The 72089-nt window shown below is 41.6% G+C and overlaps 1 protein-coding gene across 1 annotated transcript; it reads left to right on the forward strand.

Moving 5' to 3' along the window:
- Positions 1-6408: 6408 nt before the first annotated feature.
- On the forward strand, positions 6409-45607 carry LOC115781419 (mucin-2-like). The gene is given in 53 exon segments (XM_030731059.1): positions 6409-6521; positions 6700-6738; positions 6824-7085; positions 7184-7298; positions 7560-7647; positions 7732-7844; positions 12027-12240; positions 12338-12463; positions 17904-18021; positions 18092-18230; positions 18364-18468; positions 18572-18641; positions 18731-18868; positions 18950-19114; positions 19197-19291; positions 19411-19537; positions 19631-19889; positions 22021-22070; positions 22177-22277; positions 22381-22532; positions 22761-22899; positions 22976-23083; positions 23587-23766; positions 23840-24079; positions 24181-24337; positions 24490-24618; positions 25102-25252; positions 26224-26267; positions 26343-26503; positions 27221-28912; positions 28914-29548; positions 29598-32499; positions 32551-32824; positions 33521-33600; positions 33868-36160; positions 36631-36788; positions 38712-38883; positions 38993-39237; positions 39839-40022; positions 40401-40596; positions 40693-40868; positions 40982-41051; positions 41361-41500; positions 41594-41625; positions 41719-41887; positions 42648-42752; positions 42843-42883; positions 43037-43159; positions 43839-43940; positions 44043-44171; positions 44340-44379; positions 44678-44801; positions 44938-45607. Coding segments are annotated over 53 exon segments (14124 nt in total). The 5' UTR covers positions 6409-6442; the 3' UTR covers positions 45116-45607.
- Positions 45608-72089: the final 26482 nt, after the last annotated feature.

Raw genomic sequence — 72089 nt, forward strand, 5'->3', positions numbered from 1 at the left:
GAGTGGCCGGGGGTCTTCCTGGCTCTTGGTGGGCTGCTGGTGGCCTGGGTTTCCGGGGCTTTCCGTACCTGCCTCTGGCTTCTGATGGGTGGAGCTGCAGCGTTTTGCCCTCATTGGTAAGTACGTTCCATGACACAGACACAAACATGACACAGACACAAACGCCCCCTCAATCACAACTCAACAAAATTGTTGGTGTGCGTAACATGCTTTGTTAGTTTTGTTTTTCACACACAAATTTATTTTTGCAAGTATTGATAGTATTTTTTTATATGTTAAAGTGATGAACTATCTGATTAATAGACTTGTGCTCTTTCCCCTTTTTTTTTTTGCTCCCTTTCTCTCTACCCTTTTTCTTCTCTTTATTTCCTCTTCTTCAGCCTGTCAGCTCTGGCTGTTACATAGTATGTGGAAAAATAACTCAGATAAATAAAATAAAGGGTTAAAACATCAACAAGAAGAGCCTATTGAGAACCTATAGAGCTCATCTTGAAATAGCAAATATGTTTGGCACAACAACGCATTCAGATCACAGTTCTGCTTGCAAGATCTACCAGACATGACAGGCTAAAAAAAAAAAAAAAAAAAAAAAAAAAGTCAGGGAATAAAAATGTGTCTTAAGAGCAGTTTTAAAAGTCGACAATAAAGGAGCGCTCCTAATATGCAACGGCAAGTTGTTCCATAGTTTAGGAGCAGCAACACTAAAAGCTCTGTCACCCCTGAGCTTCAACTTTGACCTTGGTACCTCTAGGAGCAGGTGATCGGCTGACCTGAGGCAACGAGCTGGGAGGTATGGGTTTAATAGCTCACAGAAATAAGATGGGGCAAGACCATGTAAACATTTAAAACAAATAAGAGAATCTTAAAATGAACTCTAAAATGCACTGGTAACCAGTGTAGTGAAGGTAGAATAGGAGTGATACGCTCTCTCCTTCTGGCCCCCATCAGAAGCCGCGCAGCAGCATTCTGGACGAGCTGAAGGTGCTTAAGGGAGGATTGACTAATTCCAAGGTAAAGAGCATTACAGTAGTCAAGCTGAGATATAATGAAGGCTTGGATCACTGTTTCAAAATGTGGTTTTGAAAGGATCGGTTTAATCTTTGCCAATTGCCTAAGATGGTAAAAACAGGACTTAACCACTGCCCTGACCTGGAAATCCATTTTAAAATTATATCAGTTATCAAAAAGGCATTCAGATTTGTTATACTTCAGAGATATTTTTTCAAGTTATAAAAAGTTGTTTATTGACAATACTAAAAAAAAGAAAACAAAAAAAAAACATGCATACATTTCTAAATGAACTCTGAGCTTACCAGCAGGCAAATGGAATGCCTGAAGAAAAGGGCTGAAAGAGTCACCATGTCACACGTGTGTCACGTCCCCTACACCTACACACACACACAAAAAACAAACTAAAGTGTAGCACAAACCAAATGATGCATAAATAGCCACTGCATACAGAAGCAGATCCCACCACCGGGGGGACCCAGTCACCTCCCCCAGAGGCCTTCAACTCCTAAATAAACCAAAACACAAATTATATACACAAAACAGTACTTCACTACAATGTGTGGTTAACCCTGCTGCAGAATACACTAGCAATCTGCAGCTAGCCAAAAGCGTCCTTCCAATGGGTTAACACACAAAAAAATAATAATAAAAATAAAAATTTCAAACCTCACCAAATAAAAAAGCAGACCAAAATAATCTTAAAACAGTCTTTGAATTAAAACAGTGTGTGATAATTCACCAGATTCTAAAATCAAGCACTTTCTGTAACACAAGGTGGATCGATCAGCAACAGCACAATGAGAACTGAAGCAGCAGCAACATAAACATGACCCTTACCTGTAACAGCAAGGGGAAACACATGAGTGGAAACCCAGAAGTGTACGTCACAGGAGAGCAAGATGGCAATGTTCAGGTGGCCACTACCTTTTATACTGTGGCTTCCTAACACTATTGGTCAGGTGATTAATACCAGAATGAATTTCCCTTCTGCTACAATGGTTTTGCGGAAGTAACTACTGACATTAACTCTGACAGATCAATTGGAGAGAAAGAGTCTAAACAAATGCCAGCAGTGCTGAAAGCAGATGAATATGAAGATATGTCTTTGACATGGTTATAATTAATTTTTATCTGTAATGGCTAAAATTTTATTTGTGAAGAAACCAGTAATTACTAGTTAAAGTGAAAAGAATACTCGGCTCAACAGAGCTCTGACCTTTGTCAGCCTGGCTACAGTGATGAAAAGAAACCTGGGGTTGTTCTTATTTTCTTCAATTAATGATGAATAGTAAGATGCCCTTGCTTTTTTTTTTTCATAGAGCAACAAACTCTTTTTCCAGGCTAAATGAGCATCTTCTAAAGTAGTGAGATGCCATTCCCTCTCCAGCTTACATGCAATCTGCTTTCAACTATGCTTTTGTGAGTCATACCACCAAGTCAGTGCTTTCTGATTTGAGGCCTTCCTTTTCAGAGGAGCCACAGCATCTAAAGTCATATGCAGAGCAGATGTAAAACTATTATAGATAATCTACCTCACTGGGAGCAGAGTTTAGGTAGCTGCTCTGCACCCAGTGTGGGCACATGGCATTGAAGAAGAAAGGAATTATGTCCTTAAACTTAGTTTACAGCACTTTCAGAAAGACTGCTACTGTAAATATATATATATATATATATATATATATTCCCTACTACTGTGTAATTCATTAAAGTAAATGTAAATGTTATTAAAAAAAGATCAGAGTGGAGGGGGTTTTCAGGAAATACTGTTAAGTCTTCAGTTTCTGTGCCATATGTCAGGACAAGATCCAGAGTATGATTAAAGTGGTGGGTGGGCTCCTTTACATTTTGAAAGAAGCCCACTGAATCCGATGACAGATTAAATGCGTGTTGAGGCTGTAATTTTCAGCATCTACATGAATGTTAAACACACACTATAATAATTTTTTCTGAACTGAGCACTAAATCAGATAAAAAGTCTGAGAAATCAGACAGAAACTCTGAGTAAGCACCAGGTGGACAATAGATAATAACAAATAAAACAGGTTTTTGAATTTTCCAATTAGGGTCGACAAGACTATGAGTCAGAGTTTCAAAAGAATCAAAACTTTGTCTGGGTCTTTGATTAATTAATAAGCTGGAATGAATGATTGCAGCTAATCCTCCTCCTCGACCTGTGCTTCGAGCATTCTGGCAGTTACTCTGACTCAGGGGTGTTGATTCATTTAAACTAACATATTCACCCTGCTGAAACCAGGTTTTTGTAAGGCAGAATAAATCAATATGACGATCAATTATTAAATCATTTACTAACAGAGACTTGAAGGGAGAGACCTAATATTTAATAATCCACATTTAACTGTGTTACTCTTTGGTGCAGTTGAGGATGCTATATTAGTTTTTCTTTTTGAATTTTTATGCTTTAGTAGTTTTTTTGCTGATTTTTGGTTTGTTTTTTGGTGGTCTGGGAGCAGACACCAGATAGGCTTTTGGGGAGATGGCAGGAGGAGAGAAGCTATAAGAGGCATGTAAGACTGCAACTCTGCTTCCTGGTCTCAATCCTAGGTAGTCACATTTTAGGAGGGTTAATAAATGGTGGTTGCGGCTCAGGAGGTACAGCAGGTCATCTACTAATTGAAAGGTTGGTGATTTGATTCCTGGCTGCTCCAGGCTGAATGCCAAAATATCCTTGGGCAAGACACTGAACCCCAAGTTGTTTTCTGAGGCAACTGTCAGAGTGTTTATTTGTGTGAATGTTAGATACTAAGAACCCAGCTACAGAAGGAAGTGTTTGTATGACTGGTATGAATAGGTAAATGCAAACATATTGTATAAACCACTTTGAGTGCTCAGCTAGAGTAGAAAAGTGCTATATAAGAACTAGTCCATTTATCATTTTAAATGGACCATTCACTCACCCATCCAAATCACTGAATTCAGGTGTTCCAATCACTTCTGCTGAGGATTCAGACCTCTCGAGCTTGAAGAATTCTTAACAACTTCCATGGTGACCAGTGTATAAAATCAAGCACCTAGACATGCAAGCTGTGTCCAAATTCAAGGCCGCATTTGTAGGCCGATTATGTCACAGCGAGGCAACGAAGGCTATCCAAATTCAAAGGCTCTTCCAAATGCGGTCGTGACACACCGTCTGCGTCAGTGCCATACCATACTGTGATACAGTAAATCAGAAGGCTCTCAGTGGATGAGTGGTAGAAGGTCAGAAGCAGGTTTGAGCCCAAGTTGTTCTTCCTGAGGATGTGCTGGAGAACCAGTCTCTCAAAGCACTTCATGATTACTGGTGTGAGGGCCACAAGGCGGTAATCATTTAGGCTGCTGATGGATAACCTTTTTGGCATGCGGATGATTGTGGCTGTTTTTAGGCAAGGAGGATGACTGCTTGGGCCAGACTACAGACCTCAAAACATCATGTGGCCTTCATATTAGCTCAAGAGCAGTGCATAGAGAACTTCATGGAATGGGTTTACACGGCCAAACAGCTGCATCCAAGCCTTACATCACCAAGCACAATGCAAAGTGTTGGCTGCAGTGGTGTAAAGCATGTCGCCACTGGACTCTAGAGACATGGAGATGTGTTCTCTGGAGTGGCAAATCACACTTCTCCATCTGGCAATCTGATGGACGAGTCTGGATTTGGCGGTTGCCAGCAGAGTGATACTTGTATGACAGCATTGTGCCAAGTGTGAAGTTTGGTGGAAGGAGGGGGGGGTTACAGTGTGGGGTAGTTTTCCCTTAGTTCCAGTGAAAAGAACTCTTAATGCTTCAGAATACCAAGTCATTTTGGATAATTTCATACCTTTGGGATGAATAAGAGCAGAGACTGCAAGCCAGGCCTTCTTGTCCAACATCAATGTCTGACCTCACAAATGTACTTCTGGAAGAATGGTCAAAAATTCCTATAAATGCACTCCTAAACATTGTGGAAAGCCTTTCCAGAAGAGTTGAAGCTGTTATAGCTGCAAAGGATGGGCCAACATCATATTAAACCCTATAGATTAAGAATGGGATGTCACTCAAGTTTATATGTGTGTGAAGGCAGATGAGCAAATACTTTTGGCAATATAGTGTATGTTGAGCACTGGCTGGCAACACCAAAAGCTTCTGAGGTTACAGGCATATAAACTGAAAATAGAAATATTGCATATGGATGAAGCTCGGTTTTGTTCTAGGGTTGCTTTGCTGCATCTGGCACAGGGTGTCTTGGATTTGTGCAGGGTATAATGAAATCTCAATCTCAATATCAAGGCATTCACACAGCAAAATGTGCTGACAAACCTGTCGGAAAGCTTTGGTCCTCCAACAGGATAATGACCCAGAACACACAGCTAAAAAGCATCCAGGAATGGCTATGAACAAAACATTGGATTATTCTGAAGTGGCTTTCTATGAGCTCTGATCTAAATCCTACTGAACATCTGTGGAAGGAGCTAAAACATGTAATCTGGAGAAGGCCTTCAAACCTGAGACAACTGGAGCAGTTTGCTCAGGAGGAGTGGGCCAAAATACCTGTTGACAGATGCAGAAGTCTCATTGAGAGTTACAGAAGCAGTGATTGTCTCAAGAGGTTGTGAAACAAAATATTAAGTTAAGGGTAGTAAAATTTTTGTCCAGGCCAATTTCAGTAATTTGTTTTTCTGTTTTGTTTTGTTTCTTTTTTTTAATGATTCTGTTGAACCACAATTCAAAAACAATGTCTGATTTTATTAGTTAATTTTCAATAAATTTTTATTTATTATTACTTTTATCAGGGTCAAATTATTTCTGTAATCAATGTGGGTTTTTCTTTCTCTTTAATGCGAGGGTACCAACAATTTTGCCCCCATCTGTAGATTCTGTTAGTAGGCTAAATGTACAGGTTAGTCCGTATAACATTTCACAGGGATACAACTTTGGCACATATTTGTTCAAAGCGTGGTCCAGTGTTTCATGAATTTTCTTATGTCAGCAAAGATACTGAGGACCAATCCACAGCTCAAATACTGTGGGTTGGTCTATCTCATTCTGACATGAGAAAAGTAAGTGATTCTTGTTTGATCAGGCATCTTTCTGATAAAAATCGAACCTGAAAATGTTCCATAATTTAGGAAATTACAAATAAACTGTATGAAAGTTAAAATTTAAAAGATTTTTCTTTCTAATATTGATCTTTACCCAACATTACCATTAAAATTAAGGTATGGAACCTGAGAGAGGGAGTGACAAGATCCATCATGACTCAAATAGATGAAGATGAAATGTTTTTATAAGGCACTCCATGCGTGTGGTTTTAATGTACACAAAACAGTTTGACACTTAGATTGCATCTCCTGCTCCTCCTAAACTGCAAACATCAAATGAACTATATTAAATGGTCCTTTCAGTGAGATATCAGTTGGTGCACCTTTCCCTCTCTCAGGACAGGGACTGAAGAACCATGAGGACAGTCAGCATGCAGCTTGAATGGGTGATACCATGGCTCAGCCTTTGCTTTGGACTATCAGCAGCCACCAGTGGTATGTACACTGTTGGACACAATGAGAGTGGCAAACATAGATGTGTAAAGATGAAACTTTTAATTTTTCTGCTTTTCTTTCCGTTCTGTCTTAAGATGAATAGAACTCAGGTACACATTTTATTTGTCTGACATTATGATAAAAAGCAGCTGTGATAAAGGTCTTTCTTCTTTTTAAGCCATGGTTCAGACGATGGGCAACATGCCAGTAATTACAGGTAAATTTTTTTTCAGAGATGAAATCAAGCAAGAAAAATGATAAATTTACACTTTTGTAATGATTTGTTTTCCTTCAAAAACTAGAAGTGAGATCTTCTCACAATAGCCAGTTCTGCAGCACATGGGGAAACCACCATTTTAAGACCTTTGATGGAAAGTTCTTCAGTCTTCCCTCCACTTGCACCTACATGTTTGTATCCCAGTGTAAGGCCATCTATAACAGTTTCAACATTCAGCTCCAACGACAGGAGATAAATGGTGTTACCACCATTCAGAAAGTCATGATGAAACTGGATGGCGAAAATGTGGAATTAGCCAATACAGCCATCAAAGTCAACGATGCAGTGTGAGTTTGGATTGAAAATGTGACTTTTCAATAACAGCTGACGTACTGGTTTTATAGATGGTTAATGTCTGTGGTGGGTTTTTTTTTCTTGCTCATAGTGTCCAAGTTCCCTTCAGCCGAGGTGGCTTTTCAATAGAAAAAACTGCATTTTATGTTAAAATTCAAGCAAGGCTGGGATTGGTCTTAATGTGGAATCAAGAAGACTCTCTCTGGGTATGCTTGTTATATCCTGTGTATGAACTTACTGTACTAAACTATGATAAATAAATTGTACTGATTACAAAGGTAATATTACAGAAAATGCTAAACTATAAACATAAATTTTAGTGTGACAGGCATTCTTAAGGACAACTGCTCTCAGAGCAGACAACAGTCCAGCAAAATGGCAGGCAGTTTTACCAGAGTAATATTTGCAAATAGTAACTGAAGATTTCCTATTTCTTCATTCATATCTAATTTTCATCTGGTTTTAAGGTCGAGTTGGATGCAAAATTCAAGAATCAAACCTGTGGCCTGTGTGGTGACTTCAATGAAGTGATCCATGATGAGTTCACCATGGCAGGTAAAAACTAAATGCTAAAGCCTAAAAAAACCCTAAAATACACAAATCTATGTTCACACTTGCTAAAACCTTGTTTCCCATTAGAAACAATGATTCCTTTAAGTGCTGAAGATTATGGTGACCTGTGGAAAATCAAAGGTCTGTCTGACGATTGTGAGAAAGAGTCCCCTCAAGCCACACAGACATGTGATGTTCAGGTATGTAAAAATGTATTTGCTTAATTTATATATATATATATATATATATATATATGGTGTACAAAAGTATTCAGCCCCCTTTTCGCTGAGTGCAACCAGTTGCATTCAGAAGTTGCCTGATGACTGCTAATGACTAATGACTGCTAATGACTAAAAAGAGTCCACCTGTGTGGACTCTTTTTAGTCATCATTTAGTCAGTACAAATACAGCTGCTCCATGACGGACTCAGAGGTTGGTTAAGAGAACATTGGGGAGTAAACAGTAGGGTTTAATATTTTTCCCGAAAATGACATGAATCAAATTCCCGGGAAATGGCTCGTCATTTCCCGGGAATCCCGGGAAAAAGTTTATTTATTTTTTTATTTTAATTAGGCCTTCTGTAGCCTGTGTCGGCCTTAACCTATTGTGATATTGTAGAGGTAGCTTTCCAGCTATGTCCTGTTATGCCCAGTAGGGGGCAACGTCAGCTTGATTAATGCAATAAAACCTACATCTCGACATTCAAGTGCTCGAGCTATGCGGTGTTGTATCGTTCCTCAACACTCCCTTAACAAATATAATTCGAATATTCCTGCATTGTACATGGAATTATACCAAGCTATTTTACAACTGCTGGTACAAAACAATACGGTTCATCTCCACAGCATTGATAAAGGCTCAGCCACGCTGTCGTGGCGACATCTGTTGCACTATATCTCCACCAGTGGAACGCTGTAATAGTCATTGAAAAGTTAACTACCGTACTACACTATAATATGGCATAACACAGGGCCTTGAGTAATGCACTACGACTTGGTCATTGCCATTCTGGCAACAGCAAATTTATAACACCGTGTCTGAGGGTTAAAGTAGGTTCGCTGTGAATCGTCTTTTGAAAAACTGGCCAATCCTTATAGCCTAAAAAATATACATTTTACTCAACTCCATTTTAAAAGCGAAATATGTTAAAGCAATCTATTTCATGATAATTTCTTCACCCATTAGGCCCGTATCCTAATTCATGATTGTTAGTAAGCGGCTGCAAACGAGGAAAAGAAACACTCGAAGTTAAACAGATATTTCTTTATTGTTCAGGGCAGGCATATTTTATAGGCTATATAATGCAATATAGTAATATATAATAATATAGAATTATATAATACAAAATACCTTAGGGTAAACACATTGCCTACGATTTCAACAAATTAAAGAGGAAAAAAGTACAACTGTTTAATACCTCTATTAAAACGCTTGAGATGAAGGCTGAAGCCTTAAACGGAGGCTGAATGTGCCTGAAATGAAGAGTAATGCTTTTCGCATTAAACGAACCCTTCTCTCAATATTTCCTTAAATTTAACATTCTGAAGCTTTCTTTTCTTTCTGAAAGTCAAATCGACGCGCACGACTTTTTTCCCGGTTTCCCGTCTAACGTTTCCCGGGAAACGGGAAATGGTTCTGATCGCATTTCCCGGGAATCCCGGATCCCGGGATTAAACCCTAGTAAACAGCATCATGAAGTCCAAAGAACACAACAGACAGGTCAGGAATAAGGTTGTGGAGAAGTTTAAAGCAGGCTTAGGTTATAAAAAGATTTCCCAAGCTTTGAACATCTCACAGACCACTGTTCAATCCATTATCTGGAAATGGAAAGAGTATGGCACAACTGTAAACCTACCAAGACAAGGCCGTCCACCTAAACTTACAGGCTGAACAAGAAGAGCACTGATCAGAGATGCAGCCAAGAGGCCCATGGTGACTCTGGACGAAATGCAGAGATCCACAGCTCATGTGTGGGAATCTGTCCACAGGACAACTATTAGTCGTGCACTGCACAAATGTGGTCCTTATGGAAGAGTGGCAAGAAGAAAGCCATTGTTAAAAGAAAACCATAAAAAGTCCCATTTGCAGTTTGCCAGAAGCCATGTTGGGGACACGGCAAACATGTGGAACAAGGTGCTTTGGTCAGATGAGACCAAAATTGAACTTTTTGGCCAAAATGCAGAATGCTATGTGTGGCGGAGAATTAACACTGCACATCACTCTGAACACACCATCCCCACTGTCAAATATGGTGGTGGCAGCATCATGCTCTGGGGCTGCTTCTCTTCAGCAGGGACAGGGAAGTTGGTCAGAGTTGATGGGAAGATGGATGGAGCCAAATACAGGGCAATCTTGGAAGAAAACCTGTTGGAGTCTGCAAAAGACTTAGGACTGGGGCGGAGCTTCACCTTCCAGCAGGACAACAACCCTAAACATAAAGCCAGGGCTACAATGGAATGGTTTAAAACAAAACATATTCATGTGTTAGAATGGCCCAGTCAAAGTCCAGACCTAAACCCAATCGAGAATTTGTGGCAAGATCTGAAAACTGCTGTTCGCAAACGCTCTCCATCTAATCTGACTGAGCTTGAGCTATTTTGCAAAGAAGAATGGGCAAAAATTTCAGTCACTAGATGTGCAAAGCTGGTGGAGACATACCTTAAAAGACTTGCAGCTGTAATTGCAGCAAAAGGTGGTTCCACAAAGTATTGACTCAGGGGAGCTGAATACTTTTGCACACCAGACTTTTCAGTTTTTTATTTGTAAAAAATGTTTTGAATCATGTATAATTTTCATTCCACTTCACAATTGTATACCAGTGTATTCCAGTGAAATATATTTATGTTTGTGGTTGTAATGTGACAAAATATGGAAAAGTTCAAGGGGTATGAATACTTTTGCAAGCCACTGTGTGTGTGTGTATATATATATATATATATATATATATATATATATATATATATATATATATATATATATATATATATATATATATATATTAGGGGTGGGACTTTAATGCGTTAATTTCGAATAATTAACTACGGGGAAAATAAGGAATTAAAATTTTTAACGCATTTTAATTGCACTTTGCACCATGGAACGTTTCTCAGTGCACGAGTTCCAGGCATACAGATTATATCGACGCACGATGTCAAAAATTCAGGGGCTGCATCCTTCGAAGGACTCGGCCCACTTAGACCGGTGTTGTGCCAAAAAGTGATCGTCTGCCAAAAAGTGATTTCCGGTATTTGCCAGAAAATGATTGCCTGTATTTAAACTGTTGTAAATGACTTTCTGATCTAAAATCTGTGGAAAATATGTCAAATATATCTCTCGTGAATTATATTAAGTCATTTTGAGCGAGAAACAACATTTCTGTCACAAGGTAGAAGCTGCAATCACTTTTTGGCAGTGTTTTTTATATATTCTTTATTTATCAGGGTAAAAACTGTAATTGATCTTTAAAATGTCTTTTAAAAAGAAATCTGGCCAAGAGGGCAGCAGAAATCACAACAAATATAACATTACACTCTATAAAGATATTTGTAGTGACCGAAGAGGACTGGATTCATTATAATGTATAATAATGAGTCAGAAACATACTTGAAAAACAGGTAATTTCTTTATTTTATATACAAGCCCTTCATAAATCCTATTGACTACACCCTATTCACCAATATAAGCAAAGACATTATACATAAAAGCACATAGAAACATCGGAAATCACTTTATGGCAGACGATCACTTTTTGGCACAACACCGGTCCTTCGCAGCCGACGAAGACCGCAAAGGCTGGAAGTGAGCAGCTACCCTTCATATCAGCATATCCTGCCCTCACCTCTGCGTAGCTTATGTCGCCTAGCAACCGTGAGTGCGAAGTACAGCTGTGTAAAAGCAGCTGGTTAAACGGAGAACAAACTTTTGCTCCTTTTTGTGGTTTAATTTTAATTCTTTAATTCAAAATAAGCTGTTAAAACAAGCATAACACATTTCAACATCAAGGAATACAGCTGAGTGAATGATTAATTTCCAACTATATTAAGTGAGACATTAATGTTGAATAAAACTATCCAGTTATGATGCTTAACTTTAATTTCAGGAGTTTGCTTATCACAGGAGCACTTCCACCCTTTGTAGTACTTTGTAGTAGACTTGTGGGAAAATAAACAAAATTTTGAAGTTTAAGCTTATGTATATTGATTCATTCATCAACCAAACTTAAATTAATATTTATCATGTTAAATATTGAAATGCGATTAAAATGCGATTAATTTCGATTAATTAATTACAAAGCTTGTAATTAATTCGATTAATCCCACCCCTAATATATATATATATATACACACACAGACTTTAAGTGCATGATATACTTTGACCAACAGGAAAACATCTGTGAGAAACTGCTGAATAGAGCTGCATTTGACAGCTGTAAAGGGCTGATTGACACTGAGTCCTTCATGACAGCCTGTAAGAGAGACCTGTGCTTGTGTAACAGCAAGAATACGTCTTGCCTGTGTTCAACCATGTCAGAATACTCCCGTCAGTGTGCTCATTTAGGCGGGAAACCAAAGCAGTGGGCATCAGCAAAAATCTGTGGTAAGACCAGAAACAATGTGATTGGATATTTATTTTGTAATAACATCGTAATAACTTTTATTTTGAATTTTAATTGCAATTTTTGTGTGCTGAAAAGGAAATGAATGCCCCTTCAATATGGAGTATCAGGAATGTGGTAGCCCCTGTAAAGACACTTGTAGAAACCAGAGGAGAAGCGAAGTCTGTGATACGCACTGCATTGATGGATGTTTCTGTCCATCTGGTAAGTTTTTTAGTTACTAATGCATGAAATATATATATATATATTTTGGTTGTTTTAGTTTTGTTTTGTTTATTAGGGATAGGACCTACTCAGTACTATTTTTGCAAGGCTAGATGTGTTGTCCTTTTAACTTGACACTCTTTAGTGTATTTGTGAAGCTACATTGGTATTTAATAAAATTTGGCCATCTTTGGCTGCAACAACATGTACAGGGTTCTAGCCAGTGGTTGATTCCCTGGCACAATGCCATGCTGAGACTGTCTTACACCACGCTGAGAATTTCACCGGTTCAAAACTCTTCTATTACTGCAATTAGTAAGCGGCGTGCACCCCGCCCTGTTGCCAATACCATGCTCTGATTTGTTCTCGCTTCACTATAGTATTATTTCACTACAATTTGCAATCTACCACCAGACACAGTCAGGTTTGTTCACAATGTGCACATGCAATCTCCCGACGGTCATGTTCAGGTTTGATTTTGCGGGGTTACAGAAAGCAAAATGGCGACTAGTATGAACACGAGGGGGGAGAAGAAGAAAAAGGGAGCAAATGACATTTTCTGCCTTCCTATTAAACTTAAAATCCCAGGAACTGTGAGAAGCCTTGGAGAAAAAGCTACAGTTCCCAGCAAAATTATGTTACTTACCGTTGTTGTAGTTAGTGGCTTGCATTAAAAACATGATAGTTCATGCTGACAATGTGATAACGAATATTTAGACATAGGAAGTGCTGTTGGCAGCTGATGAGATTGATAAAACACCTGGATTATGTTTTTGTTGCGTACACTTTTTTTTTTTTTTACGTGATTTATGCAAAACCATTAGTGGAAAGAAACGCAACTCTGGGACACGCTGAATGCATGATATGCAGGGTTTGTACAGGTGCTGGAAACCCTTGAAAATGCTTGGATTTTAATATTGTCCTTTCAAGGTTTGAAAAGCATTTGAATTTTGGATATAGTACTTGAAACTGCTTGAAATTGTAACTGCTTTTATAAAAAATTTTAAAATAACTATCTGATTGAATAGTTTGCTTATGAGATAGAGAAAGAAAATCAGTTGGAAAGTCTGAAATGAAAATTTCTCAGCCTGGGCCTGGCCTGCACATCTGCATGCGAACTGTCAGTCTGTCTGGGACCCAGCCCTCCCCCGAAGACAGAGAGTTGCCATTTTAATGAGTGTTCGCTGGAAAACAGCAAATTCCAATTATGGATAAGACGAGTATGGAATTATATTTAGGTCAAAAGTCACACAAGAAAAAACATAATCCGCACAAATAATGTCATTCCTCGAGCACAGGTATTCATTCCTCGTGAGTTAATTGAACAACTCATGCACGTAGAACTCAGCAGCTGCGCGCACGAACATATCGCATATGAGTGTCTGCTGTGCGCGTGCTGCTGTAGGTTCACTTTCTCGTGAGGTAACTTTACACGCCCAGAGCTGAATTCTACACTTGTGAAGAAACTAACTTTTCACCATTTGGGCAGAGCCTATGGAGCCTAATGTGATTGGTCACTTTGATGGATAGTTCAGGTTACTGCATTAGACTGAGTTACACCATGGCAGAAACATAAGAGCTGTTTTAAACCAGATTTGCTCACAGTAAAGAGAATAAAGTTTCCAGAATTAACAATCAATAGTTAGTGGTGAAGCCGGCGACCACATACATATGCTGCGTTGCGGTGTGGGCGGCACGGGTTTGAGTCCCGGCCTGTTGCCAATTTGCCCGCGTGTCTTCCCCAGTATCTTTCCCCCATTTCCTGCTCATAAAAGCTGCTGTGGCCAAAAATTCAAGAGAAAAAAATTTATTGTTTTCTTTCAAGTGACTATATTACCATATTTTTAATGTGATTATAAAATGTGAAATCATTTTGAATATGTATGTATTTGTATAAAAATGTATCACAGTGTTATTGTGCTGGAAAATCTTGAAAATTAATGTTGAAAGTGTTTAAAAAGTGCTTGAATTTGATCCTGGAAAAGGTGTATGAACACTGGATGTGCAAGTCTTCTGGTTTATTAGAGAATTATTGCTAATAAGGCCTGAATTAGAGATCTGCAGTAACCAGAAATCCCTTCTGAACCCTAACCTGTAACATATGACCAGTGATGTCAGTAATGCATTACTTAGAAACGTTACTCTAATCTGACTACTCTTTCTCTGTAACGAGTAATCTAAGGCGTTACTATTTGCAGTCCAGTAATCAGATTAAAGTTACTTATCCAAGTCACTGCATTACTATTTTTGTCATTTTCTTAGTAAAAAGATATATTTTTGCTTTCTTCTTGCGTTTCGGGGAGTGATGTCTGGCCGATGCAACAATTAAGACCTGTTTTCAGCATGAGGACAATAACAGCACAGCGACACAAACGGGAAGAGAGATGCATGTTTCTCGCTGGAAATAACCAGCACTATTTTGAGTTTGTGTCAGCTAAAGATGACAATATCAAGGTTAGTTGTGCACTCTGTGCTGGTGGCAAAGTGCTATCTAGCTTCAAAAACACGTCAAAGTCGAAGAAACATTTGGAGTCGCAACATGGCACAGTCAAACCTACAGAGCGAGTCCCACAAGGTGGTGCGAAGCAGAGCTGTGGCTAATGCAGGAGGCCCCCCACAGGGTTTATACAGGAATCCTAGAGTTCAATTTACTACCTTTAACTACCTATTTTTACTACAAGCACGAAATCAAGCAGCAGCCGTTTTTGGGGTAGTGGTGAATTCACAGCACTAAGCCATGTAAGATGATCGCCTATCTCTCACCAAAGACAAAACTTTATCCCACTTATTGAAGGTGTAACAGTGACTTTGTCTTGACTAAAACCTCATACACATTAATATTCCAAACACATTTCAAAAAGTGGCGCAGTGGGTAGGCGCTCGCCTTGCAGCCAGTGGGTTGCCGGTTTGAGTCCCTGCCCCTGTGCTGCGTTGTGTCCTTGGGCAAGACACTTAAACCACATTGCCTTACGGTAGCGCCGGTCTCTGGCTGTATGACGGCAGATGCTCGTCTCTGGATGAGTGATCTGGAACAATTATTTCGTTGTGTCCCTTGTGCACACAATGACAATGAGTTGTATCTATCTAAATTTGCTTTTTTAAGAATATAAACAAAATGCAATGAAATTCAAGTTTCACAAGCCAATTATTTATTTTCCAATAGAATACTGGTTTGCTGCTGAGGTGTGATGGCAATACTTGTGCCCGTAGCTGACCTTGAGGTTGCAGTTACAGTGCTTTGTGTAGCACAAAAAACAAAATAGGGATCTGTACCCCTGCGCGCACAAATCCGCTGCTGGTGAATGGTGGATGCTCGGTGTGATTTGATCGCCGTCACACTGTTTCAGGTCAAATTTATATATTTTTGTTAAAATTTTTATTAGCAAGCACTTCCTGTTAGCGAAACTCACGTTTTTGTCGTTTATTTCTGCACAAAACGCGCATCGAAGGTGAGGACAATATACAGGAAAATGCATGGCATAAATTGTTGGGCATAACTCTGGTTTTACTTGGCCTATTTATGTAATTTAAAAACTGGTACATAGTTTGAAGTCTGCACTTTCGATTCAGGAGCGCCCCGATGCTACCTCATCTAAAATCAGCGATGTCATTTTGACGCGCCAGCGCGTCCGTGTACTCCAGACGGTTAAACCAGTCTTTGAATGCCGGGTCATCGTCCCAAAGTTGTGAAAACTACATTTTCCCATGACGAGGCGCAAAATGACTCCGCACATGTGCACAGCAGATCGGACAGTGGAACTGCTCATCTATCATCGTCAGCTCAGGTCCTGCTAAGTAGTTATATTTCTATACAGATCTTATAGTTAAACGAACTTAAAGCAAAAAGTCTGCATCAATGGAAAAGTCAAAATATATTGAAGGGGTGATGAAAAATTTACTACCAAGTCAAATTCTGTTTACTACCTTTTACTAGCCTTTATTTGACCTCATTTAATTTACTACCTTTTACTACCCCACGGAAACCCTGCCCCAGCACCCAAACAACAAAAGCTGGACTTCGGTACAAAACCAGTAAGTGGGACAGAGCTGAAGAAGTTGGTCGGACAGTATGTAGTAAAGGAAATGCTGCCCTTAAACATGTTTGACTCATCCTCGTTTCGTGGTCATCATTTTTATGTTGAGGCAGGTGGGGGTGGCGGGGTGCTGCTGGTGTTGTGCCAAAAATGATCGGCTGCCATAAAGCGATTTTCGGTATTTGCCAGAAAGTGATTGCCTGTATTAAATGGCTGTAAATGACTCGCTGACCTATAATCTGTGAAACATATCTCAAACATATCTCTCATGAATGATTTAAGGTAATTTTGAGCGAGAAACAGCATTTCTGTCACAAGGTAGAAGCTGCAATCAGTTTTTATATGTTCATTTTTTTATCGAGGTAAAAAGTGTCGTTGACATTAAAAATGTATTTTAAAACAGAACCGTGGCTCAGAAGGCTGCAGAAATTGCAACAAATATAACATCACAGATCTATAAAGATATTTTAAGTGGCCAAAAAGCACTGGATTGATTGATTATAATGTAGGTACTACAGACCCTTTTACAGCCTACGTCATCAAAGGATGTGTGCGCATTTTGGCAAGGGAAGTGAACTGCTAATCCATTCACATCAATAAAAACATGGAGACTGCGCAGCGTTTAAACGTGATTTAAAAGCGATATCAGCATCAAAAAGTGGACTTAAGTTGTACCGAATGGAGGCGTCTGTGCTTGCAAGCTTTCAAATATACTGATAAAATTTGGACTGAGGACACGATCAGGACTGAGGACATGATCAGAAATGCTCACGTTTATATGCCTATTTTATATCAGGTAACGTTATTTATCTTCCGTTGTTTATACTGGGATGTCAGGTATCTAAAGTAAACAGCATTAGCTGGTAGGCTATTTGACTTTCAAACAGTAGTGTGCCTGGCTTTTTACAGGTGAGGACTCAGAGAGTCCTGATTTTTAAATTAATATTTAATCGCACTATCGATTACAAAATGCAGTGCCAGTCAAAAGTTTGAGCAGACTCGCATATGAATGGTTGAGCGTGTCTCACAGTGTGACTGGAACAGTATATATTTTTTTCCATTGTAAATCAGTAATATATGCAGCTGGAAAACTCTTAGCAAGCTAGAAAAGCAATTTGACAAAGTACTCACGCCGTGCATGTACAATTCGCTGTGAGGACGTAGTTCTCTGATTTGTTTACAATGGCCCGAGCCTCATACACAGCGGTCCTGTTTCCTTGTCTTTGACTTGGAAGAACTTCTGCCTTCAAGACACAAAATTCAGAGTCTGTAAAAGGGTCTATAACAGACTCCTACTGTACTCTACTTACCAATATAAGCAAGTTTGGTTACTCAACTGTTGATGGGAGGAGATTGTGGACAATGAAACATGGGTAATTTTAGTAAATATATCTTTTTTTCCCAAGGGACTGTCTTTGATGATGTCACACATACTGGGTGTGTCACTGTTGACAAGTGCAGCTGCATGCATAATGGCCTAACATACAAACCTGGAGAATCCTACTCAGGGCCATGCAAAGAATGGTAATTTCTTTAGCATCATGTGTTTTTTGAACTGGTTTATTTAGATGAACTGACTGACCTCTGTTAACAGCACCTGCGCTCAGGGTAAATGGAGCTGTGATAATAAAGACTGTCCTGGTGTCTGCTCCATCCTGGGTGGCTCTCACATCTCCACCTATGATTATAAAAAGTATTCCTTCCACGGAGAATGTTCTTATGTTCTCACAAAGGTGAGGTGAAAAAAGGGGTGTTTATTATTATTATTATTATTATTATTATTATTATTATTATTCACAAACCAAATATAATGATAAATGTAAGCTACAAATGTAATTAAGTGCATTTTTCACTTTTCAACTGTAGGAAATAAATGGGAATTTCAGTGTTCTTGTTGACTTGAGCAAATGTGAAAAATCTGATATCTCAACTTGCCTGGCTTCAGTCACTCTAATACTGCCAAATCATGTGGTAAATTATTTATGTTAAATTACATTTATTTTGGTCTCTGTATGCAATATTTATTGTAAAGAGTTCAGATGTGTTTTCTGATAAGACATATTTTGTCCTGTAGGTGATTGTAATTGAAGCCAGTGGGAAGGTCATGTATAACAGCTTGGTCTCTCAGCTTCCTCTCTTCATGGGTGAGGACTTGTTTCCTTTTTAGTGTGTCTTCTCTAATGAAGATTTAAATTAGTCCTTTCATTTAATAAGAAATATATGTCTCTCACAGATGGCATCACAATTTTCCACCCATCTACTTTCTTTATTGGAATCCACACCACCTACGGGATTGATCTTGAGATTCAGCTCACACCTGTTATGCAGGTCTACATCAAAGCCAGTGTTTCTAACAAGGGAAAACTCATCGGTGGGTTTGGATCTTGATTGGTTTGGCTCAAAGTTTAAAATCTAAAGGCTGTTAAGTTAGAGCATCATTATCTTTGTCCAGGTCTTTGTGGAGATTTTGATGACGATGGATCAAATGACTTCAGAACAATGAGTGGAATGATTGAAGGAACACCTTGGACATTTGCCAGCGCATGGAAGACCAAAGCAATCTGCCCTGATGTGAAAAACATACTTGATGACCCCTGCAGTTTGAGTACAGAAAAAGGTAGGGCACAGACATCATGCTCTATGTTTGTTGTTGTTGTTGTTGTGTTATCATGTTTTATTGAACATGTTTCCTTCTGTAGAGAAATATGCCAAACACTGGTGCTCCCAGCTGTCAGACCCAAAAGGGTTTTTTTCACCGTGTCATTCTGATGTACACCCAAAAGTCTATGAAAGCGTAAGCAGTGATTTCTTCTTTTGTTTGTAGTCTAGTCTATGTGCATATATTTTTTAATATTTGGCTTATTAGCTGTACATTTATTTATTGATTCAGCTTGTTGCTGTTTCTCTCTGCAGAATTGTGTTTATGACACCTGTGCCTGTGAAAAAAGTGAGGACTGCATGTGTGCTGCTTTATCCTCCTATGTTCATGCATGTGCTGTTGAAGGTGTCCTGTTGACTGGATGGAGGAACAGCACATGCCGTAAGTTTAACCTAAATGATCTACCTGGATAAATTAAATCTGTCTCTATTTATAACATTTAAACTGTAAGCGGTCCCTTTCCTCTTCCAACAGATAAATATACAACTGACTGCCCTCCTACTTTTGTGTATGACTACCAAATGACAAGCTGTGGTCGCACCTGTCGCTCTCTTAGTCAGTCAGATTTAACATGTGGGGCCGACTTTACCCCACTTGATGGCTGTGGCTGTGCTGAAGGAACTTATCTAAATGAGAAAGGCGAGTGTGTATCACCCTCAGAATGCTCCTGTCATACTGAAGACACAGTGGTTCGATCCGGTCACGTCATTACGCTCCGTAATGGACAAATTTGGTGAGCATTTCATCTTCTGCAAAAATAAAATATAAAAATGTACATTTTATAATATCAGTGTTAACTTTGACAGCAAATTTTGATTTAGTTTTAGTCATAGTCTTTCGACAAAAATGTAATTTAGTTTTAGTCATAATTTAGTCATCTGATTTGAGTTTTAGTCTAGTTTTAGTCGACTAATTAGCGTAAGAATATAGTCGACTAAATCTACAGTCGATTCAGTCAACTAAAATATAAAGGGTGTAAAATGTAAATGCTTTTCCTTCATTTCCCTTGAATTAGTCATTATACACACTTACACGAAATTAAACATTTATTGAAAGTTATGGAATATTGTTATGCTTGAAAGACCAATACACACACATATTAAACAAACAACATCTTTATTTACCTGACCTTGTTTATTGAGCATAACAATAAAATACTGAGTAGGCCTGCTCTGCCTGAAAAATTTAGATCAAATTTGTGCAACTGTGTGTTTGATTGTTTTCCTAACTTGTCCTGCCCTATCACAAAATAAAATAAGTTCTGATTGGATGTCATCCCCCCCAAGCATTTTCATCTCATTTTCATTCATACAGAAAGTGTCAATTTCATCATCATTTTTATACTTTTAGGTAGTTTTTGTTTAGTTATCGTCTCGTTTTTGTCATGAAAAATAAGGGTCGTTGATGAAAACTATGATGAAAATAGTTCATCAACAAAATTAACACTGTATAATATCTGGGGTTTTTTTTTTAATTTGATGATGGTAGATGGTTAACATGAAATAGATAATAAGAAGGGATGAGAAAACATTAATGCTGTATGCTGTAAAGTACTGCACTTGAGCTTTCAAGGAATTTCTTATGCTGGCATTATACTTTTGAAAAAGTTTGTGATTTGTACTTTGCCCTCCAGATGTCTGCTTAAAGAGATTTGGATATCAAACAACAATTGTCAAATTGTTGCACTTCTGTATGTAGTCTGACATTGTTTTTCACTCTAACCAATTTTCACAAGGGGAGATTTTATACTCTGAAACCGGCCACTAGTGACCAACATGTTCCACTTGGCTCTAACATCATTTCTAGTCAGCACCAGTAAATAGCCATAGAACCATACTGGTTTTGATGGGGTCCTAAGAGGGGAGCAAAGTCAATTAATTAAGTTTCTCCATTTGTTTTACAGTAGCCATCCAGCTAGTGTGCTGAAAACAAATTAGCACGAGCTGTTTAAAATGTCCTTGTTAGAGTGCAGCTTGACAATGCTTGGTATTACTTTGAGTACTGATTGGCTGGTGGTGTGTGTGTGTGTGTGTGTGTGTGTGTGTGTGTGTGTGTGTGTGTGTGTGTGTGTGTGTGTGTGTGTGTGTGTGTGTGTGTCACTGGCACATGTTGTCTTTTACAGAAAGGCAAGCACAAACAATGTAAAATAAAAGTATTAGCAAATTATGCACAAGTATCAAAAGTAAAAGGAATTGCAGAAAAAAAATATTCCTGTTATATGGATTAACATTACTGCTGAAGGTGTTTAAGGCTGAGCTCATTTTACACATTTCATACTCTGTTTAATCGAGAACTAAATGTTTGAAAAATGAAGGTTGTGTGTTTTTTGTTATTATTATGTAATCATCATTATCATCAACATTTTACTCTCCAAAGTGAGCCTATGGCAGCCCCTAGAACCGTCTAGTCAAAAGTTGTCAAATTTGGCACATTTCTTCAGGTATGTGTCACTACTTGAGCACTCTGCCGCCACTGTTGGGCCAAAGTTGGACTTTGTTTGTGACCATAACTTGTGACTCGTGTGGCTGATTTTGGAAATTAAACTACTGTTGGAGTCCTTTGATCTAGCCAACCCTGTGACAAAGACAAATCAGTCCGCTCATTCAGCAAGTGGATTGAATTAAATGTCTGAACCTAAGGAGATGTCTTATGAAGTTAAAACTCTGGCAACAGCTGTATTTATTATATCACACTGTAGCTTCACCAATGCATTTCAGCTTGTGTTGTTTACGAGGATCATCAGGTGAAGTTGTGCCAGAAACATTCAGCCTGGACACAAGCAAATGAAATTGATATCTTGACATTTCACTGGACTCATAAAATTCATCCCTTTTTTCTTTGTCTTGTCTTTCTTTGTATTTCAGCTCCTGCAATGGTGGGCAATTAAGCTGTACAGGAAGCAAAATAGTTGAATGTAGGTATAAAGTACTCTGTTCATCAAATGATTCCTTCTACAGGAAAGGAAAGTATTAGTAAAGCATACAGTAGTGTCATTTGTAACACACAATCATTGTTCTCAGCATGCACAAGCCCGATGGTTTTCTTCGACTGCTCAAATGCACAGCCAGGTGAAAAGGGATCTGCATGCCAAAACAGCTGCCAGATACTGAACACAGAATGTGTAAGACTGAGAAGCTGGTTCATGACTGCTACACATGTATATCACAACAGTATAATCAGATATTAAATATACTGCTGAAATATATTCCTGTTATTCTTCATAGGTCAGCACACACTGTGTGTCAGGATGTGTTTGTCCTGATGGCCTGCTGTCAGATGGTAATGGAGGCTGTGTAAAGAAGGAGGACTGTCCCTGCCCATATAATGGGGAGTTTTATAAACATGGAGAATCTGTTAAAGTGGACTGCAATACATGGTGAGGTTTTCCACGGTTTCTCGCGATTAAAAGAATTAAAAAATTTTACGTTTAAATTTTTTTTTAACATTTAAAAAATATTTTTAAAAATTACCATAAATGTACTCAAACTGCAGGGGTCCCCAAAATATGTTTTTCAGATCAGGGCAACTTGATTAGTTGTGACCAACTTGTTTGTTGGGAATTAGTGATATTTTTTAAAATTTGCGTTCTTTCTTCAAATCTTAGCACATGCAAGAGGAGCATTTGGGAATGTACAGATCAGGACTGTGGTGGAACCTGTACTATATATGGAGAAGGGAATTACATCACTTTTGATGAAAAGAGATTTGCGTTTCATGGGGACTGTAGCTACATCTTTGTCCAGGTATAGTTTGTACTTATGTTTAGTCTTTGTGACCGGTTAAAAGTACGTTTGTGATACTGATATCAGAATCTTGCAGGATTACTGTGGAGATGATGTGAACGGCACCTTCAAGGTGCTGATTGAGAGCATCCCCTGTGAAAATGCTGAAACTGTCTGCTCCTTTGAAATCAAGCTCTACTTGGGGGTATGCGCTTGAAGTGTATTGTATTCACGAAATTTTGAAAATGCAGACACCTTATAAATAATGATGTATGATTTCATAGTTATGACCACGATATCACTATACTGTACTTAAAAAAAAAACAAAACAAAACAAAACAAAAAACCAGAATGTGCTGTGTTGCCAGGGATATACTGAGTTGCACTGTGAGCTGCAGCTTGAGCCCTGTTTTACATTTTGGAAAATTAAGCAAGCCAAAAATTTAAATATTAATCTTTTGCTGTGTATTGTTGCTGAATTTCTCTTATAGGTTTTGGTACATATGTACACCGACTGTGTGCTTCAGTTGAACTTGTTTTTATGCTACATTAGATAATAGGTAATAGCTACAACATTCTGATTGAGCACTGGTGAGATAGAAACTATGAATTATAAGATATGATCTAACTTTGTTGCACTTACTAATGAGTTTAAATGCTCAAAATTGTTTGTCAGAAATTCTAATAAGCATGTTTTGTTATTTTCAGAACAATGAAATTCGTCTCTCAGATGAAACTATCAAAGTTATCAAACAAACCAGTGGGGAGGAAATACCTTATCAGGTCCACACTGTGGGTCTGTATTTAGTCATTGAAGCAAAGAACGGCCTCATTGTAATTTGGAATAAGAGGACAACCCTCATGATCAAACTGGCATCTACATTCAAAGTATGTGACCTATACTCAAACTGCAGCTGCAAATTCAGTTTCCACTTTACAAATCAACTTCTTCTTGTTTTAGGGCAAAGTCTGCGGTCTGTGTGGCAATTATGATGGAAATATTAGGAATGATTTCACCACCAGAAATAAAGAAGTTGTGGTTGATCCCATTGTGTTTGGAAACAGCTGGCAAGTGTCACCTACCTGTCCAAGTGCACAAACTCCAAAAGATGCCTGTACACTATACTCACACAGGCAGGCATGGGCAGTGAAACACTGCAGCATTATCAAGAGTACAGTGTTTGCTAGCTGCCAATCAAAGGTAAGATTTTATGAATGCAAGTACAGAGTAAATTATGTTCTATTCTATTGCCAACTATAATTCACCTTTTACTTGCATATACAATGACTTATTTCAAAAAGGTGGATCCCCAACTCTATTTTGATGCCTGTGTGAAAGACACGTGTGCCTGCAATGCAGGAGGAGATTGTGAGTGTTTCTGTTCAGCTGTAGCAGCCTATGCAGCAGCCTGTAATGAGGCAGGAGTCTGCGTGAAATGGAGAACTCCCACCATCTGCCGTGAGTATTGTTTTCTTGTTCTGTGAAGAGATAATAATAAAACTGTTGAATATAATTTTAAAAAGTGTCAGCATTAGCTCTGTATACAAATTAAGTTTAATATGAAAATTGAGTTAATGATTATTTATGATTCATTGCTTTTGTTTTATTAGCTGTATTCTGTGATTATTACAACCCTGATGGAGAGTGTGAATGGCATTATAAGCCTTGTGGAAGATCATGCATACCAACATGCAGAAATCCCTCAGGAAAATGCTACAATCATCTTCCAGCATTAGAAGGTATAAATTCTAAGAAAGGGATAGTGCATGCATTTTTAGGTTTACAACTATACACTGACCATGTCACCTCCTTTTAAGTAAAGTCAACAATTTTGTGCAAATATGCTTAAAATTATTGTATTCATTTTCAATTCCATATTTTCTTTTTATATACTGGGCTTTGGTGTTGTCCCCTCAGTTCATCCACTGTCTGAAATAAACTATTTTAGCATCCTTCCTCTTCCATCCATCCATCCTTTTTCTTTCACTTATCCAATTAAGTTAATTTTCTTCTGACTGGCTGCCCCTTACGGACAGAAGATTGCAGCAGCGTGTGACCATATTGAAGAATTTTCGCTCTCATTGGCATCCTATAAAACCACAAGTAAAAAAATTTTCTGAAACTGTGTGCTAAGAGCAGTCTGAAGTTGCACACACAATGCTGACTTAATTATTACCATGTTTTATACCATGATAATTTACAATGTCGTTTCAATTTTTAAGGTTGCTATCCAACCTGCCCACCAGACCGACCTTATTTGGAAGACGTTACCATGAAATGTGTGCCAGTGACAGGATGTGGCTGCTATGATGATGAAGAGAATCATTATAATGAAGGAGAATCCATGCCTTCAAATCAAGACTGTTACAGCTGGTGAGAAACGTCCCACCATACTAATGCTGTAACTGTTGAAAAAGTTGATAACTTTTATATTTTTTTATCAAAAATTATTTTTGTTCTTCTTTCGGCTGCTCCAAAAGAGTGTTTGCCACAGCAGATCATGTGCCTCCATCTCACCCTATCTCTAGCATCCTCTTCTGTCACTCCAACCCTCTGCATGTTCTCCTTCACTACATCCATGTATCTTCTCAGTGGTCTTCCTCTTTTCCTCCTGTCTGGCAACTCATTGTTCAACATTCTTTGTCCAATATACCCATTATCCCTCCTCTGCACATGTCCAAACCATCTCAGTCTTGCCTCTCTAACGCTACATATATGTAAAAAATAAATTACCGTATTTTCCGGACTATAAGTCGCACTTTTTTTCATAGTTTGGCGGAGGGTGCAACTTATACTCCCGAGCGACTTATATGTGAAATTATTAACACATCAACCAAAATACTCCAGCCACTTGACATCTCCGTGAACCGGAGCTTTAAGGTAGTCTTGCGTAACCTGTGGGAGCAGTGGATGATGGATGGAGAGCACAGCTTCACGCCAACCGGGAGAATGCACCATCCAACTTTCCTGGAAGTCACTGGATGGATCAACAAAGCATGGGCTTCAGTGACAACCAAAACCATCCTGTCGGCCTGTTCAGCCTGTTCTTTAATCCATTATTATTTTAAATTGCCTTTCAAGATGGAATGTCTGTTCTTGGTCTCGGATTTTATCAAATAAATTTCCCCCCAAAATGCAACTTATAGTCCAGTGCGACTTATATTTTTTTTTCTTCATTATGCATTTTTCTGCTGGTGCGACTTATACTCCAGAGCAACCTATAATCCGAAAAATATCTCTAAACGTTACTTAAAAATATGAGGGTAATGTAAAGAAATACATGTAGATATATGTTTTCATAAATCTATTCAAGTTATATCATGTTTCTCTCATTTACTATTCAGTTCCTGTTCTTCAACGAAGAGGGACTGCAAGTATGATGCCAAAGGTGACTGGGATAAACATTATACATTAAACAGGTGCAGCAGATAAGTGCTGTTAACATATTTTTATTCTTTTGCAGCTTGCCCTTGTTTCTTCAATGGTCAGAAGTACAAATTTGGAGAAACGATCTATGACACACATGATGGAGATGGATCCTGCATGACTATTTGTGGAGAAAATGGAATTATTAACGCTTGCACTACTACTACAACCACTACAACACCTCCCACATACACCACTACAACTCTTCCCACATCAACCACTACAACAACCACTACAACACCTCAACCAACAACCACTACAACACCTCACACAACAACCACTACAACACCTCACACAACAACCACTACAACACCTCACACAACAACCACTACAACACCTCACCCAACAACCACTACAACACCTCACACATACACCACTACAACTCCTCCCACAACAACCACTACAACACCTCACCCAACAACGACAACTCCTCCCTCATCAACCACTACAACACCTCACACAACAACCACTACAACACCTCACACATACACCATTACTACTCCTCCCCCATCAACTACTTCAACACCTCCCCCATCAACCACGACAAGGCCTCCCACAACCACCACTACAACACCTCACACAACAACCACTACAACACCTCACCCAACAACCACTACAACACCTCACACATACACCACTACAACTCCTCCCCCATCAACCACTACAACACCTCACCCAACAACGACAACAACACCTCACCCAACAACCACTACAACACCTCACCCAACAACGACAACAACTCCTCACACAACAACCACTACAACACCTCCCCCGTCAACCACTACAACACCTCACCCAACAACAACTACAACACCTCACCCAACAACAACAACAACACCTCCCACAACAACCACTACAACACCTCACACAACAACCACTACAACTCTTCCCACATCAACCCCAACACATATCTGCTTTGATTGTAAGTGGTCATCCTGGATTAACCAGAATTATCCTGGTAGTGAGCCAGATGATGGAGATCATGAATCCCTTGCTAACATTACTATTCAGGACTTAGGTGAATGCATAAAACCCTTGCACATACAATGTAGAGCTAAAGACTTTCCAGATACACCTTTGAAGAACTTAAACCAGCAGGTAACATGCAACCCTCAAGATGGACTGATCTGTCATAACAAAGACCAATACTTTCCTCCTAAATGTTATGACTATGAAATACGTGTTTTCTGTTGCCCTGATGATTGTGATATTGCAACCCCTACAACACCTCCCCCAAAAACCACTACAACACCTCACCCAACAACGACAACAACACCTCACACATACACCACTACAACTCCTCCCACAACAACCACTACAACACCTCACCCAACAACCACTACAACACCTCACACATACACCACTACAACACCTCCCACAACCACCACTACAACACCTCACACAACAACCACTACAACACCTCCTTCAACGACCACTACAACACCTCCCCCAACAACCACTACAACACCTCACCCAACAACGACAACTCCTCCCTCATCAACCACTACAACACCTCACACAACAACCACTACAACACCTCACCCAACAACCACTACAACACCTCACACATACACCACCACTACTCCTCCCCCATCAACCACGACAAGGCCTCCCACAACCACCACGACAAGGCCTCCCACAACCACCACTACAACACCTCACACAACAACCCCTACAACACCTCCCCCAACAACCACTACAACACCTCACCCAACAACGACAACAACACCTCACACATACACCACTACAACTCCTCCCACAACAACCACTACAACAACTCACCCAACAACGACAACTCCTCCCTCATCAACCACTACAACACCTCACACAACAACCACTACAACACCTCACCCAACAACCACTACAACACCTCACACATACACCACTACTACTCCTCCCCCATCAACTACTTCAACACCTCCCCCATCAACCACGACAAGTCCTCCCACAACCACCACTACAACACCTCACACAACAACCACTACAACACCTCCTTCAACGACCACTACAACACCTCCCCCAACAACCACTACAACACCTCACCCAACAACGACAACTCCTCCCTCATCAACCACTACAACACCTCCCACAACAACCACTACAACACCTCACCCAACAACCACTACAACACCTCACACATACACCACCACTACTCCTCCCCCATCAACCACGACAAGGCCTCCCACAACCACCACGACAAGGCCTCCCACAACCACCACTACAACACCTCACACAACAACCACTACAACACCTCACCCAACAACGACAACTCCTCCCTCATCAACCACTACAACACCTCACACAACAACCACTACAACACCTCACACATACACCACTACAACTCCTCCCCCATCAACCACGACAACGCCTCCCACAACCACCACTACAACACCTCACCCAACAACGACCACTACAACACCTCACCCAACAACCACTACAACACCTCACACAACAACCACTACAACTCCTCCCACAACAACCACTACAACACCTCACCCAACAACGACAACAACACCTCACACATACACCACTACAACTCCTCCCACAACCACCACTACAACACCTCACACAACAACCACTACAACACCTCCATCAACAACCACTACAAACACCTCACCCAACAACGACAACAACTCCTCACACAACAACCACTACAACACCTCCCCCAACAACCACTACAACACCTCACCCAACAACGACAACAACTCCTCACACATACACCACTACAACACCTCCCACAACAACCACTACAACACCTCACCCAACAACCACTACAACACCTCACACATACACCACTACAACTCCTCCCACAACAACCACTACAACACCTCACCCAACAACGACAACTCCTCCCTCATCAAGCACTACAACACCTCACCCAACAACGACAACAACACCTCACACATACACCACTACAACTCCTCCCACAACCACCACTACAACACCTCACACAACAACCACTACAACACCTCCTTCAACAACCACTACAACACCTCACCCAACAACGACAACAACTCCTCACACAACAACCACTACAACTCCTCCCCCATCAACCACTACAACACCTCACCCAACAACGACAACAACACCTCACACATACACCACTACAACTCCTCCCAAAACAACCACTACAACACCTCACACAACAACCACTACAACACCTCCTTCAACAACCACTACAACACCTCACCCAACAACGACAACAACTCCTCACACAACAACCACTACAACACCTCCCCCAACAACCACTACAAACACCTCACCCAACAACGACAACAACTCCTCACACATACACCACTACAACACCTCCCACAACAACCACTACAACACCTCACCCAACAACCACTACAACACCTCACACATACACCACTACAACTCCTCCCACAACAACCACTACAACACCTCACCCATACAACGACAACTCCTCCTCATCAAGCACTACAACACCTCACCCAACAACGACAACAACACCTCACACATACACCACTACAACTCCTCCCACAACAACCACTACAACACCTCCCCCAACAACCACTACAACACCTCACCCAACAACGACAACAACACCTCACACATACACCACTACAACACCTCCCACAACAACCACTACAACACCTCACCCAACAACGACAACTCCTCCCTCATCAAGCACTACAACACCTCACCCAACAACGACAACAACACCTCACACATACACCACTACAACTCCTCCCACAACAACCACTACAACACCTCACCCAACAACCACGACAACACCTCACACATACACCACTACAACACCGCACACAACAACCACTACAACACCTCCCACAACAACCACTACAACACCTCACCCAACAACCACTACAACACCTCACACATACACCACGACAACACCTCCCACAACAACCACTACAACACCTCACACAACAACCACTACAACACCTCACACATACACCACTACAACTCCTCCCACAACCACCACTACAACACCTCACACAACAACCACTACAACACCTCCTTCAACAACCACTACAACACCTCACCCAACAACGACAACAACTCCTCACACAACAACCACTACAACACCTCCCCCAACAACCACTACAACACCTCACCCAACAACGACAACAACTCCTCACACATACACCACTACAACACCTCCCACAACAACCACTACAACACCTCACCCAACAACCACTACAACACCTCACACATACACCACTACAACTCCTCCCACAACAACCCCAACACATATCTGCTTTGATTGTAAGTGGTCATCCTGGATTAACCAGAATTATCCTGGTAGTGAGCCAGATGATGGAGATCATGAATCCCTTGCTAACATTACTGTTCAGGACTTAGGTGAATGCATAAAACCCTTGCACATACAATGTAGAGCTAAAGACTTTCCAGATATACCTTTGAAGAACTTAAACCAGCAGGTAACATGCAACCCTCAAGATGGACTGATCTGTCATAACAAAGACCAATACTTTCTTCCTAAATGTTATGACTATGAAATACGTGTTTTCTGTTGCCCTGATGATTGTGATATTGCAACCCCTACAACACCTCCCCCAACAACCACTACAACACCTCACCCAACAACGACAACAACACCTCACACATACACCACTACAACTCCTCCCACAACAACCACTACAACAACTCACCCAACAACGACAACTCCTCCCTCATCAACCACTACAACACCTCACACAACAACCACTACAACACCTCACCCAACAACCACTACAACACCTCACACATACACCACTACTACTCCTCCCCCATCAACTACTTCAACACCTCCCCCATCAACCACGACAAGTCCTCCCACAACCACCACTACAACACCTCACACAACAACCACTACAACACCTCCTTCAACGACCACTACAACACCTCCCCCAACAACCACTACAACACCTCACCCAACAACGACAACTCCTCCCTCATCAACCACTACAACACCTCACACAACAACCACTACAACACCTCACCCAACAACCACTACAACACCTCACACATACACCACCACTACTCCTCCCCCATCAACCACGACAAGGCCTCCCACAACCACCACGACAAGGCCTCCCACAACCACCACTACAACACCTCACACAACAACCACTACAACACCTCACCCAACAACGACAACTCCTCCCTCATCAACCACTACAACACCTCACACAACAACCACTACAACACCTCACACATACACCACTACAACTCCTCCCCCATCAACCACGACAACGCCTCCCACAACCACCACTACAACACCTCACCCAACAACGACCACTACAACACCTCACCCAACAACCACTACAACACCTCACACAACAACCACTACAACACCTCCCCCAACAACCACTACAACACCTCACCCAACAACGACAACAACACCTCACACATACACCACTACAACTCCTCCCACAACCACCACTACAACACCTCACACAACAACCACTACAACACCTCCTTCAACAACCACTACAACACCTCACCCAACAACGACAACAACTCCTCACACAACAACCACTACAACACCTCCCCCAACAACCACTACAACACCTCACCCAACAACGACAACAACTCCTCACACATACACCACTACAACACCTCCCACAACAACCACTACAACACCTCACCCAACAACCACTACAACACCTCACACATACACCACTACAACTCCTCCCACAACAACCACTACAACACCTCACCCAACAACGACAACTCCTCCCTCATCAAGCACTACAACACCTCACCCAACAACCACAACAACACCTCACACATCCACCACTACAACACCTCCCACAACCACCACTACAACACCTCACACAACAACCACTACAACACCTCCTTCAACAACCACTACAACACCTCACCCAACAACGACAACAACTCCTCACACAACAACCACTACAACTCCTCCCCCATCAACCACTACAACACCTCACCCAACAACGACAACAACACCTCACACATACACCACTACAACTCCTCCCACAACCACCACTACAACACCTCACACAACAACCACTACAACACCTCCTTCAACAACCACTACAACACCTCACCCAACAACGACAACAACTCCTCACACAACAACCACTACAACACCTCCCCCAACAACCACTACAACACCTCACCCAACAACGACAACAACTCCTCACACATACACCACTACAACACCTCCCACAACAACCACTACAACACCTCACCCAACAACCACTACAACACCTCACACATACACCACTACAACTCCTCCCACAACAACCACTACAACACCTCACCCAACAACGACAACTCCTCCCTCATCAACCACTACAACACCTCACCCAACAACGACAACAACACCTCACACATACACCACTACAACTCCTCCCACAACAACCACTACAAACACCTCCCACAACAACCACTACAACACCTCACCCAACAACGACAACAACACCTCACACATACACCACTACAACACCTCCACAACAACCACTACAACACCTCACCCAACAACGACAACTCCTCCCTCATCAAGCACTACAACACCTCACCCAACAACGACAACAACACCTCACACATACACCACTACAACTCCTCCCACAACAACCACTACAACACCTCACCCAACAACCACTACAACACCTCACACATACACCACTACAACACCTCACACAACAACCACTACAACACCTCCCACAACAACCACTACAACACCTCACCCAACAACCACTACAACACCTCACACATACACCACTACAACACCTCCCACAACAACCACTACAACACCTCACACAACAACCACTACAACACCTCACACATACACCACTACAACTCCTCCCACAACCACCACTACAACACCTCACACAACAACCACTACAACACCTCCTTCAACAACCACTACAACACCTCACCCAACAACGACAACAACTCCTCACACAACAACCACTACAACACCTCCCACAACAACCACTACAACACCTCACCCAACAACGACAACAACTCCTCACACATACACCACTACAACACCTCCCACAACAACCACTACAACACCTCACCCAACAACCACTACAACACCTCACACATACACCACTACAACTCCTCCCACAACAACCCCAACACATATCTGCTTTGATTGTAAGTGGTCATCCTGGATTAACCAGAATTATCCTGGTAGTGAGCCAGATGATGGAGATCATGAATCCCTTGCTAACATTACTGTTCAGGACTTAGGTGAATGCATAAAACCCTTGCACATACAATGTAGAGCTAAAGACTTTCCAGATATACCTTTGAAGAACTTAAACCAGCAGGTAACATGCAACCCTCAAGATGGACTGATCTGTCATAACAAAGACCAATACTTTCTTCCTAAATGTTATGACTATGAAATACGTGTTTTCTGTTGCCCTGATGATTGTGATATTGCAACCCCTACAACACCTCCCCCAACAACCACTACAACACCTCACCCAACAACGACAACAACACCTCACACATACACCACTACAACTCCTCCCACAACAACCACTACAACACCTCACCCAACAACCACTACAACACCTCACACATACACCACTACAACACCTCCCACAACAACCACTACAACACCTCACCCAACAACGACAACTCCTCCCTCATCAAGCACTACAACACCTCACCCAACAACGACAACAACACCTCACACATACACCACTACAACTCCTCCCACAACAACCACTACAACACCTCCCCCAACAACCACTACAACACCTCACCCAACAACAACAACAACTCCTCACACAACAACCCCTATAACACCTCCCACAACAACCACTACAACACCTCACCCAACAACGACAACAACACCTCACACATACACCACTACAACACCTCCCACAACAACCACTACAACACCTCACCCAACAACCACTATAACACCTCACACATACACCACTACAACTCCTCCCACAACAACCACTACAACAACTCACCCAACAACGACAACTCCTCCCTCATCAACCACTACAACACCTCACACAACAACCACTACAACACCTCACCCAACAACCACTACAACACCTCACACATACACCACTACTACTCCTCCCCCATCAACTACTTCAACACCTCCCCCATCAACCACGACAAGTCCTCCCACAACCACCACTACAACACCTCACACAACAACCACTACAACACCTCCTTCAACGACCACTACAACACCTCCCCCAACAACCACTACAACACCTCACCCAACAACGACAACTCCTCCCTCATCAACCACTACAACACCTCACACAACAACCACTACAACACCTCACCCAACAACCACTACAACACCTCACACATACACCACCACTACTCCTCCCCCATCAACCACGACAAGGCCTCCCACAACCACCACGACAAGGCCTCCCACAACCACCACTACAACACCTCACACAACAACCACTACAACACCTCACCCAACAACGACAACTCCTCCCTCATCAACCACTACAACACCTCACACTACAACACCTCACACATACACCACTACAACTCCTCCCCCATCAACCACGACAACGCCTCCCACAACCACCACTACAACACCTCACCCAACAACGACCACTACAACACCTCACCCAACAACCACTACAACACCTCACACAACAACCACTACAACTCCTCCCCCATCAACCACTACAACACCTCACCCAACAACGACAACAACACCTCACACATACACCACTACAACTCCTCCCACAACCACCACTACAACACCTCACACAACAACCACTACAACACCTCCCTCAACAACCACTACAACACCTCACCCAACAACGACAACAACTCCTCACACAACAACCACTACAACACCTCCCCCAACAACCACTACAACACCTCACCCAACAACGACAACAACTCCTCACACATACACCACTACAACACCTCCCACAACAACCACTACAACACCTCACCCAACAACCACTACAACACCTCACACATACACCACTACAACTCCTCCCACAACAACCACTACAACACCTCACCCAACAACGACAACTCCTCCCTCATCAAGCACTACAACACCTCACCCAACAACGACAACAACACCTCACACATACACCACTACAACTCCTCCCACAACAACCACTACAACACCTCACCCAACAACCACTACAACACCTCACACATACACCACTACAACACCTCACACAACAACCACTACAACACCTCCCACAACAACCACTACAACACCTCACCCAACAACCACTACAACACCTCACACATACACCACTACAACACCTCCCACAACAACCACTACAACACCTCACCCAACAACGACAACTCCTCCCTCATCAAGCACTACAACACCTCACCCAACAACGACAACAACACCTCACACATACACCACTACAACTCCTCCCACAACAACCACTACAACACCTCACCCAACAACCACTACAACACCTCACACATACACCACTACAACTCCTTCCACAACAACCACTACAACACCTCACCCAACAACGACAACTCCTCCCTCATCAAGCACTACAACACCTCACACAACAACCACTACAACACCTCACACATACACCACTACAACACCTCACACATACACCACTACAACTCCTCCCCCGTCAACTACTTCAACACCTCCCCCATCAACCACAACAACGCCTCCCACAACCACCACTACAACACCTCACACAACAACCACTACAACACCTACCCCAACAACCACTACAACCCCTCCCACATACACCACTACAACTCCTCCCACAACAACCATTACAACAACTTATAGAACAACTTCTGGAGTCACTACAAACTCTTTCATCACAACAAATCCACCAACAGGACAACTTTGTCTTTGCACATACCTGAATAAAACATTTTCTAGTGGTAAGTAATTCATTTTCTAATGAGTTGTCTATATAATTAATATTAAATTTGTATTGTGACTATATTTACCTTTACAATACACCTAAACTATTATTTATTGGCACACCAAGGCCATTTCATTAAATTATAATTTTTTCATTTTCATTTTTGCCTATCCTTTTGATTAAACAGCTTTTATACATTTTATCACAGACTTTTTTTTTTATCCATGCAGGAAATTTTATAATAAAAAAATAATTTTTTGTTTTTTTTTCCTCTGGCAAAACTTTTGTCATTATCATCACCATCTACTCATTGGCACTGTGGCCAAAAATTAGATAAACAAAGTAAAGAACTGTACTTTGTATTGTTCATAATCAAAACAATAACGTTGGACAGACTCGACATAAAGTTTTATTGTATAGACTAGTTTTACCTTGTTTTTTCAGTCATTTTGATCAAACGTTTTTTTCTCCCTTATTCTCATTTAGATACGTTCATGTACAATTCGACTGATGAAGAAGGCAGGTGTTACACTGCATATTGTAATTCAAAATGCGTTATTGAAAACCACCCATGTGCCACTATTACTCCACCAACAGTCCCTCCAATCCCTCCAGACTGCCTCTATCTCACTCCACCTAGAAAGGTATTTCAATAAGGAGAGATCATTGGGTGAAATAAATAAGATTTATTGATAATACAAATAGTTGTTTGGCAGTTAGACTCTGATGGCCCAGTGAAGCTGAAGGGAATCTCAAGAATCAAGAATTTATTGTCATTATACGTCAAGACAGAAAATGAAATTACCTTCCAGAACACCCATCCAAGAAATACAACCAACAAAACAAACAGGGAAGACAGGTGTCTGAGGTCATGCAGCTATTATACAGTGCTACCTTTAAGAAAAGAAAACAAACATACAACAGGGTAATTAGGTTTCAAAAAAATTTATCTATTCATCTACCAGGGTCCAAAAAAAACACCTTAGCTAAGGATATCGCACATTTAAAGCCGGGATAGCAATATGATTGGGTAGGGAGGTGGGGGACGGGGTGCCAACGGAGACGAGAGGGTCGGGACATTATGGAGCCAGATCACGGCTCCCAGCCAAAACAGTTCCCTGGTAATGATGGACGTCAGCAGGCCTGGTACGCCAGATCCAGCTCACACAAATCACAAATAGGGCTGGAGGGGAAGAGCGTCTGGTACACATTGACCTGGAGAGATATGATTACCAGCCTCAAGGCCGGCTAAGGAGCCAAATTCCTGATAGATGTTGTTTTGGAACAGGCTGCTTGTTATTTTTCCAACAGCCTTCACTTTCACTGGGGAACCCATTCAGTAAATCCAATAATCCAAATCACAGTTACCGTCTTCGTTATACAGAACCGAACTTTATCTCCAGATCTTATCCCTTTTCCCTGCGAGCACGTTCACAGCTGGACAACACATCCAGCTTGCGGCTCAGGTCCAACAGGCTCTGACTCTGAGTCTGAACGGCTCTGCATAGGCTATCCATCTGGTTCCGCTGACTCGGCAGATGCCGAACTGCTGCCCAGATTTTCTTAATTTCCCGGTGAATCAGGTATCCTTCAAGCCCAGACAGAAGAGATCCTGTTACCAAAAAGCAGAATATGTATACCTGTTCCACGTCCTCAATCGATAGCGCCGCAAAACACACAGGTCTCCACATGCTCCACGAATCCAGGACGTATCTGACCGGGTCTGTTCCACTAGGACATGTGGGCTTCCCTTTCCCCGATCTCATAGTGGAGAAAATACGATCCATGGTGTTTAGGGCCCAGTTTTCCAGACCCATGTTGTTTCTTATTCAATCTATGTGTAAGAGAGGCACTTTCAGCAAAGCAGGTTAGAAGGGGAGGGCAGGAGAGAGAGAAAGATGCGACTGTCTCCATCAAGAGCAGGAAGAGAATCTCAGTAGAAATAGGGATTAGAATTGGAAGGGTGGTGAAAGGGAGGAGGAGGGTTACACAAATCAATCTGGAAGGGCGAATCACTGACAAGCAGGGATGTTTAAAGCACACTGAGCCGAGGCTGATTAGCTTGAGGAAGGTGGACAGAAATATGATTGGACTAGAAGAAATGAGGTCAATGTTGAGTTTGACAGCATGGGAAAGTGGAGGTGTCAGAGAAACAACAAAACACTTGGGAAAGAATGTGGATGAATGATTTCAGATCATCCTTATTGAACTTACACCTAAGCTTCATTTTTGAAATACACAAAACAGAGGAAAATAAAGATTCATTAACCATGTAAATGCATCCATTGTCAGTCAAAACTGCTGTCTTAACTTTGTTGTTTATGCTGAAACAAGAATCAAGGTCAAGTTTGGGAAATATAATTGCCTTGCTAACAATTGCATTGTGGTTGTGTTTCTCAGAGATACTGATAATATGTACTGAAAGCTTACAACAAAACCAGTTTTTTAAATGGTCTTTACAAAGGTTGTTGAACACACAACAAGTGTGTCTCTTAAAAGGGTCAAATATAATATTTCTGTCTCTCACATGTCGCTCATGGCTAAAAGTACTGTTGTGTCCCTAACAGAATGGTGATTCCTGGAGCTCAAGCAAATGCACCACACAAACGTGTATAAATGGCACAGTCATCACAACATATCAGCAATGTGCTTTTGCACCTCTACCTAAATGTGAGAATAAGCAGTCACCAGTTAAAGTTTATGATGAAACAGGCTGCTGTTTCCACTATGAATGCAAATGTAAGTTCCTATGAAAGTTTAAAAATGCCACATATTAAAACTGCTTCACTTATAAGGAAATTACAAAATTACTTGTTTCTTTGATCTAATCTCAATCTAATATTTGCAGGTATTTGTGGCGGCTGGGGAGATCCTCATTATATTACATTTGATGGACAGTATTACAGCTTCCAGAAAAACTGCACATATGTCCTGGTTAAAGAGATCAAAGCTCGATACAATTTTACAGTTCATATTGACAATGTAAACTGTGATGCCACTGGAACTGTGACCTGTGCTAAAGCCCTTATTGTGTATTACAAAAGCTATGAAGTTATTCTTACACAGGAGAGAGGAGCAAAGACTGTGAACAAGGTGAGTATGGCCTAGACAGACTGTCATAAAAGTTCTGATATTATGCCACTGCATAATATTTAAATACTAGTAAAGAAGCCAGTGTGTGTGTTTCTAACTGGAAAGTCATGCTACCAGTTAGTGATGCACTGCTGTAAAATCACTGTGGCCAGGACCACTGACATCACATACACCAGAAAAAAGTATCGCCTGACAGTACTAAGGCACTAAAAATTACTCAAGGAACCGAGCAACACATAATTATACTGAGGTCCTTCCATTTTTGTTTATTAATATTATTTTTTGTAGGTTTCATCCAGGTCCTAATAGCATGCACAGTTTCTGTGTCAATGAAATCCCAAACAAATCTATATTTATATTTGGGAATTCGTGGGCTAAAAAGGCCTTTAAAAACAACTTCCCCGTGCACTTTCATTAGTTTCTCCACACCATAAACATGTACGTATACATAAACTCCCTATTCATACAGATGTCAATACTGTACATGTGGCCACTCTCAAAAAGGACTGAGACAAAAATGACCATTCTCTCTTATTAAGATTATGCAATGCCAATCAAAATTAATGTTTCACTAACAGTAATTAATGTTGAAATTGTTTAGGTGTATGTCAACGGTAAGCTGAAAGCCTCAAACTTCCAAAATAAAGACATGATCATCACAAGTACAGGAATTCAGATGCTCTTAAGAATCCCAGAAATTGAAGCTGAAGTGATGTTCAAAGGGCTTTTATTCAGCGTAGACTTGCCGATGACTCGTTTCTACAACAACACAGAAGGACAGTGTGGTAAGCTGAGAATTGAATATGTCTTAAAATATTCATGAATGGTAAATGAGTATGCTATGGTAATAAATTAATGATAGTAATAAGACTATGGTCTAAGTAACAAATACAAATCAAATGTTCTCTACATTATGTGATGGATGTAACCTTCTCTTCTGCACTGTATTAATAATTACAATTTAATAAACTTATGACAGCGTGCTGAAATTTGTAGCCTACTAAAAACAGTCAATATACAATGTACACTTACAAATTCCTGTATACATTCTCCATTGCTACCTTTCTGTTTCATACACAGCCAGTGTTCATATCAGCAAATTTAGGATGTTTTTCCCTGTGATCAGCTGTAATATGTATGATGTTAACATTTCCATTCACAAGGTGTCTGTGACAATAACACGAAAAATGACTGCAGAATGAAAAATGGCCAGATTAATCCGTCATGCCCTGACATGGCCAATGATTGGCGTGTATCTGTCAAAGATAAGCCCTACTGTGATGTTGTGCCTCCTTCAACACCACCACCGCCACCACCAAAACCGTGCAACACGACAATTTGTGAAATTCTGAACAGCAAGTAGGAATTTACAAAATAAACTTACACACTGTGTCATTCAATAGTTCATTCAGTGGGACCATCAGAGTAACCTTCTTTCCTTCTTATTGTATTAAGGGTGTTTGAGGAATGCCACAAAGTAATCAAACCACAACCATATTATGAAGCCTGTAAATTTGATGTTTGCCACATGAATTCCACCTTGGGTTGTTCCAGTATAGAGGCATATGCCTCAATGTGTGCTGGAGCATTCATCTGTGTACCCTGGAGGAATGAAACCAAAGGACAGTGTGGTAAGAGATGTTTATTTTTTCTGTTTTGTGTTGTTTTGATAGAAAGTGATCATATTATTGTTTTAGATGTTTTCTGCCTCTTTTCATCTTAAATCAACTTTCTTTTGTTGTAGAATATAAATGTCCAGAAAATAAAGTCTACAAGCCTTGTGGGCCAACTGTTGTTCAAACTTGTAATGCAGGGTAATCACTTCATTTAATTTTTACACAAATTAAGCAATGTTTACATTTATGACCTAAAAATTTAATTATTATGGCATCAATTAGTTTTTGAGACATTTCAGGTCAACTTCAGGAGACCTCATCAAATTTCAGCCTGAACCAAAGTTGTGGACTAAGTGATGTTATTCCTAGAGCCTTGTTACTATTGGAGGAAAATAAAAAAAAAACAGCCCTTAAATGAACTCCTCCAGCACAACAGTACTGTGCTGAATTATAATTGTCATATATTGTTCTAGTTCTGAAATAACTGTTAATTCTCTTCTTATTTAGATTCAATGACAAGTTCACTCAGCAATGCCAGAAAGAAGAAAATTCTCAGAGCAGAGCTTGCAATGATTTTGTAGAAGGGTGCTTCTGCCCAGAGGGAATGACTTTATTCAGTTCAACTTCTGACATCTGCGTCTCCATCTGTAAGTATATTTTATGTTGTATATTGGAGAAAAATTGAATGTGAATCTTTGTGAGTAAGTCTACATTTGAGCTACTTGTTTTAAATGTTTAAGGTTGCGCTGGACCTGATGGCGCACCTAAACAGGTAAATGCTATGATATGCTACATATGCATTTTCAGTTATTCACAGTGTGGTCATTGATGTTGTGGAAATAATTATTTTTCATCACCCATACAGCTTGGTGACACCTGGAAGAGTGGCTGTCAGCAGTGTGTTTGTGACAAGGACACTTTTGGTGTTCGGTGTGAGCCTCTAACGTGCCCTACTCAGAAACCAGTAATGTGCACCAAAGAAGGTGAGGTGCTGGTGAACAGAACAGTGGACTGCTGCGAGACACAGATATGTGGTGAGTTATGTTAGTTACCGTGTGTCCTCTGATGCATGAATAAAAAAAAATATGATGGGAATAGGAACAGTTCTTCTTCTTTGGAAAAACAGATTTTCAGGTTGCTGTGCAGAGTTTAAACCAAAAAAGTTGCATCTCCACAAGATGCAACTTTTTTTGGAACTTTGGAATTCATGATTTATGAACTGTTACACACAAGATATTGTTGCATGTCAAAATAGTCTTATTTTTTAGTTCATAACAGGAGGAATTCCACATAAGAAAGATAATACAATTTACAAAGATTTGGACATATGCAGAAACCTAACCTGTGCCAAATAAATATTACCATCCATTAGTATCACTAACAATTGCCAACAATTTTCCATTCAATGCTTTTATGAGCGTGCAGCTCCTTAGACTTAAATGGAGTTTAGAAAAGAAATCTAATCTGCATTGGTTCATCCAGCTGAAGAACCAGTCACAATTGATAATATTCCACCTCGAGTAATGATCAGATTTTACTGAAACTTGTATGCAATTATCATCTAATGGGTCTTCACCTAATCTGTGCTCAAGGTCAAAGTCATATTTTTCACTTTACATGCAATAACCTGTGATTGAAATGGATCTTGAGCTGGATGAGCTACTATGTCACTGATGTTCTGGTTCTATTTCCTTTTTTTTTTTTTTAATTATGTGTTTTCCAGAAATATCTGCTGTAAAAATACTCCAACAAATTTCAAGCATTGATGGTTTGTTTTTATCTTTTCACCAACAGAATGTGTTAAGAGCACTTGTCCATTGCAATCAATGAAGTGTGACGTGGGATTTGATTTGAAGGTTGAGCTCTCAGATGATAAATGTTGCCCTGTTTACAGCTGTGGTAAGCTCAACATATAGGTGTCGTTTATTTACAGTGTTTGATTGTGAAAAACTTTAATCTGATTGTACTTCTGAACACTGTCTTATTTAGTGCCCAAAGATGTCTGTGTCTTCAATAATACTGAGTACATGGTAAGGAATAATAGACTGTATGTATAAGAGTATTTATATTTATATTTATATAAGTATGTTTAGGAGTGCTTCTTTGAGGAGAGTGTTTGTTGTCTTGTTACTCAAGGTCTTTATATGAAATTATTTAAGACATTACTTTTTTATCATGTGCAGCCTGGTTCGAATTTCTTCAAAAGCCCGTGTGAACCTTGCCGCTGCACTGAAACCAAGAGCTCCAGCACGAGGCTGAACAACATTAAGTGTGATGTAACACCGTGTTCAAAAATGTGTAACAAGGTACTTTTTCATGGAAATATTTTCATTTTCATTCATTCTGAATGTGAAGCCATTAAAATTATGTAAATAAGTATTTCAAATGACAACATGTTCTACATCCAATCACATAATTTATTTTCAGAAATATAAGAGAAGTGTGCTGTTGAACAGCTGATGACGCTTTAACTTTATGTAGCAATGATCATAGGTCTGAAGAACTGATATAAATATTGGACACAGCTGCCTTAAATGCTATTGCTGATTCATGACATCAGTCCTGAAAACAGTATTAATTTATCCATGTCACAGCTAGCTAGTAATGCAGTTATGGTGGTGTGATAGGCTCTGACTTGGAACATCTATCTCTGAAATATCTGATGTCTAGATTCCAAATATATAAATAGACTTTTGATCTAGTAGTAAAAATTTTCCAGTCCTGATGAATGTGGAAAATTATCTAGAGCAGCGATGACAATGTTTCAGAAAAAATAATGTTTCTATAACATTTTAATAACAATGTTTTGAGGGCCTCAGACCTGATAGTGTCTGTCTGAAATCCACCAAAATTAGCTAAATACCACTTGGAGGATAATTATTACAATTGTAAGTATTGTATAACTGGTAGTTGCTCATCATGTTATATGTAGATTTAACTTGTTGAAGTTGCAAACAATATTAACTGGTGTACTTTTCCCTGTAGGGCTATGTGTATGAGGACAAGCCTGGATCATGTTGTGGATCATGTGTACCAACGAGCTGTATTGTAGATGTCCCAGGATTTTCTTCTCCAGTAATTATAGAAGTGGGTGCAGCATAATTGAAACACTCTAAGAATCAGTTGGAAAAAATGTTTTATAAGAAAGAATTTATTATTAATAATTGACTATTTCTGTTCTTTTGACAGCCTTCTAAGACTTGGTCACCACCAGGTGATAACTGTATAAATTATCATTGCCAGAAAGTGAAAGATGACTTTTTAGTCTCTATAAACAAAGCAACTTGTCCTCCATTTGATCCTGAAAATTGTGTTCCAGTGAGTACAATCCAGCCTTTTAAAGCAGAATATGTTTTTATTTCTTACAGATAAATATTAACATGCAGAATGTCACATTAGAATGACAAAGATTAGCAGTTAATTTTGTAATACAAGTAACTAACTTCAGTTTGTTAGTGTTTACAATACACACTGTCTGTTTTACAGGGAACTGAGCAAACTGACGCAGATGGTTGCTGCACAACTTGTACGTATGACACAATTTATCCTGTGTTAGTAGTAGTAAAACCATACAGGCATGTGACTAAGTTAATCTTTCTAAAGCCCAATATTAAGTTCCATGTCTCTTCTTTTGTCACCTCAATAAATGAAGCAGATCAAGGCAAATTTCTTATCAGCCAAACCAGTAACTAATGATTTCACAAAGGCTTCCAGACTCGAGAGCTTATTTGGCACATATAAAATGATTTAACATGAACACCAAACAGAACACAAACCTGACATCTGCCCATCCAGTCACTCAGTGACTTTTATGTCATTCACAGGCACACCTCGTCAGAGCTGTAAAATCCACAGGAACACCACCTATCTGTACACAAAGAACTGCAGATCAGTTAACCAAGTGGAACTCACATCATGTGAGGGATCCTGTGGAGCGTCCTACTCAATGTGAGATTCACAGAAACATGCAGAACAAACTACTTGCTCTGTCATGCTAAACTGCACGTGCAGTTTTAATGTAAATATTTCTTTATGCTAATTTGTTTTTTTAACTGCAGCTGTCTGAAACTGTCTTTACTTGCAGGTACTCAGCAGAGGCCAATAACATGATGCATTCATGCACCTGCTGTCAAGAAATGCAGACCAGCAAGAAGAAAGTGACTGTGCAGTGCTCTGATCATACTACAAAAGAGTACACCTACATTTCAGTTGACAAGTGTGGCTGCAAAGTTGCTGAATGCAAAGAGCTGTCTGAAGATTGATCTAAAAAAAAATGGAAATCTAAGCCAGAAAGTCTATATTTCAACTCTTTCTCTTAAAAGATATCTAACCATCTTTGAAACAGCAGATATGTTCTGCTCTGAAATTCCCTGCATCTTCTTAAGATGTCTCTTTATAACTTTCTCATGCACTCTTTTGGAGGTGGGTCAAAATAATGTATTTGTGAGGTGCCCGTCATTCCTTTACAAACTTTATAATGTGGTGTTTCAGCCTTTGAGGGTGTTTATCCTCCATATATATTCAGAAATTCAGATATACCAGAAATTGCAGCAATACAGTCATGTTCCTTTGATATAGGAAAATAGTTTTGTATAAGAAAAGGGAAACATTTGAATTATAAAATACAGTTGACCATTATTTCTAACAACACAGATATATAACAATACATTTAATTATTATTAAAATAAGAGTCAAAAGAATGTCAAAAATATCTTTGTTCAATATCTGATATTTCAAACTGCTTCCTTCTGTTTCAATAAAACTGTGTTCATCATCATCATCATGTGTTCTTGTTTTTCTTATTGCCCATTTCTTGTGTGGTGATTAATCATTTGTAGTAATAACTGTATGTTTGAAAATATGCCATCATTAATTTTTCATATTATTTTGGATTGCTTGATATGATATTACTTACAGCTTAAACACTGTGAATCCTGACTATTATACAGTATAGTATAACCATATTAATTCGTACACATCTGACTACCACATCATGAATACAGGACAAATATTTGATATAGTTTTCTTATCTGGTTGTACTGACTTACTAACGGTACAGTGGTAGGCCCCCCAATTCCTTTAAGTCACATATAGAAACATACCACTCCAACACTTAATAGTGTAGTGTTGAGTCAAAAAGTTAATTAGATAAATCCTTCCTTTTTAGGCCAATAAGCTGTCTTCCCAGGGTTTTTTTTTTTTTGTTCCCATTAGAATCAACGTTTTGAGGAAAAGATCCACAAAAAACAGAGCAGAATCATTGCCAGTTGTTTTATTGAACAAAGAGTTCAGGAAAGTCCCAAAACATAAAGAAGAAAAAGCTAAGCTTCCCCGGGGGTTCCAGCCATAAGCAGGTGATACTAGTAGACAGAGACAAAGAGCTTTCGGGGCTTCTGAGAGCCGCTATGTATCTCTCAAAGGGTGGTCTAATCAGTCTCTTTTTTTATTACCTTATATTTCCTGATCTTTATCATATTTGTGTTTTAATGTAACTTTTAGTACCAATTACTTCCCAGTTTTGTCCCAAATGTTTCTTGAGAATAATTACATACCTTGAATATGTGTACTTGGTTAGATTTACAGTACTACCCGTTTTATAACACTTTATAGAATATGACGCTAGAGTGGCCTGACCTTTTGTCAGAGGGGACCAAAACTGAGATAGAGGGAGCCGAAGCCGTGGTTGAGGGAACCGAAGGGACTAAAGCAGGTACCGAGGGGACGAAGCTGAGGGGACCGAAACCGTGGTTGAGGGGACTGAGGGGACTAAAGCGGGAGCTGAGGGGACCGAAGCTGAAGGGACCTGAGGGACTAAGGGGACCAGAGGGACCAAAGCTGAAGGGACCTGAGAGACTAAGGGACCAGAGGGACCAAAGCTGAAGGGACCTGAGAGACTAAGGGGACCAGAGGAACTGAAGCCGAGGCCGAGGGAGCTAAAGGGCCCAAAGCAGCTGGAGCTGATGGAGCTAAAGGGACAGAGGGTACTGAGGAAACCGAAGGGACTAAACAGAGTGAAGGAGCTGGGGGAACTGAAGCTGGGGAAGGTGAAGGTACAGAGGGAGCAGGGACTGAAGGAGCTAAGGGTACAAAGGGCTTAGAAGCACTGACTGGAGACGAGGCTGAGGGCAGTGAAGCTATAGGCGAGGCTGAGGGGAGCGAAGGGACCAAAGCTGAGGGACCAGAGGGAACCAAGGGGACCGAAATAGAGGAGACTGAGGGACCAGAGGAGGGAGCTACTAAAGGGACCAAAGGGGAAGGAGCAGAGGGTGTCATGGCCGGGGAAAAACTCAGAAGGAAGAACCCAAAAGCAGACTCGGTAGCCAAGTGTCACAACAAACGTGGAAAGGTTTTATTTACAAAAGGCAAACAGCTGAATATGCAAGGTCTCTACGGAGCGCGTGCAGGATTTGTCACAGGCGGCATTCACGACAAGCATGGGTCACCGGGAAGTAAGTCTAAAAAGAGGAAAATAACGATTAGCGAGCCTGACAGGGATAAGTGGTCTTAAGTAACGACAGGAGGAGATGAGTGGAATAGCTTACTAGAATGCTTGATAAGTATAGTCCCAGGGAGGTGAGGTGAGTAATGTGGGCGCAGTGGTCCGGGAGGACAGGCAGGCTGGGAGTGTCAAAAAGCATCGTCCGAGGTCATGCAGGTAAACAACACTCCGGCGAGGACTGGAGGATTCAGCAGGTCTTAAAAGCAAAGAATCACTGATGGATGAGCATCCGGTGCAACAACCAACCGAGGACAGCCGCCTGCTCCGCCCAGCCACAAACGGCCCAGCCTACAGCGAGAGGAACAGGACACACAGAGCCACACCACTCACCCCGCACCCTGACAGTGCCCCCCCCCCTCAACAGCCGCCAGGAAGTGATCGGCCGGTGCCAGAGCGACGCCGGGACGCGTGAAAATCCCAAACCAAAGCAGGATCCAAGATGAACGACCAAGAAATCCAGGTCCGCTCCTCCGGACCGTACCCCTCCCAGCCCACCAAATACTGCCAACCCCAGCCCCGACAACGAGCATCCACCAGCCGGCGGACCGAATACACAGGACCACCCTCCACCAGCCGGGCGGGAGGCGGGGGAACGGCCGGAGGGCACAGCGGGCTCGCACGAACTGGCTTCACCTGAGAGACATGAAAAACAGGATGAATCCAAAAAGATGCAGGCAGCCGCAACCGAACCAACACAGAACTGATGACAGACTCGATCACATAAGGCCCGATGAACCGAGGCGCCAATTTTCGAGACAGGGACCTCAGAGGAATGTCTTTGGCAGAGAGCCAAACCTTCTGTCCAGGGGTGTAGTGGGGTGCAGGTGTTCTATGTAGCTCCGCGTACTGACGGGTTCGTTCCTGGTTGTGCAGGAGAGCCTGCCTGGTGCGTATCCAAACCTGCCGACTTTGCTGAAGACGATGCAGGACTGAGGGAACCTCCAAGTCCCGTTCCAACTCTGGAAATAACGGAGGTTGGTAGCCTAAGGAAACTTCAAAGGGTGAAAGGTTAGTAGCAGATGATGTATGACAGTTGTGAGCGTATTCAATCCAGGGTAATTGCAAACTCCAGGATGAGGGGTTGCTTGAGGCCGTGCAGCGGAGAGCGGCTTCCAGTTCTTGATTGAGTCTCTCAGTCTGACCGTTCGTTTGGGGTGAAAACCGGAACTCAAACAGACTTTGGCCCCCAAGGCTGAGCAAAAAGCTTTCCAGACTCGGGAGACGAACTGCGGACCTCGGTCCGATACGATTTCTGTGGGAATGCCATGAAGGCGAAAAACATGTTCTATCAGGAGGTCGGTGGTTTCGGCAGCCGTGGGTAACTTAGGGAGGGCAACAAAATGAGCAGCTTTGGAGAAGCGATCTACAATATTCAGAATAACGGTCTTGCCATTTGAGGGGGGTAGACCGGTTACAAAGTCCAGCGCAATGTGTGACCAGGGCCTGTGAGGGACTGTGAGTGGCTGCAAAAACCCAGAGGGAGGCTGATTTCCTGTCTTATTTCGGGCACATACCGAACAGGCTGCAATATACTCTCTCACATCCTGGTCCAACGTTGGCCACCAAAAATAACGTTTGAGAAAATTCTGTGTTCTACTCACCCCGGGGTGACAGGAAAACCTGGCAGTGTGTATCCAATGGATGACCGCTGCGCGTGCTGGTGTGGGCACGAACCGTAGGTGAGTAGGGCCTGTGCCAGGATCTGGTTCGGTGTTCAGTCCTTCCCGAATTGCTTCTTCCACTTCCCAAGTGATGGCTCCAATTCTGCAGGTTTGAGGAAGAATGCGCTCAGGCTCCGCCGAATCTGTGTCTGTGGAAAACTGTCGTGACAAAGCGTCAGCCTTAATATTTCTGAACCCTGGGCGATAGGTGATATGAAAATCAAAACGACTAAAAAACAAGGACCAGCGGGCTTGTCTGGCATTTAGTCTCTTGGCCTCCTGCAAGTAAGTTAAGTTCTTGTGGTCAGTCAGAATAACAAAAGGTTGTTTAGCCCCCTCCAATAAATGCCGCCATTCCTCCAAGGCAGATTTTATCCCCAGAAGTTCACGGTCTCCCACATCATAGTTGCGTTCTGCTGGCGTGAATCGCCTGGAAAAGAATGCACACGGCCTCAGTTTGTTATCGTGTGCTGATCTTTGTGACAGTACTGCCCCTACCCCAGATTCAGAGGCATCCACCTCAACAATGAATTGTCGAGCGGAGTCTGGGTGGACCAGAATGGGTGCTGTAGAAAACAGTTTCTTAAGGTGTTTGAATGCGGTCTCAGCCTCAGGGATCCAGATAAATGGTCTTTTAACAGAGGTGAGGAGTGTAAGAGGTGCTACTACCTGGCTGTAGTAATGAAGCACCGATAAAAGTTGGCGAAACCCAGGAACTGCTGAAGTCTCTTCCTGGAGGTGGGTGTCTCCCAGTCGATGACCGCCTTGACCTTAGCCGGGTCTGTCTCTACCAGTCCTCCCTCTAAGATGTACCCCAGGAAGGTCACTGAAGAAGAATGAAACTCACATTTCTCGGCTTTAATGAAGAGGCGGTTTTCCAACAGTCTTTGCAGAACACAACGTACATGAACGCGGTGGTGTGATAGGGATTTAGAAAAGATCAGGATGTCGTCTAAATAGACAAACACAAAAAGGTTCAAAAAGTCTCTCAGGACATCATTCACCAAGGCTTGGAACACGGCTGGTGCATTAGTTAGCCCAAATGGCATGACCAAATACTCGAAATGACCAAGGGGGGTTTTAAATGCCGTCTTCCACTCATCCGCTTCTCGGATTCTGACAAGGTGATATGCATTGTGCAAATCTAGTTTCGTGAAAATGGAGGCTTTCTGTAAGGGCTCGAACACTGAATTAATGAGGGGCAGGGGGTACTTATTTCTCACGGTAATCTGGTTCAAACCCCTGAAATCTATGCAGGGTCTAAGACCACCGTCTTTCTTTGACACAAAAAAGAATCCCGCCCCCACAGGAGAGGAAGAGGGTCGAATTATCCCTGCTGCTAAGGATTCCCTAATGTACGTCTCCATGGCCTCCCTCTCAGGACCAGACACGTTGTAAAGCCGACTAGAAGGTAAAGGAGCACCCGGGAGCAGGTTGATGGCACAGTCATAAGGTCTGTGCGGAGGAAGGGACAAAGCCCTCTCCTTACTGAACACCAATTGTAGGTCATGATACTCTGAAGGGACAGAGGACAAATCAGGAGTGGCAACGCTAGAAGGAGACTTCAGAGAACCTCCCCGCGGAACAGCAGAGCGCATACAATTGGCCAAGCAAAAGGGACTCCAGCTCACTACCCGTCCCTCCACCCAATCGAGGTGGTGGTTGTGAGTGCGCAACCAAGTATGACCTAAGACTGCTGGGGTGTTAGGAGTGTCAAAAACAAAAAACCTGACGCTTTCCTGATGATTACCAGAAACTAATAACAAGGGCTCAGTCTGATAAGTGATGTGGGCAAGGGTTTCACCATTTAACGCAGAAACAGATACAGGGGTGGAAAGAGGGCACAAGATTACACCTAACCGTTCAGCAAACCCTCTGTCCAATAAATTTTGCTCAGCGCCAGAATCTATCAGGGCCTGGGATGTGTATGTGTCTTGTTTCATGCAGAGAGTGACAGGTAAAACCAAACGGGGAAGAGACTGCTTAACCCCACCCACCAGGATCCCCGAGCTCACCGGCGGGCCCCTCCTTTTGACTGACGGGGACAGCTAGCCACAAAATGTCCTCCCTGACCACAGTACAAACATAAACGTGCAGAGAAACGGCGCTGACGCTCCTCCGGTGTTAGTTTGGCACGGCCTAGCTGCATGGGCTCCTGTCCGAGCTCATTTGGCACAGGTGGTGGTGTGAGACCGGCAATGTTAACGGGAGGCAGGGAGGCGGTGACCACGCCTGAGCTCCTCGCGGGTTGCTGGGAATTTGAGTGAATTTGAGCGAAGAATCACTGATGGATGAGCATCCGGTGCGACAACCAACTGAGGACAGCCGCCTGCTCCTCCCAGCCACAAACGGCCCAGCCTACAGCGAGAGGAAAAGGACACACAGAGCCACACCACTCACCCCGCACCCTGACAGAGGGGACTGAACCTAACACTGAGAAAACTGCGGAAGGGACTGAGATGGATAAAGGGACCAAAGCGCTAACAGAGGGGACCGAAGGAGCTAAGGGAACTGGAGCTGAAGGCACTAAAGAGACCAAAGGGACTGAAACTGAGGGGACTAAGGGGACCGTAGCTGGAGCTGGGTGAGCAGAGGGAGCAGGAGCTGGGTGGACTGAGGGAGACCAGCAAGAAGAAAGTGTTGGTGCAGTGCTCTGATAATACCACAAAAGAGTACACCTACATTTGACACATTGACAAGTGTGGCTGCAAAGTTGCTGAATGCAAAGAGCTGTCTGAAGATTGATCTAAAAAAAATGGAAATCTAAGCCAGAAAGTCTATATTTCAACTCTTTCTCTTAAAAGATATCTAACCATCTTTGAAACAGCAGATATGTTCTGCTCTGAAATTCCCTGCATCTTCTTAAGATGTCTCTTTATAACTTTCTCATGCACTCTTTTGGAGGTGGGTCAAAATAATGTATTTGTGAGGTGCCCGTCATTCCTTTACAAACTTTATAATGTGGTGTTTCAGCCTTTGAGGGTGTTTTTCCTCCATATATATTCAGAAATTCAGATATACCAGAAATTGCAGCAACCGAAGCCGTGGTTGAGGGAACCGAAGGGACTAAAGCAGGTACCGAGGGGACCAAAGCTGAGGGGACCGAAACCGTGGTTGAGGGGACCGAGGGGACTAAAGCGGGAGCTGAGGGGACCGAAGCTGAAGGGACCTGAGGGACTAAGGGGACCAGAGGGACCGAAGCTGAAGGGACCTGAGAGACTAAGGGGACCAGAGGGACCAAAGCTGAAGGGACCTGAGAGACTAAGGGGACCAGAGGAACTGAAGCCGAGGCCGAGGGAGCTAAAGGGCCCGAAGCAGCTGGAGCTGAAGGAGCTAAAGGGACAGAGGGTACTGAGGAAACCGAAGGGACTAAACAGAGTGAAGGAGCTGGGGGAACTGAAGCTGGGGAAGGTGAAGGTACAGAGGGAGCAGGGACTGAAGGAGCTAAGGGTACAAAGGGCTCAGAAGCACTGACTCGAGACGAGGCTAAGGGGAATGAAGCTATAGGCGAGGCTGAGGGGAGCGAAGGGACCAAAGCTGAGGGACCAGAGGGAACCAAGGGGACCGAAATAGAGGAGACTGAGGGACCAGAGGAGGGAGCTACTAAAGGGACCAAAGGGGAAGGAGCAGAGGGGACCGAACCTAACACTGAGAAAACTGTGGAAGGGACTGAGATGGATAAAGGGACCGAAGCGCTAACAGAGGGGACCGAAGGAGCTAAGGGAACTGGAGCTGAAGGCACTAAAGAGACCAAAGGGACTGAAACTGAGGGGACTAAGGGGACCGTAGCTGGAGCTGGGTGAGCAGAGGTAGCAGGAGCTGGGTGGACTGAAGGAGCTGGGGTCTCTGATGCAGAAGCTGAAGGCTCTGAGGCTGATGCAGAAGCTGAAGGCTCTGATGCTGATGCAGAAGCTGAAGGCTCTGACCCTGATGCAGAAGCTGAAGGCTCTGACCCTGATGCAGAAGCTGAAGGCTCTGACCCTGATGCAGAAGCTGAAGGCTCTGAGGCTGATGCAGAAGCTGAAGGCTCTGAGGCTGATGCAGAAGCTGAAGGCTGTGAGGCTGAAGCTCTGACTGAAGCTGCTGGGGCTAAAGCAGAAGCGCCCGACGGGGTGCTTCTAATCTGTGAAGCAGGAACGGGTGCAGAAGCAGGCCTGTCCTCGGCCGATCCCACCCGCGAACCTAAAGCGGGTGCAGAAGCAGGCCGGTCCATGGCTGGCACTGCCCGTGGAACAGAAACGGGTGCAGTAGAGTTCATAGGAGCATTGCTTACAGTCTCAGGCTTAACAGGCAGTCCAACAGTCTTAGCAAGGAAAGCAGCGAACCAGCAAGGATTATTTCCAACACAAAATCCCGAATTAGACCAGGCAAAAAATCCAGAAGTCCGGATTTTCCTTCACTGGCTTGGAAAACACAGTCTCTTTTGACTCAGTTTGTGAATTATTATCTTTTACAAGAGTCTCACTTAGGAAACGTGTACTCACAGATTGTTTAATACCGTCACACTCGGGTGAAGGGTGTGGTGATCTGTGGCTGCATAGAGGCAGTAGATGATGGCTGTCTTTGCCGCCGGGAGCCACGCTTCCGTCTGCCCGAATGGACAGGAAGCACAGCGGCGCAAGGCTCCTCATCCCACTGACGTGCCAGAAACACTGGGCCACCGGCCCAGGACCATGACACCTTTACTGACAGCTTTGCTTGACCTATTATCTTTATCCAACATTCTTGATATTTTTCCCCTTACGTGCTTACACATGATGCTTACTCAGCATTTCTCTGACACTTCAACCCCTCTTTGAGAAAAAATATTATCTCATGGAAAATCCCCAATTTTCTTTAGCCAGGTTAGTCCTTGAAAAGTGTCAAATCCTTTATGACCTGCACCTGCACAAGCCTCCCACTAATCTACCAGGCAAACAACCCTGAGTGATTCACAATAAAACATAATACACTTCTTTGATAAATGTAAACAAAGGATGACACAAAACATCTGGAGTAAGCTTACATCACTCAAACAATACTTTTAAAAGACATTAAAAACAGTATAAATGAAGAAAGTCATACATCAAACCATTAAAATCAACTGTTCTCAGTCAATATAGTCAAAATAAGTCTGCCAAGGTGTGCCTTCATTTGGTTCCAGCATTGTGTATTTCTTCTAGTTGATTTTAAAATTGCACAAATAACCTTATTATTACATTTATCATCATTTAAATTACAATTTCCAATTTTCAAATTTGGCAATTCCAGTTTGACATCTGAATATAACCTGATTTTATAGATTAACTACTGGACTGCATGACAAACCTGCCTGTGTTCTTTTTGTGTACAGCACAATTTTAATAAAAGAAAAATCCTCCTATTTCTTTCAATAGATCTGGGTATATGAAACCACATGGGGTCAGGTCTGTGACAAACATGATCTGACCAAGTTAATCTTAAGAGTTCCTACCTTTGATTCAAAGTCTGAGGCTCTAATACCACCCTTATTATAGTCTTTTGCTAACTGTGATCTTTTAATGCAGTGGGTTTTATTTTTCTGTAAGAATTGGAAAATTTCTGAGTCAGGTTTCTTCATGTTTTGGGGACAGACATACAGAGAATGACATGGGTAAATTAATTAATTTGGAAAAAATGACAAAAATAGCAAAATCTCTGGTTAGCCAACAACAATGAGATTTCCTCCTATTAACAATACGGTTACAGATGTTGGTGTCTTCTCTTCTGATTATGTTTTTAGATATTACTATTCCTAAATATTTCACTTCTGGTTCTACTCTAATATCTACACAACATTAGAATCAGAACATGTATTCATCTTCAGACAGTCTTGAAGCCTGGGAGCATAGGGAAATAATATCGAGGGCTTTCATTACCACTGATTTAGCCCTTAAAAACTGTTTCTTCTGCAAATAGATTGATTTGACATTCTTTGTCAAAAATAGTTAAGCCTTTTAAATCAGGGTCATTTTGGATGCTTAACACCAATAATTAAGTGGTCAAAATGAACAGCATCAGGGAAATTGGGCATCAATGCCATTTACCCCTTTTCACCTGAAACCTAGGGGTCATTCACAGATTTAGGAAAACAGAGCTAAAGATGTTAGCAGAGATGGGAATGAACAAGTATAGTATAGTAAGTATAAATACTTCATTACTGTACTTAAATAGAATTTTCAGATATTTTTACTTTATTTGAGTATTTATTTTTCTGACAACTTTTTACTACATTTTCACACAAATATCTGTACTTTCTACACCTTACAATTTCAAAACAGGCTTGTTATTTAGGTTTAACACATTTGAGGGAGGTTTTTATTTCACATCATTGTGCCTTCTCACATCAAAAAAATAAATAAAGGGAACAATAACACATAACCAACATGGTCCTAACCAACATGGCACCCTCCGTGGCAGACGTGTTTGCGACACGCTCCCTACACCAATTGTATTTGTTGTTTATTCTAGTGCTAGTTTGTGTGGCTAATATTCAGTGCTTGTACTCAAGGATCACGTACAGCAGAGAAACACTATTGGACATTGGAAAAGTTTCCCATGGGCTTAGCTTAGACCTTTTGGACCATAGCCTTCTTCTGTGTTTGGATCATGCCAGCTCCAGCCAGCAGGCCGTAACACCACGATCACGCTCAGGCAGGCAGAGCAGCCGACAACGAGCGCATCCAAGACGGAAGCGTGGCAAGAGAGGAGGGCTACATGCTAAACTAAAGGCTAGAGCCACACGACCACCATTGCCTAGCCTTTTGGTAGCTAATGTCCGCTCTCTCGAAAACAAGATGGACGAGCTGAGAGCTAGGACAATAGCTCAGCGGGAGATCAGGGAGTGCTGTGCTCTGATCTTCACGGAAACCTGGATCACTGCAACTACGCCGGACTCGGCCATTCAACTACAGACCCACTCAGTGCACCGCGGAGACCGCACATCTGCCTCGGGTAAAAACAAAGGTGGCGGTGTATGTGTTTATGTCAACAAGCGATGGTGTGTGGACGTTCAGGTGGTGGAGAAACACTGTTGTACTGACATCGAAGTGTTGATGGTGAAGTGCAGACCCTTTTATTTACCGAGGGAGTTCAGTGCTGTGTTAATGCTGGCTGTTTATATCCCGCCGCGAGCCGATCGGACCACAGCGCTAGGAGTACTGCACGACATCATCAGCAAACATGAGACCGCCCACCCAGATGCTGTGTTTGTTGTTGCCGGGGATTTTAACAATTGCAGCCTCAGGACTGTTCTCCCTAAGTTCCATCAACATGTGAGCTTTCCCACAAGGAATAACAACATTCTGGATCACGTGTACAGCAATGTGAGGGATGCATACAAGGCTGTGCCCCGCCCACATTTTGGACAGTCCGACCATATTTCTGTGTTCCTCTATCCAAAGTACAGGCAGCTCCTCAAACAAGCCCCCCCAGCAATTAAAAGCATTAAAGTTTGGAGTGAAGAGACTGATCTGGTGCTTCAGAACTGCTTTAATGCCACAAACTGGGATGTGTTTAAGAATGCTGCTCTGAGAGAGGACAGTTCTGTGGATTTAGAGGAATATGCATCAGTGGTTACCAGTTATATCAGCACATGCGTTGATGATATTGTCCCCACCAAATGCTGCAAGATATATCCCAACCAGAAACCATGGATGAACTATGAGGTACGCTCCATGCTGCATGCACGCTCAACTGCATTTGCCTCTGGTGACACGGAGGGCTACAGAAAGACCAGATATGACCTACGTAGATCCATCAGGGAAGCCAAGAGGCAGTACAGACTGAAGCTGGAGGGATATTACAAACACTCTGATTCCCGACGCATGTGGCAGGGCTTGCAACACATCACTGACTTTCAGCAGAGGAACAGCAGGATCACAGCCTGCAACAACGCCCTACCAGATGAGTTGAACCAGTTCTATGCTCGCTTTGACACCCTCAACTCCATCCAACGTAGAGAGATTCTACTACCGGAGGCAACACAGAGCTCTTCACCCACTGTAACATCGACTGAGGTGTGCAAGGCCCTGAGGAGGACCAACCCCCGAAAAGCACCTGGCCCCGACAACATCCCTGGCCGTGCTCTGAGGGTCTGCTCTTCAGAGCTGGCCGAGGTTTTTACAGATATTTTTAATTTGTCCCTCTCCCAATCATCTGTGCCCACATGCTTCAAGTCCAGCACTATAGTGCCCCTCCCCAAGAAAACCAACACAACCTCTTTGAATGACTATCGTCCCATTGCACTCACTTCACTTGTAATGAAGTGCTTTGAGAGGATGGTCATGTCCCATATTAAAGGATCCATTCCGGACACATTAGATCCCCTGCAATTTGCATACCGTCAGAACCGTTCAACTGATGATGCTGTTAATGCAGCCATCCATACAGCCCTCTCACACCTTGAAAATAAGGACACTTATGTTCGAATGCTGTTTATAGACTACAGTTCAGCTTTCAACACCGTCATCCCAAGCAGGCTGGTTGAAAAGCTGTTCACCCTCGGAATACCACCCTCCCTCTGCCGCTGGGTCTTGGACTTCCTTACAGACAGACCTCAGGCAGTCAGAGTTGGTACCAGGACATCAGAAACAAAGACAGTGAGCACTGGGACCCCACAAGGCTGTGTGCTCAGTCCTCTCCTGTACACCCTCTTCACCTACGACTGCATCCCCTCCCAAAGCAACACCTCCATCGTCAAGTTTGCTGACGACACCACCGTCATTGGGCTGATTACTGGGGGAGAGGAAGCAGCTTACAGGGAAGAGGTGGCCCAGCTGGTGTCCTGGTGCCAGGAAAATAATCTCTCCTTAAATACAGAGAAGACTAAGGAGATGATTATTGACCCGAGGAAGAGAAGAGACCAGCATGCTCCATTATTCATCAACGGGACTCAGGTGGAGAGAGTGAAGACCTTCAAATTCCTTGGCACCCACATCAGTGAAGACCTCACCTGGACCTACAACACAGCACAGACTGTCAAGAAAGCTCAGCAGAGACTCTTCTTCTTAAGGAAACTGAGGAAATTCGGATTATCCCCCAAGCTCCTCAGCAACTTTTACAGATGCACTGTGGAGAGCATCCTGACAAACTCCATCACGGTGTGGTATGGAAACTGCACCAGTCAGGACAGGAAGGCTCTCCAGCGTGTCATCAAAACAGCACAATTCATCTGTGGAGCTGCCTTCCCATCACTACAGGACACTTATAATACCCGGGTAATAAAGAGGGCACACAACATCATCAAGGACCGTACCCACCCACAGCACACACTGTTCACACTCCTGCCGTCTGGCAGACGTTACAGGAGTGTAAAAGCAAGAACAACCAGACTAAAAAACAGTTTCTATCCACAGGCCATCAGGCTACTGAACCACTGACTGATTACCAAACTGTGATTACCTGCCTTTCTTTCATCTGTATATATCTGTATATATTGCACTTGCTTTATTATTTATTTATTTTTATTTTCTACTTTTACTTTCCTAATATACTAGTTCTTAAATTTTATTTTAACTTAGTTACTTATTTCAATTGTTTGTGAAGCAGTCACAAGTAAGAATTTCATTGCTCAGCATAACCACAGTGTTTTGCGGTGTACATGACAATAAACTTCTTGAATCTTGAATCTTAAAGGACAGTCTTATTGGTATATCCATCACTGGGGCTTATTGGATACAAAGAGATGAAAGAGCCAAAACCATCTAATTTATGCATCATTTATAGCTCTATACTCTGGGGTTAAAGTGAGTGAGAATGACCCAGAACATTTGATAAACTGGAAATATAAAGCTTAAATGTAATGTTCTCATTTTTTTTAATCGTATATTGAATCTGCATATGATATGAAGTTATACTGAGGTATACTAATTTTGTGTTATTCAAAACTTGCAGGAAAATTCTTGACAGTTTAGTGCAGGATAAGCACGTTAGTTTGCTGTACTGTGATGAATTTACAGTATAGTTCTGTGCAGGACTGGTGCATAGTAGCTGTGATTCTTTTCCCCATGCTGAGGCGCTACAACTGATCCTAGTGTTCCACCTGCCAAGTCTCACTTTAACTCCCGATTGTACTAATGTTTCTGTTTATGTGTTCAGGCAGAGTCATGCTCTACAAAAAAGCAAATAGAGCTTTTGTTTTTTAAATTAATTCTCTTTCATTTTTAAGCTCAATACCTTCATTAGAATTTAGATTGAAATAAAGTTTGTATTCTCATGTAATTGTTATGTGGTAGAGGTAATTTTTAGTGTTTTTATTTGGTTTTATATTTGCATGTTTTTTATTTGCATGCTTTTATTTTTATGGGGTTTTTACTTCCTCCCACATAATCAGGGGATAGGTAACACCTGCGTGCTCAACTTTTAAACGATGGACACAGCAGGGAAAAAAAAGAGAGAAGAAACAAAAAAAGAAAATTGAGTAAGGGATCTGAGCTGAGCCAACAGAGCAGAGGAAACCTGAGCAGAGGTGATCCAGCAGACCGGATACATGGATGGCCAAGGAAGAGGCAGGAATGGACTCTGTGGATTTTGGTGTGGGGGGAGCCCAGAGCAAGCCATGGAGTTGTGGCTGTGGTTGAAAGTGAAGTTGGGCCCAGTGCAAGTGTGGCTTCCAGTGGGACACCCTGGGTGAGAGGACTGGTTGCTGCAATAGCCCGAGAGAAGTTGTGTGGGAGTGGAATGTGTGCATAATGCGTAAATGGACTGCAAGGTTACCCCTGTTCTTTGTTTCTGTTTCCTTTGCCCTGTGTTCATTTTATTGTAAATAAATTGCATGTTTTGACTGATTTTTGGTCAAATGTACTCCTTGGCTGCCACCTAATTTTGTTTTGTTTCTTTTTTTCTTTTCTTTTTTTAAGCTGTGCTCCACCTGGTGATTGATAGAATCCCCCCTTCCACTTAACATTGTTATTATGTTAATAAAGGATGAGGCTCAGGTAGATCTGAATAAACATAGTTGCTAGAATTGTCCTCTAAAGAGCTACATTTACTTTTTTACTTTGAGTACATTTCACAGCCTGTACTTTTTCACTTTTACTTGAGTTGAAGTTGAATCAGTACTTCACCTTTTACCAGATTATTTTTTTAACAGAAGTATCTATACTTCTACTTAAGTACAGAATGTCTGCACTTTTGCCACCTCTGGATGTTAGTGTAAAACATTTTGATTAGTATGCAAACATTTTCCCCAAAATCCAGGTGATTTAAGCCCTCAAATAGAGAAAAGTGTTCAAGAGTACCAAAGACTTTATAAAAGTCTAGATATAATGCCAGGCTTTCTGTTTTGATTAGCTTTCGATAATCAAGCATATCAAGAATCAGTAAATACCAACTGACATTCATCCACTACATGTCTTAAACACTCATTTAAATTGTCTGTATAAATATGGGCAACAATTTGTAATCACTGCACAGAGGGGTTATGGGTCTCCAGTTATCTAATTAAAGTTTGTTTGTTGGGTGATGAGACTTTGTTTCATTGTGGGGGAGAGATTTGTTGAGATACATTCTAAAAATGCATTGTAAAGTATTACTCTATTGCTCCAGGAAAGTGAGTAAAATTCCAGTTAATCCATTGATTCCTGTTGATTTACCTCTGGGCATTTGTCTGATTACTTTGTCCAGCTCATCAATCCTGAGTTCACCCTCTGTAAAGTTCTTCAGTTCTCCCGCCAGTGTTTTAATAAATCTTTTAATGAGCCCCCCCAAAAAAGGCAGTACTATTATCCGCTGAAACTGATTTGCTCAGAATAAATGCAACACTGAAATAAGTGCCACAGTCCAGCTCGAGGGCCAGTTAAAGGTGTTGTACTGATTTGGGGTAATGGTGCCGCAAAGGCATGTGTGTGGGCTAATGTCCCTTCGCCTTTGGTGGTATCCTCGAGTTCACCATGCACAGTGACATGTTCAATGTCATGAGGCAAATGTTGCTCCTGTGTCTGCCCCATTGTTTAAGTTGTGGTGCCGGAAAAATTTTGAAGTCTTGTGTTAAGACTGGCTCATGATGAGTGAGGACACTGGGGTGTTAAGAAAACATGATTCTTTTTCTGGCCGCAGTTGAAAAAAGACATTGCTCTTTATATTAAGACCTGTCAGCTCACAGGTAAGCCTAACCATAGTGTTAAACCTGCTCCTCTAATTCCAGTTCCAGCTGTTACACAGCCTTTTGAACATCTAATCATTGATCACCTAAAAATCTTATTGACTATGTCAGTTTGCAGCAAAGGGAAATCTGGCCTTGGTTTAAAGTAAGATGAAGAGACTGTTTTTCAAGGTGCTGAGCACTGACAATTCATGGCTGGGGACCAAGTATTGGCTGTATTGCCCGTGGAAAGCTTGACCTTCCAGGCAAGGTTTACAGGTCCCCATGAGGTTCTCGAACAAGTGTCTGAACAAAATTACATCATAGCCACCCCTAAGCACAGGAAACCAACCCAACTGTGCCATGTAAACTTGTTAAAAACTTTTTATTGCCGCGTGCCTGGTTCTTCTGATGCTAAAGATCAATCATCTCCGAAACATGGTTCCAACATGTTCAGAGGGGAGAGTGTCAGTAGTCTCGGTTCCTCAGACTGTGGCATCTAAGGTGGAGAACAGTTTACCCTGCCCTGGCTCTGCTGTGTTGAAGGACGCTTAAGGAATTCAGAGTTACTTTGTAAGTTACAGGTTTTGTTAGGACATCTGCCTGAGTCAAAGAAGGCAGATTTGTCCCAATTGATTAAGGAACTGCAATGCATATTTGGTGATAATCCCACCCAGACCCATGCAATAGAACATGACATTGATGTTGGTGATGCACAGCCAATTAGACAAAAAATTTACCATGTCAATCCTGAACAAACAAACAAACATCTGGAGGCTAAAGTGAGGTACATGTTAAGCAATGGAATTGCTGAGCCATCATCATCAAGTTGGGTGTCACCTTGCCTTTTAGTCCCAAAATCAGTACAATACCCCTAGGTTTTGTACTGATTTTTGCAAGGTGAACAGTTACTAAGTCAGATCCCTTCCCATTGCCACATATGGATGATTGTGTTGACCAGGTAGGCCACGCCAAGTATTTTTTTTTCCAAAATATTTTTATTTGCGCAAATCAATCAAATTGTAATAAATGTATAATTCTTATTGAACATATGCAATTTTTGACACACTTAATATAATATAAAACAGTGTATCAAAAATTACAATACAGTGCACTAGTTTCAATTTTTTTTAACAAAAGGAAAAAATAAAAATAATTTAAAAAATAAAATTAAATAAAACTATAAACAAAACAAAAGCAGCCCGCCTACACATCTCAGCTCACTAAAGTCTATGCAAAAACAACCTCATCAGACATATACACCGATATACAAAACCAATTTTCTTGAGCTTTAAAAAAAAAATCATGTCTTTAATCCACAGGGATATACAAGGCTGTGGACAAGTAGTCAAGGCTGCAGATTCACTTTAAGAACAGAAGAAATAATTGTGAAGTAACTAGACCAAAAGTGATATAATTTAGGACAGAAAAAAAAAAAAGTGGCTGAGATGACATGGAGAGCCTTTACATTTATCACATATATCCACAACATCTGGGTAAATCTCAGAAAGCCTAGATTTAGAGCACGGATCCTCAAATCCAGGCTCAAGGTCCGGTGTCCTGCAGGTTTTAGTTGTGTCCCTGATCCAACACACCTGAGTCAAATATAGAAGTCATTAGCAGGACTCTGGAGAACTTGACTTCAAACTGAGGAGGTAATTCAGCCATTTGAATCAAGTGTGTTGGAGCAGGGACACATCTAAAACCTGCAGGACACCGGACCTCGAGGCCTGGATTTGAGGATCCCTGATTTAGAGAAATGAACCCTATGTACAACTTTAAATTGAGTCAGGCTAAGACGAGCACAAGAGGAAGAAGACTGTATTCTGCCAATGGCATCTTCCCAGAGCTCTTCGCTCAGCTGTGTTCTCATGCCAAGTATGTTAATAAATTTGATGTACTGAAGGGGTATTGGCAGGTCCCATTGTCTAAACGTGCACAGGTGATTTCTGCATTCACCACACTAAATGGCTTGTATTCATACAAAGTCATGCCTTTTGGATTACATAAGGCCCCAGCAACATTTCAGAGACTCATGACTAAAGTATCTGGGGGGGATCTGGAAGGGTGTACTACTCTGTTTGCACATCATATATTTGCACTACCACCTCAAAGGGTCGCATTTTTTGTAATTTTTTTTATTTTTTTTAATTATTTTTATATTTAATTAAACTTATTTCTTAACTTTAGTACTTCTACACTCTTTTGCACTTCATTTACTGTACAGATTCAGATTTGGATGTATGTTTGGACCGTTCCGCCTAAGGTCTGAGAGTAAGGCAATTTCAATCCTCTGTATGTCCTGCACACATGTGGAACTGACAATAAAAGAACTTTGACTTTGGTGCTGTCTCTTCGCCAAGCTGTGCCAACTACACCTTGAGGAGAACTGCTATAGATAATGAAGGCAAGGTGGCCACAGATGTGCTAATCAATCAGAAAGAACTTTTATGTAGATGACTGTCTGAAATCGGTTGCCTCAGAAGAACAGGCCATATGTTTAGTCAGTGAGCTCAGAGTGGCAACAAGAGGCTTCAGATTAACAAAATGGGTGAGCAACAGCCCAAGTGTGTTAGCCTCAATCATAAAGGAAAATAGATCCATGAAAGAGATTGCAGATGTCGACCTGGAAAAAGGTGAACTGTCACTAGAATGCACTCTTGAGGTTCAGTGGAATATCATATCAGTCACATTCTGTGTCAATGTCTCTCCAAAACCACAGTCTTGCACTCACTGGGGCATACTCTCAGTTGCCGACTCTGTTTACGATCCTCTTGGATTTCTGGCACCTACAATCCTTTCAGCAAAGAGGATACTGCAAGAACTCTGCAGAGGAAGTTATGGATGGGACTCAGATATTTCACCCGCCACGGCCAAGAGATGAGAGTTGTGGTTAAGTGGTCTGGAGCAATTGATAACTCTGAACATCAGCAGGTGTTACCACCCGGAAGATTTTGAAGACATCGGTGACTCCCAGCTTTACCATTTCTGTGACACCAGTAAATTGGGCTACAGCACCTAAGACTCACCAGCATCAGAGGTCTCATTCACATTGCCTTTGTGATCGGCAAAAGAATGGTAGCACCGTTAAAACATTATTACTATCCCTAGACTTGAACTGGCAGCAGCAGTCTTGGCTGTGCACATCAACAGAATGCTGGAAAAGGAACTTGAGTACTCTCTTCAGCAGGCAATCTATTGGACTGACAGCACCTCTGTCCTAAATTTTCAGTGACACGTGTGTTGGGAATTTCTTATTACTTTGGTATTGGTATTTACAGTTATTATTCTTAGTATCATTTATTGACAAATATAGTGGTCACATACACTGGATTAAATGCACACTGTATGCTTTAGATTAGAAGGATAAAACTGACGCCTGATATACTCACTCTCATTCATGCTTAGGGCCTCAGTCTCATCTATGCACATTTGGGTTCACATGACATTGTATCACCTATATGTTATATTTCAGGTTATTTTACGACTGTGTGCCCCCTAGACTTGGGTTCTGTAGACCCACCTGTGTTTGTGTAATATGAATTAGTGTAGATATAAATTCTAGCTAAGTGGAAACTGTCCAAAGGTATTTTTATAGTAGAAGCTTTAATTGGAAGAACATACATCATTTATGACGCTGCCAGAGCTGTCTTAAACCATTGAATTTTATACAGGATTGAATCCACTTCATTTCAGCCAAAAAGAAACTCAGGGACCCCTAAAATCATGACCCAACATTTTGTCGTCACGAACAGGATTCAGGTGAAAAAATGATCGGTGCCAAAGGCCTGGGAGATACTGCCTGCTTTTCAGAGAACACTAAAGCCACAGCTACATTAAGGTAAGCAGAGCTTTTCTGCATGAATTTGGTATGTCTGTGCAGTGTAGGAGGCTCTGTCCAGGTCCAAGGAAAAAGAAAGACTTCAAACTCTCATCTCACCTTGAATAAAGAACTTGTGGAAAATAAAAGGTTGTGATTGATTTGATAAAGGATAAAATAGTACATTATTTAAATTAATGATCACTGGTTGGCCAGGGTTCTATGCTGTGTTATATGTGTTGCATGCTTTAACTGCTTTAAGTGAACTGTGGAATGAAGAGTGAGAGCAGGTGCCTGTGTCTGTGTCTGTGAAGAGGTCACAAGAGTTGACCTGTAAGGCTGAGGGCTTGTTGCTCTGTGTTGTTTTTGTTTTTTGGGGGGTGTTCATCATTTACAGGTTTATTAGTTTTTTGTTTATTTGTTAGTTTGTTTATTTGTTCCAGTTTCAGGCTGTAATTTAGGTGTTTCTGATTTTGTTTTTATCCATCTTTCCACTGCATCGACGTAGTTTTCAAACTCATTAATTTTAGGTTCATACCATTCACTGTGATCTTTCCCCTTTTGTTCTCCTATGATTTTAAGTTGAGTAGATGCGTGTGCTTCGGCAAATTAATTCATAGCATTTTTTAATGCAGCAACACCCTCCTTTATCGTCTTGACACTTGAACAGCATCAAAAAGAACCCTGGTTTAATTCATTTTCCTCATGCATATAGCCAGCTTTCCTTTCCATGTTGCAGTTAAAGCTCTGAGATTGCTATCCATTTTTTCAGTCATTATTCAGCGTGGAAGTTTGGGTGTTTTCTTTAATCAACTCAGCGCTTTGGATTATTTGCTATTATCTCCACTATCTATTGTTAAGTCCATTTATACTCTTTGTAATCTCTGGCTTGTATTTTCATCAACAAAGCATGTTTCCCTAACTTCGGGAAATAAATTTTTACTCATGGACCAGAACACTCTAGGATGCATCACATAATCCATACAATGAGCTGATTATATTGACGATCGAGCTGGCTCAATTCATAATGTTTTCCTGGAATTAAATCCAGCGTCAAATACCTCAGGTCCAACTCGTATTTCATGTTGATCCAGAAGTGCATGAAGCTGAGGGTTTTGACTAATGTTGCAGCCTCCGACGCGCTCTTGTTCTGAACCACTTTGACAGGGGTAATTCAAACTTCGGAAGTGTGAATGACGTATCGGTATTTATACGTGGAATAATGTGGAATAATGTTTTTTACAATTGTAATCAGGATCACTGTAAAAATGTTGTATCCTACCACCCCACCAGCTGATTTTTCCCCACACCTTATCCCAGTGTACCTTAAATCAGCTCGCAAAGGGAGGGGAAGTGACAATCTCATTTTCTCTTGCCACCCATGACAGAGAGTAAAATAAAGCAGGTTTTATCAATACAAATAAATATCATTTATTAAATCAAATAACAGAATTGGCTCCAACACATGAATGTGGCCCAGTGCCGGCCCAAGCCTTGAAGGGGTCCTGACCAAAATTTTTTTGGGACCTGCCTCATACCACTTCATTGTTACCTGAGCTTAACCATTATTAATGCTGGAGGGCTGAAGTTGAATATTAATTTACAAGTACACAAGCCCATTGATAAAGAATGTATTTAAGTATTATAAACATTGTAAGACTATGTCATGTCCATGGCATTGAGAACCGTGGTGCATGCCATATGCAATCTAAAGGGCATAGGCTTTTTAGGAAATATGTGATTTAAGGTGTTTGACCTGCTTTTGGACATGTTGGATATTCTGTTTTCATCCAAAAGATGTAAAGTTTTGCATAACTATGCAAACTATGCACCTAATGGGGCGCCCAGGTGGCTCAGTGATGGAGCAGGCGACCACATGTAGAAGCCGTTTTGCAGTGCGGGCGGCGTGGGTTCGAGTCCCAGCCTGTTGTCGATTTGCCTGCATGTCTTCCTCTGGGTCTTTCCCCCATTTCCTGTCTCTACATTGTCAACAATGTGCAGTAGATGTTATTATGCTGTTATAACATATAACGGGATATAAACTGTGTTACATGTTAGCATGTGCGTTCAGAGACTCAACCACACACACACACATACCCACTGCATTTGTATAAATCATGTACCATCCTAAATAAACCAACTTGAGCATTTCTAACTGAATGCACCACCGTGATGAAGCCCCTTTCTGATTGATTGGGGCATCTGCATAAATGACTGTCTGCAGAAAAAAAGGTGAGTGCTAACATCAGTCCTGTCATGCCAACAGTGAAGCATCCTGAGACCATCACAATCGATTGCTTCTCATCCAAGGGAGTGGGCTCACTCACAATTTTGCCTAAGAACAGAGGCATGAATAAAGAATGGTACCAAAATATCCTCCCAGATCAACGTTTCCCAACTCTCCAAGAATACTTTGATGGCAAACAATGCACTTTCCAGTATGCTGGAACATTGTGCCATATGGCAACAGTGATAACTAAGTGGCTCCAGAAACAAAACACTGAAAATTTGGGTCCATGGATAAGAAACTCCCCCGATCTTAATTTTGTTTAAAATTAAATAAAAATAAATTAAATGTATTTCAGCAGGATGTCTAGATTCTGCGGGCAATCCTCATAAGGTGAGCAAAGTTCAGTTAAAATCCTGACCTGTATTGTTTAGCTGCAAGAGATAATTATTAATTAGTAAATTAAATGTTGTTTTGAAAGTAAACCACATTATTATGTATTATTATTCCTCATTCAGTTCAATGAAAGACCTGAGCTCACATGCCAGAACTGCACTTGTGAAGAGTCCACAAAGACTGTGACTTGTATGCCTAAGGAGTACCCAAAGCCAAACATAACAAAATGCTCTGGTGATGAGTTTGTCCTTGTCAACCAAACTGATCCATCAGACCCCTGCTGTTCTACCCCTGTTTGCCGTAAAACATATAGCATCAAGGCACACTGTTACGGCTGCATGCTGTATTGTTATTGCTGTGTGGGTGGGATCATTCTGCGGTCTCTCTCTCTCTCTCTTTCTCTCTCTCTCTGCAGCCGGGGCATCTCCTATCATAATTAAGGACGCTGGATATAAAGAGATGGAGAGGAGGCGCCGGAGGAGAAAGAGTGTTGTGAGGCAGTTCAAGCAGTGGTGCTCGTGTGGACGTTGTGTTACTCCCATTGTGGAGGGTGTATTCACTCCCGTTGGGGAGGGTGTATTGTCTGTTGGCTGACAATAGATGTGCTCTGGGACTCCAGAGGTGTAGGTTGTCTGTAGGTCTTGTGTTGTGTTTGACAGTTCTGGTTAGCAGTATTCCTTCTTTTGTTTTCTCCCCTTGGCATCTCTCATTTGGAGATTGTTTTGTGTTGTGGCTTGTTTTTAGCCTTTTTCTTGTAAATAAACATTATTTATTTTATCGACGATTTTGTTTTCTTTGTTTGATTTCCTGATCGTGTGTTGCTCCCTTGTCCCCCAGGCTCGAGGGACACAACACATGGCTAACAACATGGTTCTGAATAACTGTTTATCATCCCCAAAGAATGTAAACCTGGCAGTTGCACAGACATAGTTGTGACCTGTTCAATTGAAGAAAAGTCAGTTGTCAGTGTTCCTCCTGGAAAATGCTGTCCAGAAGTTGAATGTGATGAGCTAAATAATTCAGCTTCAATTTATATAAAACATAATGGTAACAATAATACTTTAAATTGTATTTGCTCATTTTTATTCTTTTGTAGTACCTCATAGTGTTTGCATTCACAATGGCATTAAATACCAGGTGAATAAGAAGCTGATGCTTTGTCATTTTATCACCTTTTCATGGTTAAAGATTACTAGTGCACATTATTCTGTATGGCTAATTTCTCTTTATATGCTAGCCTGGTTCTTCAGTTCCTGGGTCTGTATATCAGAATCTGAGGATATCTGTGAGGGTAAGCAAAGGAAAAGGAAAGTTGTGACATGGTAAGAAAAAATATAGTTTTTTAGTTTAAAAAAATATCTGTGTAGTGCAGATATAGCTTTGTTATACCACACCTGGCAACCTAAATGTCACTCTTGTCTCTCAGGGATGTAAATATGTAAAAAATTCATTCAGATGAGTGCTGAGGAAGTGTGTACAGACACACTGTGTTGTCAGTGTGTCAGATCCATTTATAAGCCTAATATGTATTCATCCGCTTATTTATATATATATATATTAGGGGTGGGACTCGATTAAAAAAATTAATCGAATTAATTACAAGCTTTGTAATTAATTAATCGAAATTAATCGCATTTTAATCGCATTTCAATATTTAACATGATAAATATTAATTTAAGTTTAGTTGATGAATGAATCAATATACATAAGCTTAAACTTCAAGATTTTGTTTATTTTCCCACCAGTCTACTACACAGACCAACGAAGGGTGGAAGTGCTCCTGTGATAAGCAAACTCCTGAAATTAAAGTTAAGCATCATAACTGGATAGTTTTATTCAACATTAATGTCTCACTTGTTATAGTTGGAAATTAATCATTCTCTCAGCTGTATTCCTTGATGTTGAAATGTGTTCTGCTTGTTTTAACAGCTTATTTTGAATTAAAGACTTAAAATTAAACCACAAAAAGGAGAAAAAGTTCGTTCTCCGTTTAACAGCTGCTTTTACACAGCTGTACTTCGCACTCACGGGTGCTAGGCGACATGAGCTACGCAGAGGTGACGGCAGGTGACGCTGATATGAAGGCTAGACGCTCACTTCCGGCCTTTGTGGGCTGCGAAAGACGTGGGCCGGGTCCTTCGCAGGATGCAGCCCCTAATTTGGACATTGTGCGTCGATATAATCTGTATGCCAGGAACTCGCGCACTGAGAAACGTTCCACAGTGCAAAGTGCGATTAAAATGCGTTAAAAATTTTAACGCGTTAATTTCCCCGTAATTAATTAATCGAAATTAACGCGTTAAAGTCCCACCCCTAATATATATATATATATATATATATATATATATATATATATATATTTTTTTTTTTTTTTTTTTTCCCCTCCATTAAACTTAATTCACTGCATCTGAGTGAACAGAAGTTGTTTAATTTACTTCTTAGGGCACAATTCAAACTGTAGCAAATGGCTATTCTAAGATTTGTGAGTATAACATTTTTGTTTATTTTGGTTTTAAGATCCATCCATCCATCCATTCTCTCCCGCTTATCCGGGGCCGGGTCGCGGGGGCAGGAGCCTAAGCAAAGAAGCCCAGGCTTCCCTCTCCCCAGCCACCTCCTCCAGCTCATCCGGAGGGACCCCAAGGCGTTCCCAGGCCAGCCGAGAGATATAATCCCTCCAGCGTGTCCTGGGTCTACCACGGGGCCTCCTCCCGGTGGGACATGCCCGGAACACCTCACCCAAGAGGTGGCCAGGAGGCATCCTAATCAGATGCCCGAGCCACCTCAACTGGCTCCTTTCGATGTGGAGGAGCAGTGGCTCTACTCTGAGCCCCTCCCGGATGGCCGCACTCCTCACCTTATCTCTAAGGGAGAGGCCAGCCACCTTTCAAAGGAAACTCATTTCTGCCGCTTGTATTCGCGATCTTATTCTTTCGGTCACTACCCAAAGCTCGTGACCATAGGTGAGGGTAGGAACGTAGATCGACCGGTAAATTGAGAGCTTCGCTTTTACACTAAGCTCTCTCTTCACCACGACAGACCAGTGCAGCGTCCGCATCACTGCAGAAGCAGCCCCGATCCGTCTGTCGATCTCCCGCTCCCTTCTCCCATCACTCGTGAACAAGATCCCGAGATACTTGAACTCCTCCACTTGGGGCAGGAACTCGTTCCTGAGCCGGAGAGGGCACTCCACCTTTTTCCGGCTGAGGACCATGGCCTCAGACTTAGAGGTGCTGATTCTCATGCCCAGGGGCGTAGCAGCAAATTCTGGGCCCTGTACACTGTCAATGTCAGTGGGCCCCTATCATGCCAGTACACGAGGCACGTGAGGAAAAAATCTATGACACATGCAAATTTTGATTTAAAAACATTTACCTTTGAACAGGAGACAACTGTACACTCAGAATCAAATCAAATAAGCCACATTACTTTTGTAATGAGAAGGTACAGTAGCATGGAAATGTAGCATCATATATGGTGCAGAAGTGTAGCACTTCATTTTCAAATTCTTGTGAGAGATCCACGTGATATATTTTTGCCAGTGCCCGGCGCGTTGTTTTTATCTACGCTTCAGTCATATCAGTCAGCTTCAGAATAGGTGCACGTTTCACATATATTTTGCTGTGGTCTGGAGCCTTGCACTCAAGGCACTGATGATGCTATCCACTGCAACAAAAAATATGTTGTTCCTGAATTCAATTTAATTCAATTTTATTTATATAGCGCCAAATCACAACAAACTGTCGCCTCAAGGCGCTTTGTATTGTGGGTAAAGACCCTACAATAATACAGAGAAAACCCAACAGTCAAAACGACCCCCTATGAGCAAGCACTTGGCGACAGTGGAAAGGAAAAACTCCCTTTTAACAGGAAGAAACCTCCAGCAGAACCAGGCTCAGGGAGGGGCAGTCATCTGCCGCGACCGGTTGGGCTGAGGGGAGAGAAAGACATGCTGTGGAAGAGAGCCAGAGATTAAAATCAATTAATGATTAAATGCAGAGTGGAGTATAAACAAAGTAAATAAGGTGAATGAGAAACAGTGCATTATGTGAACCCCCCAGCAGACTAGGCCTATAGCAGCATAACTACGGGATGGTTCAGGGTCACCTGATCCAGCCCTAACTATAAGCTTTATCATAAAGGAAAGTTTTAAGCCTAATCTTAAAAAAAAAAAAAATGCATTGAATGCATTTTCGGCACTGTCTTCAGTAGTTGCATCTTCTTGTGTTATCTCATCAGGCATGCATTTCCTTTTCCGCTTTCGTCTCTCTTCACTCCAAAAATGATCAGGGCTTGTGCTACTAGGGAGGCCTCTGCAAGCAGCGAGTCCCATCTATTACGAAGAGCCTGCATTTCCTCTTGTAGTGCCTTGATGTTTGCAGCCTCAACATCCAGAGAAATATCTCCTGCCTGAAGAATCACATTTCGGTTTTCAATGCACTGCAAAATCTTTACCCACACAGTAAGAAGAACAATGGCATCAAAGGTCTCGAAATAACTGATCAAACCATTTGCCTCGGACTTGGCTTCACTTGTTAGACTGCAGGTGGATAA

This window comes from Archocentrus centrarchus, chromosome 6 (genome assembly GCF_007364275.1).
Source record: "Archocentrus centrarchus isolate MPI-CPG fArcCen1 chromosome 6, fArcCen1, whole genome shotgun sequence".
NCBI classification, from domain to species: Eukaryota; Metazoa; Chordata; class Actinopteri; order Cichliformes; family Cichlidae; genus Archocentrus; species Archocentrus centrarchus.